Source organism: Chlorocebus sabaeus, chromosome 16, assembly GCF_047675955.1.
Source record: "Chlorocebus sabaeus isolate Y175 chromosome 16, mChlSab1.0.hap1, whole genome shotgun sequence".
Lineage (NCBI taxonomy): Eukaryota > Metazoa > Chordata > Mammalia > Primates > Cercopithecidae > Chlorocebus > Chlorocebus sabaeus.
The window spans coordinates 34,820,028-34,890,646 of NC_132919.1; the positions used below are offsets into that span (position 1 = coordinate 34,820,028).

Here is a 70,619-nt window from a genome sequence, read left to right on the forward strand (position 1 = left end):
GTGCGTGGCTTACGCCTATAATCCCAGCATATTGGGAGGCTGAGGCGGGTGGGTCACTTGAGGTCAGGAGTTCGAAACCAGCCTGGCCAACATGGTGAAACCCTGTCTCTACTGAAAATACAAAAATTAGCCAGCTGTGGTGGCGCTCACCTGAAATCCCAGCTGCTTGGGAGGCTGAGACATGAGAATTGCTTGAATCCAGGAGGCAGAGGTTGCAGTGAGCTGAGATTGTGCCTCTGCACTCCACCCTGGGTGACAGAGTGAGACTCGGTCTAAAAACAAAACAAAACAACATGTAACTTTCTGGGATTGAGTTTTTTACACTAGGTTTAATTCCTCGGAGATTCCTCCAGGTTGTTGCTTAATGTTTGTTACAGTTATACTGCATTTTGTTTAATTACTTATTTGCTGAAAGATAATCTCAGTTATTTCCACTTGTAGGTTATTGTGAATAAAACTGTTATAAGCATTACACAGGTTTTCATGTGAACATAGGTCTTCATTTAGTAATTTTGATAGGTGGGTAGTGATCTCACTGTGTGTGTTATTATTATGATTATTTTTGAGACAGGGTCTTGCTCTGTTACCTAGGCTTTGAAGGGCAGTGTTGTGATCATGGCTCATTGCCACCTTAACCCTCTGAGTAGCTGGGACTATGGGTGTGGCCACTACACCCAGCCAGTGTTTTTAAAATACGTTTCTGAGGAGATGGGGTCTTGCTATGTTGCTCAGGCCGGTTTTGAACTTCTGAGCTCAAGCCACGCTCCAGACTGGTCTCCTAAAGTGCTGGGATTATAGGCCACTACACATGCCTCATTGTGTTTTTAAAATGTATTTACTTAGTGGCTAATGATATTGACCATCTTTTCAGGTGCTTATTTGGTATCTTTTAAAAAAAAAAATACGGGACACTTTAAGAATTTGCATGTCGTCACTGTGCAGGGAGCATGCTAATCTTCTCTGTATTGATTCAATTTTGGTATATGTGCTGCTGAGACAAGCAAACTAGTACCTTTATATATCCGCTGTTCATCACTTTTGGCTATTTTCTTTTTCTTTTTTTCAGACAGAGTCTCCCCATCTCTACTAAAAAAAAATACAAACATTAGCCGGGCATGGTGGCACATGCCTGTAGTCTCAGCTACTTGGGAGGCTGAGGCGAGAGAATTGCTTGAACCCAGGAAGCAGAGGTTGCAGTGAGCTGAGATCGCACCACTGTACTCCAGCCTGAGCGACAGAGTGAGATTGTTTAAAAAAAAAAAAAAAAATTCTACTCTTGGTAGGTGCAATGTTTTGTTAATATCCATGGATCCGGTTAGTTCATGGGGTTGAATTAAATATTCTTGCTGTGAATATATGTGTAGTTTTAACAGTTGTTACAGGGAAATATTGAAGTCTCTATAGTGGATTTATGCATTTCTCCATTCTGTTCCATCAGGTTTTCTTTCACATATTTTGTAGTCCTGTTTTTTGGTGCATACACATTTAGGAATGTTATGTCCTTTTCGTGGATTGACCCTTCTCTCAATAAATAATTTCCTTCTTAGTCTCTAGTACTTTTTCTTTGCTCTGAAGTATACTGTTTCTGATATTGATATTCAGCATTTCTTTAATTAATGTTTGCATCATATACGTTTTTAATTTTTCCTTTGCTTTCAACCTGCTTAGATTGTTATATTCGAAGTAAATTTCTTGTACACAAAATAGTGTTAGGTTATGTTTTATTTCTTTTTTTTTTTTTTTTTTTTGAGATGGAATCTTGTACTGTCACCTGGGCTGGAGTGCAATGGCATCATCTTGGTTCACTGCAACCTCTGCCTCCCGGGTTGAAGTGATTCTCCTGCCTCAGCCTCCTGAGTAGCTAGGATTACAGGCGCCCGCCACCATGCCTGGTTTTTTTTATATATATATTTTTAGTAGAGATGCGGTTTCACTATGTTGACCAAGCTGGTCTCGAACACTTGACCAAGTGATCTGCCTTCCTCAGCCTCCCAAAGTGCTGGGATTACAGGTGTGAGCCACCGTGCCTGGCCTTTTTTTTTTTTTTTTTTTTTTTTTTTTTTGAGACATGGTCTTGCTCTGTCACCCAGGCTGGACTGCAGTGGCACAATCGTGGTTTACTGCAGCCTGGACCTCCTGGTCTCAAACAATTCCCCCACCTCAGCCTCCCAAGTAATTGGAACCACACATGTACACCATCACAGCTGACTAATTTTTTTATTATTTGTAGGGACGAGGTCTTGTTATGTTGCCCAGCCTGGTCTCGAACTCCTGGGCTCAAGAGACCCTCCTGTCATGGCCTCTCAAAGTGCTGGCATTACAGGCGTGAGCCACCATGCTTGGTTTTAGGTTAGTTTTTAAAATCCAGTTTGTCAATCTTTGTCTTTTTTTTTTGAGACGGAGCATTGCTCTGTCACTCAGGGTGGAGTGCAGTGGTATCATCTTGGCTCACTACAACCTCCACCTAGTGGGTTCAAATGATTCTCCTGCCTCAGCCTCCAGAGTAGCTATTACAGGTGCCTACCACCACGCCTGGCTAAATTTTATTTTTTTGTATTTTTAATAGAGACAGATTTGCACTATGTTGGCCAGGCTGGTCTCGAACACTGAACCTCAAATGATCTGCTCTCCTCGGCCTCCCCAAGTGCTGGGATTACTGTCGTGAGCCACTGCACCTGGCCAGTTTTTGTCTTTTATTTGCTGTATTTAGGTATTTGGGTCATTTACATAGTTACAGATGTTGTCAGAGTCCCTTTTTTTTTTTTTTGGAAACAAAGTCTTACTCTTGCCTAGGCTGGAGGGTAGTGGCTCAATCTTGGCCTACTGCAACCCCTGCCTCCTGGGTTCAAGCAGTTCTTCTGCCTCAGTCTCCCAAGTAGCTGGGATTACAGGCATGTGCCACCACACCCAGCTAATTTTTATATTTTTAGCAGAGATGGGGTTTCACCACGTTGGCCAGGCTGGTCTTGAATTCCCGGCCTTAGATGATTCACCCACCATGGCCTCCCAAAGTGCTAAAATTACAGGCCTCAGCCACAATGCCTTGTTTAAGTTTTTGTTTTTTGATTGTTCTTTTTCCTGCTTTCTTTTGGGTTACTTGAACATTTTTGGAATTCCATTTTTCTTGTTGTATTTTTTTTTCTACCCCAATTCACTATGCCAAAACCATTTTTCTTTATTGTGTTTTATATCTGTTTATTTTAGTTTGTTGATATTGTTTGGATATTTGTTCCACTGAAATTGTTTTTCTTCTTCTTTGAGACAAAGTTTTGCTCTTGTTGTCCAGGCTGAAGTGCAATGGCGCGATCTCGGCTCACTGCAACCTCCGCCTCCCAGGTTCAAGCGATTCTCCTGCCTCAGCCTCCTAAATAGCTGGGATTACAGGCATGCACCACCACACCAGCTAATTTTAGTAGAGACGGAGTCTATCCATGTTGGTCAGGCTGTTCTCAAACTCCTGACCTGGGGTTATTCACCCACCTCGGCCTCCCAAAGTGATGGGATTACAGGCATGAGCCACCGTGTCCGGCCGAAACGTTTTTTTGGGGAGGCCAAGATGGGTTAGTCACCTGGGGTCAGGGGTTGAAGCCAGCCTGGCCAACATGGCAAAACCACGTCTCTACTAAAAACACAAAAATTAGCCAGACATGATGGCGGCACCTGTAATCCCTGCTACTCAGGAGGCTGAGACAGGAGAATGGCTTGAACTTGGGAGATGAGCCAAGATAATGCCAGTGCACTCCAGCTTGGGCAGCAGAGTGAGACTCCATCTCAAAAAACAAAAAACAACCATGAACAAACGAAAAAAGGGTTTTTTTAGTTAATTCTGATGTATCTGTGAGATATTAGAAATAAGATATATCAATGTTTGCATTGTTTATTACCTTTTTCCATTCAGTTTGAAATCTTCCCAATTCTTGGTATCTTTTTGGTATCACAAATAACTTTTGATTGAAACCTGTGCATTTTTGTGTTCTCATGAGACTATGCGGCTTAAACAACTGTTTTAACTAGTGTTCTCTTACACTGATCTAACAGGAGCAGCGTGTTGGTGCCACCTTGTTAAGCCAGGTTGGGGATGAAGTTCAGGTTCTCTACCTTGTCTATGTTGACATTTGAGGTAAACTCCCTTTTAGTTCCCCCCCCCCCCGTTTTTTTTCTTTTTTTTTTTTTTTTGAGAGGGGGTCTCGCTCTGTCACCCAGCCTGGAGTGCAGTGGCGCGATCTCGATCTCGGCTCACTGCAGGCTCCGCCTCCTGGGTTCACGCCATTCTCCTGCCTCAGCCTCTCGCGTAGCTGGGACTACAGGCGCCCGCCGCCACGCCCAGCTAATTTTTTTGTATTTTTCGTAGAGATGGGGTTTCACTGTGTTAGCCAGGATGGTCTCGATCTCCTGACCTCGTGATCCGCCCGCCTTGGCCTCCCAAAGTGCTGGGATTACAGGCTGAGCCACCATGCCGGCCTCCCTTTTAGTTCTTTGCAGAGATGGGAGTTGTGGCTCCCACCTGATCTCCGTGGTGGGTGTGGCCTCATTTGTGACTGTGTGTAGGTGAAAGTTCTGACTCTCTCCCAGGTCTTCTCTGCTACCGCTCCAGTGGGAACAGGGAGGGATGCCCTATTACTGGCAGATGGTGGTGAAGGCCAGGCTTCCCCACGTTTCTCCGCTGACACGGTGGGGAGGGGATGCTCATTAACTAGCCATTTGGAATGAAAGTTCCAGTGCCCTGCTTAATTTGCTCTGACACCACCGGGTGGGACTCTAGGGCTGTTTTCATGACAGTCTCATGAGGGTGGGTATCTAGGTTCCCATGCGATCATTGCTGGTATGGGTGGGGCTAGGTTTTCTGTGGTGTTATGCTGGATTAGAGCAGTTCTTCTTCAAAAGTTTTCTTTCTGGTGAACATCCCACTTTACTGGTAATTTGGTCCGGAGAGAGAAGGCCTTTGTTGGGGCTTCTTTTTTTTTTTTTGGAGACAGTCCCTCTCTCTATCACCCAGGCTGGAGTGCAGCGGCGTGATCTCTGCTCACTGCAACCTCCGCCTCCCGAGTTCAAGCGGTTCTCGTGCCTCAGCCTCCGGAGCAGCTGGGATTATAGGCGCCGGCCAACACGCCCGGCTAACTTTTATTTCTAGTGGAGACGGGATTTTGCTATGTTGGCCAGGCTGGCCTCCAACTCCTGACCTCAGGTGATCCACCCGCCTCGGCCTCCCAAAGTGCTGGGATTATAGGCGTGAGCCACCGCGCCCGGCCCTGTTGGGGATTGTTTTGGTCTGTGCCCATCGGTGTTCCTGATGTACTCACTTCTTGCGTTTCAGGAGTAGGATACATTAGTCAAGAAGAATACCCAGGGAATTTACTGCTATACTGTGCCTTGTGTCTTGTGATCCTGAACTAATTTGCCTTCTCTCCACTTTTCAGAGAATATTCGTTTCATTTATAATATTCACTTTTTAAATTTGTACTTAGTGGGAGGAATAAGGAAAAGTATGTCCGTTCCATCCTCCCAGAAGTGTAAGTCTAACCTTTGATCTCATTGAGTGTGCCCTATTTTTCTGTTTCTGTTTCATTGACTTCTGCTCGATCTTTCTTTCTTTTGCTCTTCTAGTTTCTTAAGGAAAAGATGAAATCACTGATTTGTTTCTTTTCTAATATAGTCGTGTAATTGTATGAATTTTTCTTTCAATTACTGCTTTAACCGTCTTAAAAATACTTGATATTTTTGTCTTTTTTTTACCCGTTGGTTATGTTAATTAATTAATTAATTAATTAATTTTATATTTTGAGACAGATTCTTGCTCTGTCGCTCAGGCTGGAGGGCAGCCGCGCGATCTTGGCTCACTGCAACCGCCACCTCCCCGGTTCAAGCAGTTCTCTGCCTAAGCCTCCTGAGTAGCTATGGTTACAGGTGTCTGCTACCATGCCCGGCTAACTTTTGTATTTTTAGTAGAGACGAGGTTTCCCCATCTTGGCCACACTGGTCTTGAAGTCCTGACCTTGTGATCCACCTGCCTTGACCTCCTAAAGTGCTGGAATTACAGGCGTGAACCACCGCTCCCGGTCCCCATTGATTGTTTTAAAAGTATGTTTTGATTCCAAATATTGGGGTTGTCTTATTGATTTTTTTTTTCTGTCACTGATTTCTAAATTAATAACACAGTGGTAAGAAAAAAACTCGTGATAAGACCTGAAACCTTTTAAATTTACCAGGAGTTGTTTTTCTGGTTCGAATATAGTGTATCTTGGTAAGTGTTCCAAATGCACTTGAACAGAATTTGTGTTCTGGTAGTTTGTGCAGAGTATTCTATAGTTACGTCAGTTTGGTTAATGATGTTATTCAAGCTTCTGTATCCTTACTGATTCTCTGTCTACTGGTCCTATTATTATTATTATCATTCCTTTTCTTTGAACGTGATGTCACTCTGTCACCTAGACTGGAGTGCAGTGACATGCACAATCATAGCTCACTGAGCCTCCAACCCCTGGGCTCAAGTGATCCTCCCACCTCAGCCTCCCCAGTAGCTGGGCCTACAGGCATATGCTACCACACCTAGCAAAAATTTTTTTTTTGTTTTTGAGATGGAATCTCGCTTTGTCGCCCAGGCTGGAGTGCAATGGCGCGATCTCTGCTCACTGCAACCTCCGCCTCCTGGGTTCAAGCGATTCTCCTACCTCAGCCTCCCAAGTAGCTAGGATTACTGTTGTACACCACCACGCCCAGCTAATTTTTGTATTTTTAGTAGAGACGGGGTTTCACCATTTTGGCCATGCTGGACTCAAATTCCTGACCTCAGGTGATCCGCCTGCCTCAGGCTCCCAAAGTGCTGGGACTACAGGTGTGAGCCAACACACCCGGCCCACCCACTTAGTTTTTTAAAATCTTTTTGTAGAGACAGGGTCTCCCTGTGTTGCTCAGGTGGGTCTTGAACTCCTGTGCTCAAGCAGTCCTGTCTCGGGCTCCCAAAGTTCAGGGATAACAGGTGTGATTCACCACGCCTGACCTGGTTCTATCACATAGAGAAGTTTGCTGAAATTTTAAAATATAATTGTAGATTCTTTCATTTCTTCTTACAGTTCTTCCATTTTTGCTTTATTTATTTTGAAGCCCTGTTATTAATAGGTAAATAAATGTTTAGGATTTGCATGTGTTCTTGACGAATTAAACCCTTAATGTATATAAAATGATGCTCTTTTTTCCTGACAAAATTTTTATTTTTGTCTACTTTACATGATAGTATTATAATGATTTCAACTTTCTTTTGATTTTGTAGTGTGTAATAAGATCTTTTTCTTTGGCTGCATTAGAATTTTCATTTCTGATTTTTGTCGTTTTGGTCATGGTTTACCTTATTTTTTAGAGATGGGCTTTTACTCTATCGCCTGGGCTGGAGTGCAGTGTCACAATCATGGCTCACTATGGCCTCAACCTTCTCCTGCCTTAGCTGGAAGGACCACAGGTGTGTGCCACTACCCGTGGCTAATTTTTGTGTGTGTGGTTTTTTTTTTTTTTTTTTTTTGAGACGGAGTTTCCCTCTTGTTGCCCAGGCTGGAGTGCAGTGACACAATCTCGGCTCACCGCAATCTCCGTCTCCCTGGTTCAAGCAATTCTCCTGCCTCAGTTTCCCAAGTAGCTGGGATTACAGGCATGTACCACCATGCCCATCTAATTTTATATTTTTAGTAGAGACAGGGTTTGTCCATGTTGGTCAGGCTGGTCTCGAACTCCTGACCTCAGGTAATCTGCTGGCCTTGGCCTCCCAAAGTGCTGAGATTACAGCAGGTGTGAGCCACAGGGCCAGGCCATGTTTCGTGTATGTGTGTTTTTTTGTTTGTGTGTGTGTGTATGTTTTAAAGAGACGGTGTTCTGCAATGTTGCCTATACTGGTCTCAAACTCCTGGCCTAAAGAGATTTTCCCACCTCGGCCTCCCAAAGATCTGGGATTACAGGCATGAGCCACTGCACTCAGCCACTTTTCTTCATGTTTCTAGTGACTGATAGTTGATTAATAGAGTGCCGTGTTATATATGCTTATAATTTCCATCAAACATGTGAAAGTTTTGGCCATGATTTCTAAAGATTTTTTTTTCTATATTATCTCCTGTTTTGTGGCTCTGGCTACAAGTATGTTTGGCCTCTTGAAGTTATTTCAATTATCACGTATTACATTTTTTAGTGGTTTTTTTTTCTGTGTTTCATGTAGGTTAGTAAGTTTGGTTTCACGTGTTGTAAATTTCAAAGTGTATTTTTCATCTTAGACTTTGTAATTTTTCATCTTTAGAAGTTCAAATTTTAAAAATATTTCAGATTTTTACCTAATATGTTTGTTTCTTCTAGCCTTATGATCGCATGAAATACATCATAATTGTTTTAAAGGACTTGTGTACTAATTCTGTTTTCTGTTTCATTTGAAAATTGGTTTGTTTTTTGTTTCATTGTGGGGTGTAATTTCCTGCTTCTGTGTAAGTCTTATAAATTTTGATTGACTTTTTAACCAGTGGGAATTTTACCTTGTTTTCTCGTTTCTCTAGTTTTGTTTGCCTTTAAAAATATTTGTGGACTTTGTTCTGTGGTATTGAAAACCACAGTTGCTTGAAAACAGTTTCTTTCTGTTGGGTCTTTTATGTTTTCTTTGATTGGACCAGGGCTGTGTTTAGGGTTAATTTTTTCCTCCTTCTGAAGACTTTTCTTTCCTAGTACTCCGATGTCATATCTCCAATGTGATATAAATTACATCACATCATTTCCTTTTGGATTTTGAGTACGGGTACCATTCACATTCTTATGTCAGTTCTGGATGCTATTACCTCTAATTCTTTTGGTGATTTCTCACCTTGCCCTTGGATATCTCCTTTACATTGCAAGTGCTGATTTGTCATGCAACCAAAAGTTCTAGGGTGAGCCTTTGTAGATCTCTTCATTTCTCTCTCTCCAGCTCTCTACTCAGTGCTGGTCTCCCTTGTGAGCTCTAGGCACCTTGGCCTCCTTGGACTTCCAGCTCCATTTCCTCAACTTGGGGAGACCACATGCTCTGCCTAGGTTCCTCCTCCCTGACCTGGAAACTCTCTCGAGGCAGTAAGCTGGGCATGCGTGCAGCCCGTTTGCTTTTGTCTTCCAGGGATCACTGTCTTTTGTTACTTGTCCAGTATCTTCAGTGTTGTTGTTTCATTCATTTTATTAGATTTTTATTATTTCACACAAGGAGGCTAAATCTGGTCCCCTTATTCATGCTGTCTTGACCAGAAGTGATATCATTGTGGTTTCAATTTACATTTTCATGAGAACTGGTGATATTGAGCACGTTTTAGCTCGTGTGTTGACGATTTGTGTGCTCTCATTGGTGATGAGTTTGTTCATTCAGCCTTTACTGTTCTTTGTTTTGTTTTTTTCATCTATTTGAGTTGCAGAAGGTGTTTATATGTCCTAAATACTCATCCTTTGTTAGATAAATGTTTTGTAACTACTTTCCCCAAGTCTGTGTGGTTTACCTATTTATTTTAACTATACTTTTTGATGAGCAGAAATATTTATATCTGATAAATTTAATTTATCAGTGTTTTTTTTTGTAGTTACTGCTTGCTGTGAGCTAAGACACTTTTGCCTAACCTCGACATCTTGAAGGTAGTTTCCTTGATTTCCTCTAAAGGTTTTGCTTTCGCTAATTTATATTAGGTCTGTGATGCATCTGCAGTTATTTTTGTAGGTTTGAGTTTTTTGCATATGGCTGTCCAGTTGTGTTTCACCATTTGTTGAAAAGAGTCTCCTTTTCTTGTGGGTTGCTTTGAGAACATCCTGTGGCTGCATAAGTGGGATCTCTTTCAGAAATCTTCCTTCTGCTCCAGAAATCTGTTTGTCTAGCTCTGTTAGAGTATTCTGATTATTTTGTAACTTGATATTGTCTTGAAGTCAGAATTGCAAGTCCTTAAACCTTTTTCTTGTTTTTCAAAGTTCTGCATATTCTACGTCCTTCACATTTCCATATCAATTTTAATAATCTCTTTTCTCTCTTCTCCAAAATAGGCTGATGGGATCATGATTGTAATTGTCTTGAATCTGCTGATCAGTTTAAGGAGAACTGACATCTTGACAACCATTGAGTCTTAATCATTAATATAGTATATCTCTCCATTTATTAGGTCTTTTTTGTTATGCCTGAGCGGTTGTTTGTTGCTTTTAGCCTTTGGTCTGTTTTTAAAATTACTTATCTTTTTTTCCTTTTTTTGAGACGGAGTCTCACTCTGTCGCCTAAATGGAGTGCAGTGGCACAGTCTTGGCTCACTCCATCTCCTGGGTTCAAACAATTCTCCTGCCTCAGCCTCCCAAGCAGCTGGGATTACAGGCATGTACCACTAAGCCCAGCTAATTTTTATAATTTTAGTAGAGATGGGGTTTCACCATGTTGGCCAGGCTGGTCAACTCCTGACCTCAAATGATCTGCCTGCTTCAGCCTCCCAAAGTGCTGGGATTATAGGCATGAGTCACCACGCCTGGCCTAAAATTATTTTTATTTTTAAGTATTTGGTCCTTTTTTGATGCTATTTGTATTTTAAAATATTAAATACATTTTTCAGCAATTATAAAGTATTATAACATTTTCTAATTTTTGGTTGGAAATTGAATTTTTCTATATTGACCTGTTTCTTACAACCTTACTTAAGTCCTGTTAATTCTACTAGTTTTTTAGGTAGATTTCTTAGATTTTCTAATAGATGATGGTCATAAAACACAGTTTCCTCTCTCTTTTCCCGTTGTAATTCCTTTTCTTCTCTTCCCTTACAGAATGGACTTAATCTTGTTTTCATTCTTCGAGGGGAGCATTCAGTGTCACACCATTAATTATAAGTCAGCTGTAGGGATTTTATTGATGGACTTTATCAGATTGTTTTCAAATATAGGTTTTATTACTGTTTAGATATGACAAGGCCAACAGAAGCCCACATGACTCCCATTGAAAAGATAGTTACAGTCACAGACCCCAAGAGGAATAGTCATGCCATGCCATGGAGAATACACAGTTGAGTAAGGTCTAGCCCTCGCTTCCTGAGGGTTTATGTCATGAATGCATTTTGAGTTTTCTCAAAAGCTTTTTCTGTATCTATTGAGATAATGCTATATATTTAAAAATACTAATGTAAATTTCATTGTTTTATTTTCAAATGTTATACTAAATGCCATTTGGTGTCATGGTGTATTATTATTATTGTTATTATTATTATTATTTTTGAAGATGGGTACAGTGGTGCAATCTCTGCTGACTATAACCTCCGCCTCTTGGGTTCAAGTGATTCTCCTGCCTCAGCCTCCCAAGTAGCTGGGATTACAGGCACGTGCCACCCTGCTCAGTTAGTTTTTTTTTTTTTGGAGACAGGGTTTCACCATGTGGCCAGGCAGGTCTCCTGACCTCAAATGATCCTCCCTCTTTGGCCTCCGAAAGTGCTGGGATTACTTTCATAATCCATGTGGGCCACCGCAACTGGCCTATTCTTCTTATATATTGTTGGATTTAAATTGCTAATAGTAAATACGTCCAGCAAATTTTTTGTATTTTTAGTAGAGATGGGGTTTTACCATGTTGCCTAGGCTGGTCTTGAACTCCTAACTTCAAGTGATCCACCCGCCTCAGCCTCCCAAAGTGCTGGGATTACAAGTGAGAGCCACTGCAGCCGGCCAGACATTTATAAAAGTTTTACGGTTATATAAAATACCTTTGTACCTTTATTTTTGTGTCTTGAAGATAAAGTACATAAATGATATAAAGGACAAAAAGGTAATTTATAAATGCTATATCTTACATTATTTGCTTTGGCTCTCTAGAAGTGAAGTAATTATATTGAATTTTTTCTCGATTCTTATTGCTTAATTGCTGTCCAAAAGAATCAGATTATGGTGTCATCGAAATTATATAAAAATGAATATTGAGTTTTTTTTTTTTTTTTTTGACAGAGTCTCTCTTTGTCGCCCAGTCTGGAGTGCAGTGGTGTGATCGCCTCACTGCAGCCTCCGCCTCCTGGGTTCAAGTGATTCTCCTGCCTCAGCCTCCGAGTAGCTGGGACTACAGGCATGCACCACCATACCCAGCTAATTTTTGTATTTTTTTGTAGAGATGGGGTTTCACCATGTCGGCCAGGATGGTCTCGATCTCTTGACCTTGTGATCCACCTGCCTTGGCCTCCCAAAGTGCTGGGATTACAGGTATAAGCCTCTGTACCCAGCCTAAGTTTTGTATTTTTCGTAGTGATAGGGTTTCCCCATGTTCGCCAGGCTTGTTTTGAACTTCTGACCTTACGTCATCTGCCCGCCTTGGCCTCCCAGAATGCTGGAATTACAGGCATGAGCCATCGAATCTGGCCTATTTTTGAAAATTAAAATTTTTCTTTCTTTTTTTTTTTTCTTTGTTATAGCAGCGATGGGATGTTTGTGGTTTTGTTCCTTTTGTCCCTTCATCATGTAGTTTTTGAGTTACTGCGCCTGGAGACTGTGCCTGATGTTAGGGGTAGCTACAGCCATAAAATGGAGCTTATAATCTAGCAGAGGAGTTAGTTTAATTGCGTAAATAGTTCATTGTAATTGTAATATATCCCAAGAAGGAAGCATAGGTAAATCATCATATGGCACCTGACCTCATCTGGAGATTCAGAGACATTGTCTTTGATGAAGTGACTTTAAGCAAGGACCAGAGGGATACATAGAAGTTATCCAGCTGCAAAAGAGGGTACAGGGAATAATAATATCCATTTAGCGTAAAAACAACCCCTTAAAAGCCTCTGAAGTGGGAATGAGCTCTGGAGAATTTATAGAATTGAAAGAAGAAAAAGCCAGTGTTGCCCATAAAGTGAAATGTTAGAAGGAGGGAAGGTTGTGGAGGTAAGAAAGGGTTATATGATATAGGGAAACTATTGAAGTGGGTTTTTTTGTTTTATTTTGTTTTGTTTTTTTGTTGTTGAGACAGATTCTCGCTCTGTCACCAGGCTGGAGTGCAGTGGTACAATCTCGGCTCAGTGTAACCTCCTCCTCCTGGGTTCACGCCATCCTCCTGCCTCAGCCTCCTGAGTAGCTGGGACTACAGGTGCGTACCACCACACCCAGATGATTTTTGTAATTTTAGTAGAGATGGGTTTTCACCATGTTGGCCATGATGGTCTCGATCTCTTGACCTCATGATCAGCCTCCCAAAGTGCTGGGATTACAGGTTTGAGCCACGGTGCCTGGTGTATTTAAGTGTTTTTAAGTGGGCAGTGGTATATTTGGATGTGCATTTCTGAAGTTCGTTTTGTTGTGAAAAGTTCATTCTGTAGATTGGTGATAGTTGGTTAAGAGTGAATACTAAGAGACTACAGTCATTTTCCATTATCTGCGGGTTTTTCTTTCCTTGATTTTAGTTCCCCATGGTCAACCCCTCTGAAAATAGGTGAGTAGAGTACAGTGAGGTAGAATCACGTGTTGTGTAATGCAGGAGGGAGGTATGTTCTTAGAAATACCTCATCAGGTGATTCTGTCATTGCACAATCATCTTAGAATGTTCTTAAACAAAGCTATATTGTGTAGCCTACTACATACCTAGGCTACATGGTATAGCCTATTGCTCCTAGGCTGCAAACTTGTACATTTCATTAGTGAATCCTGCAAGCAACTTAACGTAACGGTAAGTATTTGTGTTTTTAAACATAGAAAAGGTACTGCTAAAATAATGGTGTGAAAGAAAAATAAATGCACTTTTTTTAGGACTTAACATGAATGAAGCTTGCAGGAGTAGAAGTTGCTCTGGGTGAGTCAGTTAGTAAGTGGTGAGTGAATGTGAAAGCCTGGGACATTATTGTACATTACTGATAGGGTTTGGCTGTGTATCCCCACCCAAATCTCATCTCAAATTGTAATCTCAATGTGTTGAAGGAGGGAGGTGACTGGATAATAGGGCAGTTTCCCCCATCCTGTTCTCGTGACAGTGAGTGAATTCTCTTGAGATCTGATGGTTTTGAAAGTGGCAGTGTTTTCCTATGTACAGATTCTCTTTCTCTTGCTTGCTGCCATGTAAGACGTGCTTGCTTCCCCTCCCGCCGTGATTGAAAGTTTTCTGAGGTCTTCTCAGCCATGTGGAACTGTGAGTCAATTAAACCTCTTATCTTTTTTTTTTTTTTTTTTTTTTTTGAGACGGAGTCTCGCTCTGTCTCCCGGGCTGGAGTGCAGTGGCAGGATCTCAGCTCACTGCAAACTCCGCCTCCCGGGTTTACGCCATTCTCCTGCCTCAGCCTCCCGAGTAGCTGGGACTACAAGCGCCCGCCACCTCGCCCGGCTAGTTTTTTGTATTTTTTTTAGTACAGACGGGGTTTCACGGTGTTAGCCAGGATGGTCTCGATCTCCTGACCTCGTGATCCACCCGTCTCGGCCTCCCAAAGTGCTGGGATTACAGGCTTGAGCCACCGCGCCCGGCCAACCTCTTATCTTTATAAATTGCCTAGTCTCGGGTAGTTCTTTATAGTAGTGAGAGAATGGACTGCTGCAACTACCATAGACTTTATAAACATTGTGCACTTAATGTACACTACATTTAGTTTAAAATTTGCTCTGTCATGTTACTATGGCTATTACATCACTCGGTCACTAGGCAATAGGAATTGTTCAGTTCCATTTAATCTCATGGGACCACCATTGTGTATCTGGTGGTTGTTATGCAGACTGTATTTTGAGAGAGACCACATTCACGTAACTTCTTCATAGTAAATTGTTACAATTTTTTTTTTAATTTTTAAAATTTTTTTGAGGTGGAATCTCTCTCTGTCACACAGACTGGAGTACAGTGGCACGATCTTAGCTCATTGCAACCTTCCGAGTTCAATTGATTTTTTGTGCCTTAGCCTCCTGCTTAGGTGGGATTGCAGGTGTGCACCACCACACTCAGCTAAATTCTTTGTCTTTTTAGTAGAAATGGGGTTTCCCCATGTCGGCCAGGCTGGTCTCGAACTCCTGACCTGAGGTGATCTGCCCCCCCCCCTTGGCCTCCCAAAGTCCTGGGATTATAGGCGTGAGCCACTACACCCGGCCTGTTCTATTTTATTATTGTTGTTAATCTGTTACTGTGCCTAATTTCTAAATTAAACTTTTTTATAAGTGTGTATGTATAGCAAAAAACAGAATCAAGTGCTCAGTACCATTTGTCATTTCAGACATCCACTGGGGTTCTTAGAATGTTTCTCCCATGGATAACTGGGCGCCTACTGCATTTAGGAGGTGACTGAAGTGGTCCTGATGAAAGGCGATGCTGGCTGTAAGTAGGGTAATAATGGAGATGGAGAGAGATAGGCAGATCTCACCAGTATTGAGGAAGAGGAAGGGCACAATATAGTTATGGATTAAAAGTGAGGTTAGGGCCGGGTGTGGTGGCTCACACCTGTAATCCCAGCACTTTGGGAGGCCGAGGCAGGCAGATCACTAGGTCAAGAGATCGAGACCATCCTGGCTAACATGGTGAAACCCTGTCTCTACTAAAAATGCAAAAAATTAGCCGGGCATGGTGGCGGGTTCCTGTAGTCCCAGCTACTCGGGAGGCTGAGGCAGGAGAATGGCATGAACCCGGGAGGTGGAGCTTGGAGTGAGCCAAGATCACGCCACTGTTCTCCAGCCTGGGTGATAGAGTGAGACTCTGTCTCAAAAAAAAAAAAAAAGTGAGGTTAGGGAGTAAGGTTTGAAGTGGTCAAAGATTAGGTATACTAGGTGTGTTGCATGAGCAGTGTGTCATTGAAAATATTATTACCAATATATGGAAAGAGCAGGGAGAGCAGGTTTTGTCATAAATTGTGGAGCGTTTCAAGTGTCTATGTAGGCTGAGGTGCAGTGGCTCACGCTTGTAATCCTAGCACTTCAGGAGGCTGAGGTCGGTGGATCACTTGAGGCCAGGAGTTTGAGACCAACCTGGGCAACATGATGAAACCCCATCTCTACTAAAAATAGAAAAAGTTAGATGGAAGTGGTGGCACACACCTGTAATCCCAGCTCCTTGGGAGGCTGAGGCAGGAGAATTGCTTGAACCCTGGAGGTGGAGGTTGCAGTGAGCCACTGCACTCCAGCCTGAGCAACAGAGCAAGACTCCGTCTCAAAATAAAATAAAATAAAGTGTTTATGTAGCATATAGAGTTTTATACCTGAACCTGAGGACAGATACAGATGATAAAATTTGGGATTCTCTGTTATATTTTTAAAATTTAGTTGGTAATGGAAATTTGGACGATGAATAAGATTGCCTAGTGTTTCACGTGAAATAAGATGACATCTTAGGCCAGAGACCTGAGGAACTTCACCATTTAAAGGTTTGATAGGGTGATCCGAAAGGTGCTGCCAAAGAGGTAATAGGAAAATCAGGAGAGTGAAATACAGAAAGGCAAGAAATATAGCGGTATTAGTCTGTTTTGTGTTGCTATAAAGGAATACCTGAAACTGGGTAGATTATTCATATAAAGAAAAGAGATTTATTTGGTTCACAGTTCTGTCGGCTGTACAAGCATAACACCAACACCTTTGGGCTGAGGAAACTTTTACTCATGGCGGAGTGGGAATGAGGACCAGGAGTGTCACCTGGTGAGAGAAGGGAGCAAGATGGCCGGCTCCTTTTACCAATCAGATCTCACGCGAACTAACACCAGCAAGAAACTCACTCATTACCACAAGGAAAACACCAAGACATTCATGACAGATCTGCCCCCATTACCCAAACACCTTTTGCTAGGCTCCACCTTCAACATTGGGAGTATATTTTTACACGAGATTTGGATGCACAAATATCCACTTTATCAATACGCTCTGTAATTTCTTTTTCTTTTTCTTTTTCTTTTCTTTTTTTTTTTTTGAGACAGAGTTTAGCTCTTGTTGCCCAGGCTGGAGTGCAGTGGTACGATCTCGGCTCACTGCAACCTCTGCCTTCCAGTTTCAAGTGATTCTCCTGCCTCAGCCTCCCAAGAAGCTGGGACTACAGGCACGTGCCACCACGCCCAGCTAAGTTTTTGTATTTTTAGTAGAGACGGGGTTTCATCATGCTGGCCAGGATGGTCTTGATCTCCTGACCTCGTGATCTGCTCGCCTCGACCTCCCAAAGTACTGGAATTACAGGCATGCGCCACCATACCTTGCCGATAGACTCTATTTTTTAAAAAAATTATTTTTTGTAGAGATGAGGTTTCACTTTCTTGCTTAGGCTGGTCTTGAACACCTAACTTTAAGTGGTCCTTCCGCTTTGGCCTCCCAAAGTGCTGTGATTATATGTGTGAGGCACTGCACCCGGCCTCAGTAGGCTTTTATGGCTTATGCCTTCTGTCTTTTTAAAACTATTTCAACTTAATTTTCTACTCTAATTGTTTGTTGTAGTTTATATATGTATGTAAGTGTATATATATTTATATGTAGGGTGTGTAAATATAGTGTGTATATATAGCATCTGTGTGTGTGTGTGTGTGTGTGTATATATATATACACATTTTTTGTTTGTTTTTTTGAGATAGGATCCACTCTGTCACCCAGGCTGGAGTGCAGTGGTGCAATCATGGCTCACTGCAGCCTTGACCTTCTGGGCTCAATTGATCTGCCCACCTCAGCCTGCTGAGCAGCTGGGACTACAGGTGTACCACCACCATATCCAACTAATTTTTTTTTTTTTTTTTTTTTTTTTGTAGAGGTGGGATTTTGCCATGTTGCCCAGGCTGGTCTCGAACCCCTGGGCTCAAGTGATCTGCCTAACTCAGCCTCCCAAAGTGCTGGGATTACAGGTGTGATCCGCTGTGCCCGGCCTATATTACCATGTCGTATGCTGCAGAACCTCTTTTGGAAACAAACTGGGATATAAATAATACTCAAGTGCAACTTTCAGGAACTTACTCTTCATAGTAAGACAATGCCATTGAAACTTACTGTGTTTCATAAGAAGGGGTAGTACTGGCTCTACGTTTATTTTTGCTTTTACATTCTGAGGATGGGAGGGAGAGGGATCCACAATAAATTTTGAGTACCATTGTGTTTGAACAATAATAGCTGATTAGCCTAATTCCTTTCAGAAGGGAAATCAGCATGCGTGAGATCATTTCTTGCCACTTAAATTAAAATTCTAAATTCGTGACTATGGTTCTTTAAGAGAAACCAGACCTACTTGACTGCAGTCATCCTAGCTGGCCATAAGACAGGAAGTAAAGGGCCAGGCACGGTGGCTCACGCCTGTAATCCCTGCACTCTGGGAGACTGAGGCGGGTGGATCACAAAGTCAGGAGAACGAGACCATCCTGGCTAACACGGTGAAACCCCGTCTGTACTAATGATACAAAAAACGTAGCCGGACGTGGTGGCGGGCACCTGTAGTCCCAGCTACTCAGGAGGCTGAGGCAGGAGAATGAACCCAGGAGGCGGAGCTTGCAGTGAGCCGAGATCGCCCCACTGTGCTCCAGTGTACACCACACCCAGCCAGATGTTGGTGATTTGTGTTCTGGACTTTTCTTTGTTTTAATTTTAATTTTTATTTTTTTGACCAGTCCAAATAGAATTGTTCAGTTTTGTTGACCTTTTTAAAGAAAGTTTTGGGCTTTGTTAATTTTTTATGCCATCTCCCTGTTTTCTATTTTGTTAAACTTCTGCTCTTTATTATTTCCTTCCTACTACTTACTATGTGTTATATTTTCCTCTTCTTTTCTAACTTAAAAAGGTGGAAACTTAGGTCTTTTCTTTTAGATATTCTTTTCTAATGAAAATGTATGTGCTGTAAGTTCCTCTCTGTTGCTTTTATTGAATCCCACAAGTTGTGTTATTTTTGTTTTTGTTTTTGCCACTGTTGTTGTTGTTTTGAGACAGGGTCTCAATTTGTCACCTAGGCCGGAGGGCAGTGGTATGATCTCGGCTCACTGAAGCCCCAACCTCCTGGGTTCAAGCGATCCTCCTGTCTTAGCCCCTCAAGTAGCTGGGACTACGGGTGCACGCCACCTTATCTGGCTAATGTTTTGTATTTGTCGTAGAGACAGAGTTTCACCATGTTGCCCAGGCTGGTCTCAAGCTCCTGAGCTCAAGCCATTAACAGGCATCAGCCACCACTGCCCCAGCCTACATCTCAAATTTTGATAAATTTCATCTTTGTTCCCATTCCGTTCAAGACATTTTCCACTTTCCCTTGTGACCTTCTCTTCACTATCTTAGTCTGTCTTGGACAGAAGTAGAAGTCTTCTGCTGTTTGTTCTTAACATTGATTTTCCCTCTTACTTCTCTTCTGTTTTTTTGTGATTATTTTTTAGTGCTGTATTTTAATCAGTTTAACAATGCAACAGTTAGTATTGCATTTAAATTTAATTAATTACATTAAATTGCCTTTAATTGCCTTTTTGGCCATATCTCTTCCTATATAGATAAGTATTTCTATTTATATAGTGGTCGCTGTACGGATTATAATTTTCTTATCAGCAAATTGAGTCTACTGAGTGTATCCCTTTTTCATGTTTTTTCTGTTTGAGACAGAGTCTTGCTGTGTTGCCCAGGCTGGACTGCAGTGGCAGTATCTTGGCTCACTGCAAGCTCCACCTCCCAGGTTCAAGCAGTCCTCCTGCCTCAGCCTCCTGTGCGGCTGGGACGACAGGCACACACAACTGCACTCAGCTAATTTTTGTATTTTTAGTGGAGACATGGTTTCGCTATATTGGCCAGGCTGCTCTGAAACTCCTGACCTCAAGTGATCTGCCTGCCTTGGCTACCCAAAGTGTTGGGATTACAGGCGTGAGCCACCTCACCCGGCCTGTGTGTACCACTTAACACGAAATGTAGAATGAAACCATAGAGACTTCTTTTACCTGTTGCTTTTCCAGTCTTTGTTATAGTTTTATCAGAAAGCTACAGACATTCACAAATCAACCAGTGTCTTAATATTTAATGTAAATAGTCATTTGCGTTGTAAATGAGTGCGAAGGCATTAATGTTTTATACATTCATTATATATTCAGTGTGCCTCCATGTTTATCGCTCTTCATGTTTTTCTTCAGTTCTGAGCTTCCTTCTGGAATCATTTTCCTATTACCCAAGGAAAATTGTTTGGTGTTCCCTTTAATGGAAATCTTTTTAAAAATGTTTTCTAGCTTTATTTAGTTATCTAGTTTTTCGTTTGATAACTTGCCTTTTGTTTTTAAAATTTTCATTTCTTTCCCTTAGTTTTCTGTAGTTTTATTAACGTCCCTTGGTGTATATGTTTATTTACTCTGATTTATAGTGGTTCTTCAGTCAGTGGCTTTGGGTCTTCTGTTCTGGAGAATTTTCAGGTATTATCAATATATAAAAGAATATTAACATTGATAGTGAATGTTGGTATACATTTAGTGAATAAAATTAATCTGTAGGAAACTCTTTATATTTTCAACACCTTTAGTTAGTTGGATTTTGGCCCCAATTATACATTTTGTGATGATGACTTTGTTTCTCATTTTCTGCTTAATTTCTATCACCCATTTATTTATTTTCATTTTTATTTACTGGGAAACAGGAAAATTGAAGTAAGGCTGTTTTGTAACTTGCTTAAAAACCTTCAGAAAAATATATTTCAATACAACTTTGGGAATTCTTTAGATTTGGTCACTATTTGCTGTCACACAGGATCCTGGTGTTGGTACCATTTGATTGGGTGTTACATATTTGTATCCATGTTCCTTTGAAGGGTCAGTATGTCTGATGTCCCGAGTGTCTGTTTCTCATTCTTTTTTATGGTAGATATTCACACACTGAAGCTTTAAGGTTTATTTTTCTTTTAGTTTCTAATTTTAAATTATGATCTTTCCCTTGTTGAATGGGGCTATTTCTTTTTAAAATAAATACTACAAGGGTCCCCTGTCTTACGAAATGAGCAGCTTAGGCCTCTAAGACTCTGGTCCTTGTATATGAATTACTTAAGAGTGTGTATCTGTATATCCTTTGATGCTGAATGCTTTGATTTATTTTAATGACTAGCAAACATTTTGAGATTATAAAATTGAACATTTTTCTTCCTAGGTGTAATAAGCATATTGAAATGTTCATTTTCTAAATGAGAGATGATATGTATAAAATTTTAAAAATGGACTTTGAAGATTGTGCAAATAGAATTTTCTTATTGCTAATTAGAGACATGATGTTATCCCATTTGGTAGTTGGGAAAAAATGTCTAACAATTTAATAAGATTGTATAATCTTTACATTTGCATGGAATTTGAACTTTTTTATAGTGATTTTTATCTAGTTTACACCAGTTAGATGTGGCACCACCAACTTTTAAACACCTCAAATAACTCTCATCTTCATACTTAATTATGCAATGGTACAAGTGTTTTAAACAGAAATGTGAGATGCTCTTTAGTAATGCTTTGAAAAGTGCATGAGTCTCATACTGACATTTCCTTTAATGTTTTTATTTTCTTCTTTATTTGCTCTATCAAATATAATGTGCGGGAATTTTTTCTTATTGAACTGTGGAGATAAATTTTTAGAAAACTGTATACCTTAATACTGATAGTATAAGATTAAAAGTCTTCTTGCTTTCCCTAGTGGCATAAAGTAACACTTCAAATATTTACCTTTCTATTCTTCAGTGGTGCAATCATGGCTTACTGCTTCCTGGAAGTCATGGGCTCCAGCAGTCCTCCTGCCTCAAGGTCCTCACTAGGTGGGACCATAGACACACGCCACCAGGCCTGGCTAATTTCTTTGACTTTTCTCTAGGGACAGGGTTCACCTGTGTTTCCCAGGCTGGTCTCAGACTTCCAGACTCAAGTGAACCTGAACCTCCCGCCTTGACCTCTCAAATTGCTGAGATTACACGTGTCAGTCACCACATCCGGCCTAAATTTCTTATGTGCCATGGTACTGCAAAACGTCATAATTAGGGGCAGCTGGATGGAAGGTGTAGGAGGACACTGTAGTGCCTTTTCAATATTTCTGTATCTCTAAAATAATTTCAACAGAAAACATTTATTTTAAAACAGGAAGGGGGTTAACCGTCTATGAGTTGAAAATACAAAGGCAGGCACACGGTGTCTTCAGAATTCAGAAAGCTGGTCACACGGCTGGGGGTGCTGGGAGGGGCTGGGCATGGTTGGCTTTGTGATCTTGGGGCTGGTGTGTTCCATCTGTGAAGGTCTTTCGAGCTGCACACTTTCTTAATAAATTTTCATAAGTTTAACAAAAAATAAAGCGAAGAGGCAAAGCTTGCTTGGGTTGTTAAGCCTCGGGAAATTATCCAGCCATGAGCCCTGGCTCAGATGCTTCTAGAACCCTGGAGGGAACTGAGAACTTTCCAAGTAGAGGTGGCAGAGGCAAAGCCCTGAGGTGGGAGCGCACTGCTGCTCGTGCACAGCTGTTAAGGAGGTGTCCTGGTTGGAATCAGTGCTGGGTGCAGTGCAGGGCTGGAAGTCCATGTCCACATTGTGGCTCAGGGCAGTGAAAGTCAATCTCACCCCCTCCGCAGGGTGTTCTGCCTGCCAGCAGGTGGCCAGCTGGTCTTCCTGGGATATGGTGCCGTTGTAGAAATTGGGTGCAAGTCTCTTGTCCGCAGATGGGGTACCCTGTTGCAGTGGGATGTCTCCTCAGTCCTGATGGCCTTGGCAGGGCTTGGTGTCAGGGTCCCCATGGGCTTCCCAGGCTAGCCCTGTCCCAGAGTCCCAGGGCTGTCCAGGACATATTCAGAAGGGACACGGACCAAGCAGCTCTGTTCGAAATCATAATGGGGGAACCAAGGGCCCCCTACATCCAGGTCCGTCGGGAGCCGGGGCATCGAGTTCCACTCCAGGAATCTCCAGGAACCCTGAGGTCTTCCCTGAGCCGGGGCCGGGCTGGGCACAACCTGAGTGCCCACAGGGTAGGTGTCTTCCCAGACAGCCCTACCAGGACAGGATGTGGAAGAACGAGGTGCCCATGGTGGGGAAACTAGCCAAATGGGCCGCTGGAACCGGGCTGGTGGGCCTGGAGGGGCCTGCCTGTCCCCATTGCAGAGGGTCATCCTGCCATGTGAAGCCGGCACAGGCGTGGGTGTTGAGGACACTTGCTCGGGTTTGGCTGAAAGGAAAACAGACGTGGTCAGAGTCTCTAATGAGCCCATGCAGGCCTTTCCTGGCTGGGCCCCACCTGCCTGGGTCTCTGGAGTCCTCAGGGTCTCTGTGTGGCCCCCGTGGTCTGACACTGAGGACACGCCTGTAGTCTGCTGATGCCAGAGGGAGGGGTGTGTGCCGCCTGGCATGGGGAAGCTGTTAGGACATGACAGGTGGCTCCTGGCACTGCCCCCAGGGTTAGGACTGGCTGGCGGCTTCCTACCGCACACGCTCGTCCCAGGGCTGTTGGGCCAGGGATACAACCCCTAGTGAGAACTCAGGTGGGAGGGGACTTGGATGTCACCCAGCCCCTTGCAACCTCTCATGGGGATCCATCTACGCAGTGGGTGATTGGGCCTTGACATGGGTCATCCTCTGCCCTCCTGGGCTGTCCAGTCCATGCCAGGACTGACCGTTCCCCCATCTGGCTGATATCTTGGCTCTGGGCCCGGGGTCCTGCCTGTGTCCTCTCCCTGAATGCTGTGGGGTCTGGGACACCCGATTCCCTTGTCTCCCTGGCTCAAGGCTGGTTGTCCTGGCAACCTTGGAGGAGCATGCAGCAGTGAGGGGCCTCTGCTGCTCTCTGAGGCTGTGAGTGCTTGCAGGGAGTGGCGGGGTTTCCCACAAATGGGTCTGGCTCATCTAGTGCCCTAGAGGGCCCTGTGAGGGGGAAACAGAGACACTGCGGATAGTGGGAGGGGGCTTGTTGGACGGTCATGCCCACATCCTCCTCCTGCGTGCACAACACATCCAGGACACACGCACTGAGCGCCTGCCCTGAGGACCGGTGGGCCTCCTGTACTTAGAGTCCAGGAGGAAGAGGAGGAAAAAAGGTGAAGAGGAAGGCCCAGGTAGTAGGGTTGCGGATCTCGGGCACTCCCCCACTATTGACTGCCCCAGAGGGTGACATGGGAGGGGACATGGCACTGGAGCCCACCTGGGGGTGGCAGGTCCCCTTGCTTCCTCATTAGTTTCTTCGTAGAGGCCCTAAGATGCTTGAGCACAGCGTCGTCATCCAACTCCCAGGTATGGAAGAACTGGTTCCGAAAACGTGCCCACAGGCCAGAGCTGGATGTCTTCATGAGGCGCTCTAGGGACAGGATGGACATCAGGCCAGGAGAGTTCCCTGGGAGGGGGCACAGCTGATACCTCGTGGCCACTTCAGTCTCCCACTGGACAGTGCTGTATCCTTTTGTGGCCACCCCAGGAGCCCAGATGTGCACAAGAGACTGTGGCTGGAGGGCCACCTGGGCAGGGAAGTGCTCAGGACACTCCTGACTTCCATCTGGGTCATGTGGGGGACGGGCTCGGTGTCTCAGTCCCCTGCCCAGCCCACCTGGCCAGACCTCCCTCCGGACCAGAACAGAGGATCATGAGGACAGTGTGAGGAAGCGGGCCTCCGGACAGTCTGGGTCTGACCCCAGGGCTTCCCAGGCCCCACTGGGCACAGTGGTACAGTTACTCCGCTGAACTTTAAAGGCAATGCTTATCATCAGCATCAACACTTGTTCTCCTTCCAGCAAATACACATCCCACAGGCGCAGGATGAGCCCAAGAGAGATCTGTGGGGACAGCAGGTATGGGAGAACCTGGCCCTTCCAGGCTGGGGCTGGTGGCTCAAGCTGGGTCCATTGGGGCTTCAGTCCCCAGAGTCAGTGACCTTCCCCATGAGGGTCACCTGAGCCCTCCAGGGCGCTGGGTCAGACAAGGTCTTGCAGCTCCTCATGGGGGGCATTCATTTGAGGGGGGATGTGGCTCCTGGAGAGAGGGGCTTGCCCAGGTCATGAGGCTTCCCTGAGCCCTCTCAAGTCGGGTCCTGGCCCTGTCTGCCCATGAGACTGGGCCTGAGCCCCAGCCTTTGCCCTGGGATGACCCCTCTTGGGCAGAGGGTTTTGTTTGGGTGTCTTGTGGGGACCCCCTTGTGGGCGGAGCCTCCTGTGGACTGTGGGTGAGCCAGACCCCCGGACTGGGGAAGCAGGGCACTGCAGGGCAACGAGTGTCCCTGAGCCAGGGTCTCCCTGTGCCTTCTTACCCCGTCATTCAACATCTGGAGAAGCCAGCCTAACGAGGAACCCTGCGCGCAAAGACCTTCCTTGTCCTGATGGGAGGAACAGAGGTGCTCAGGGCCCCCTGGGCTGCCCTAAAAACCTCCCTCTTCCAGGGCCTCTGAAGACCCTTCCCCTAGTGCAGAACACCGGGCGGTGTCCAGGGCTCCCCACAACACCGTCCCTTTCCCACACTCCCGGTGGACACACTGGCCTTTGCCCTGCTCTGCGGGAGCTGGGCCCCCATCCCTGTGCCTCTGTCTCCTCAAGGGCAGGAAAGGAATCCAACTCCCAGCCCATGGAGAACCCGACGTCCCAGGTCAGGCCCTGGCTGGACTCAGCCAGTCACCAGCCCCACGAGGGGCTCCAGGCCCCGTTCTTCCAGCGCCACGGGAGGCAGAGTCTCTGGGGAAGAGCGGAGGGGACCATAAACTCACCAGATGCCACATGGTCTTGGGTTGTGACGTGGGGACCACATGCTCCTGATGGTCTTGGAGTCCCTGGACTGTCCCGCCGTTTGAACTGTGGAACCCTGAGAAGCCCCCAGCCCGTCATGAAATCAGAGCCTTCCCCCAAGATGTGGAGCCATCAGCTGGAAGAGCTGGGCAGCTGCAGAGGCCCCAAAACCGCAAGGCCTCCCACCCTCCCATCTGATGACCTCACCATGCAGCCTTTGCCCTGGGGAGGTGGGGCAGGAACATCCCCTTGAGCCTGGCTGGAGGTTCCCCTGGATGCCTCCTGGACCAGGGTGCAAAAAGGGCAAGCCTGACTTTGAGGCCACAAAAAGGTGGCCAGAACAGGGTGGGTGCTGGACTTCCTGGTCGTCTCCTGGAAGTGGGGTCGGGCCAGGGGACACGGGATGGGGAGATGCTGCCACCTGGGCTTGGTTGGCCCATTTGTGGGCACCAAGGGCAACTGGAGACCGGGTAGCTGGAGGGCAGGAGGAATCTCAGGGAGGAGACAGCTGCACAGAGAGCCGGAGGGCGTGGCAGCAGGACACAGAAGGTGGCCACGGGGAGGATGAGATGCCCTCCGCTGATGGGGATGAAAGGCGTCTGACTTGGGCTTTGGGGATCAGCCGCGAACTCCCGTGGGACCCTCAGCAGAGACACCCTAAAGGCTCCCAACAAGCTGGCAACACAAGGAAGGTGCCTTGGCTGAAAGCTGAGATCATCTGGCCAGGGTGGCTGCCCCCGGGACTCACTGCGTGAAGTCTTCGGGGCAGCTGTCCACCTACCCTGCAGGGAGTGCCTCTCACTGGCCAGCAGCTGCACCAGTGCCCAGAATGCATCCTCCTCAGGCAGATACAGGAGGAACAAGGCTGCGATGGGGCTCAGGTCCCTGCAGTAGCCCACCTCCTGCAAGAGCCAGAGTCACCATGAAAGGACATCACCTGGGAGGACTGAGGTCACCTGGGAGGACTCATGTCATTGGAGAGGGCAGAGGTGACTGGGGAGGCTTCCTCTGAAGAAGAGGCTTCCTCAGGGTGCAAATTCATTTCATGACAAGAGCCAAGTCCATCAGGCACTTCAGCACTTTGTCCAAAATGTCTCCTGATGGCACCGTCCTGCGTGTGACTCTGTCAAGCTCCTGGGCTTTGGGGCAGCCCCAGGAGGAGGGTGTCATTTCTGGTTCTGAGAAGTGGTGGTCAGACCCAGGTGACACCAGGAGTCCAGGCCCCGACTCCTTTGTGTCTCAGCTTGACCCCTTGAGGCCACCCCCTTGCTTGGAGGTTTATGCCAGCAGTGAGCCGGAGTCCTACCTCCTATATCCTGGTGGGTCACAAATACTAACTTTAAAAGAAGCGACGGCACCCACCAGACACCCACTCCTGTGAACAGGGAAATACTCTCTGGGAATGTCACTGCCGGGAATACTCACCGGGTTATACTCTGAATATGCCAGGAGGCTGTAGAATAGTTCCCGCTGCCTAGGAAACAGAGAAAGGGGGCTTTTGTTTGTTTTGTGCAGATGCCGTTAGTTTCACTTTGTCCACAAAGCCTAACAACAAATTCCATTTCAGGTTCAGATGATTCACCAGATAAGCAGTGAGCTCTTCAGGTCCTTTGAGGAAATGTTTCAGTAAAATCCACATCTGTGACATGCAGATAGCCCAGTTGTACAGTGACTCGCCTGATCCTTTTCACTCTGAATGATTTTCTTTATTTTCTTTCAGTTTGCACACACGCCAGTTCAGTCTTTGGATGTACAGTTCCTCCACGGTTCTAAACCAATGGGCAGAGTCTCCTGGCCACCGCTTCAGCCCCTCCTGGAGTGACTCCTTCATCTTCCAAGTCTCCAGGGTGGCCCCTATGCACCCGGCCTCTCCCCGATCCCTCAGCCCCCAGCCACCCAGACTGCTTGTCAGTCCCTATGGTTTGGCCTTTTCCAGAATGACCCAGGAATGGGAATCCTACGTGGTAGCTTATTGGGTCTGGCTTTTTTCCCTCAGCAAAATGCATGTAGGATCCACCCACGTTCGTCCGGCCATCACTGGCTTGTTCCCTTTTCTCACTGGGTCTTCCGTTTGGAGGGAGGACCAGCCTTGCTCTCCCCATTCCCTTGTTGAAGGCCATCCCCGAAGGCTCCGTGTATGAGTGACGATGAATTAAGTAGTGAACATCTTACGTGGATGTCAGTTTTCAAATCAGTGGGTTCAATATCTGAGACACTTTGGGGACACGTGGTTGAAGTCCATTGAGCTTTGTGAGCCACTGCCCAACTGGCTGCCAAAGTGGTTGTGCCATGTCACGTTCCCAGCAGATAAGGATGACAGTTTCCAGGACCCCTAATTGCCCCAGCATTTGGTGATGTCAGTGTTACCTCGGGAGGCTCTAGGGCCCTCTGTCCTGCCACCCTCCCGTGAGTCCTACCGTGGGTCCCCGTGGGTCAGGGAGAGCACCTTTCACCATTGTGCATGATTTTGTTTGCTGCCTTCTGTCTCCTCAGGATCCTCCTGTGTTCTGGTCCCACGTGTTCCAGTCTGGCCCAGGGCTTGGAATCAGGGAGGTGCTTATTTCATGGTGCCAGCTGCTCCCTGGGCCAGGAGAGCTCTTGGCAGCTCTGTCATCCCTCCTAGGTGACCCTGGCTTCTGCTCCGGGGAAGCCCCCATCCCTTTCATTCACTCCATGTCTGCTGTGGCTCCCATAGGCTTACTTGGCTCCGTAGCGATCCCTGAAGAAGATGTGAGTCCTTAGTGTCGCGCTCACGTCCAGGTCGATCTGGTGGATGTGTTCAGATGACCTCTTGCCCTTCTCCTTCATGACCTGTAGGGCAGGGCCAAAAGGAGGAAGCAGCCTCAGAACAGATGGAAGACTCCCTGCCCCAAATGGCAGTCGGCCCACAGTCAGCACTCCGGGAAGGAAGGAAAGCAGGAAGGTTTCCTTCTGCACAAAGCTGCTTTTTGGCTTGTTACTGAAGCCGGGAGAGTCACCAGAGCCGAGTTTGTCTGTGGTGACTATGTCACCGTCCGTGTCCAGGATGTGCATCTGACCATCCCACCCACCCCCAGGCTGGGCTTGATGCTCCCTCCAGCTGGAGACCTGGGCCGCTGACATGGCCTGTCCTGTTTGTTGTGCTCTGGCTGAGCGTACCTTGTATGTTCTGGGGTTTATCGACTTGATTTCTTGTATATTCAGGAGGACTGACCACACTTGGCCCCGGATGTTCATGGGAATGCCCTTATATACTCGATCTATCAGCTGTGGGCAGAAAACAACCTGGTGTCACAGGCCACGGGGCGACCCCAGTGAGGACCAGAGCCCGAGGATTCTGGAAATGGTTGGTTTTGACGCCGTGATTCCTCGTTAGAGGTGACATTAAGCTGGGACACAGTCTCCCTTCCCAGGATTGAAAGAGTGGATGGACACTCAGAGTCGGGACTCTGATCTGAACATTCTCCTTCCTTTGGGTCACCAGGGCATCCCTAGCCTTGAGCTCTGGGTGGTCCCAGCCCTAGATTCAGATTCCCTCCCAGCAAGGTGACGCTTGCATAAATAGGCAGGCAAACCACCGACCAGGCCTGCAGTCCTCTGGGTGAGGACAGTGCGCCACCCGCCCTCTGAGAGGCTGATGGTGCCAGGTCACAGCCATGGGTGCCTGTCCCCAGTCTCTGCAGAAAGTGGTTCCGGGGGCCTCTCCCTCCACACATTACTTTTTTACTGTTCTTGTATGTCTCCCATTGTCCCAGCATTTCCATCCACTTGCTCTTTCGTGTTATCTCCCGCCGCATTTGCTGTCAAATGAGAAATGTCAAATGAGAAATGTTGGCGTTAGGGGAGCTGCCAGGCTTTCCAGAGCCGCCCATGAATGCTTGGTCTTGGGCTCTGGAGCCCTGGTGGACCCAGCTGGAGGGAACCAGGGAAGGGCAGACCCTAAGGGCTGAGAGCCTTTGAGCAAATGAGTGCCAGTGGGCTGGCTTTGGGACCCCGGGACGTGCCATCCTCAGACCATAGACACGCCAGTCTTAGGTCAGGTCCCAGCCTCTGGGTGGGGTCCTGGCCACCCCCAGGCCACAACTGTGGTTCTCACTTTGGAATGTTATCAAACTGCCCAAGTTACCGCAACTTGGGGTCAGATCCAGCAGGGACTGCTGCTCCTCCCAGGGACATCGTGTTGCCCTCACTGGCCACCGTCCAGGCCAGCTGCCTCCTCTGCCTCACCGACCACCCACCCAGTCCCCACGCCCCTGAACCAGCCCCTCCATGCATCAGGCTCTTACCTTCACCTCCCGAGCAGTGGCAGGAGGCAGCTCTGTCTCACTGTAAGACAACCCAGGCAGAACTGAGGACCTGCACAGGGCCTGGAGTTCCCCGAGACTGGGACCCAACCCCCAGAAACGAAAGGCTCTGTCCCTATTCAGCTCAGGGCTCAGCCCAGGAGAAGACACAGGGAAGGGAGGACAAGGGCCTTCCTGTGGGGCTGACTCCCAAGAGGGGCAGGAGCTGGGAGGAGAAGGAGTGCGGGGCCAGTCTGGCCGGGGTTACTGGGGCCCCTGGCGTGGGGGGCGGTCAGGCTGCACAATGGGGCGGCCCGTCCTGGACTGGAGGTGGTGCTTTCTGCTGGAGCTGAGAAAGGTCAGGCCTGAGATGGGATGGGGGCTGCCCAGGGTAGGCGACTAGGCCCTCACAGGAGTCCCTCAGGGAGTGACTGCATCACCCCACCGGGGTCAAGGAAGCCTGCCCTGAGACCTGCCCGGTATACTCCTGGTGCACCAGGGGCCCATCCCACTTGACAGCCCCAAGGCCCTTGCAAGTTCTGACCTCCCAGCATCCACCTGCCTCTCCCTGCACCTGACCCACACACCCTGCGTTTCAGAAGTGGCGCCGCTCATCAGCTCCCTCCCACCCTCCCTGCCTCGGGATCCTCTGTCTCTCCATTCTGTGAACCCTAAGGGATGGACTCCTGGCTGGGCTCCTCTTACCTGGCCCCAGATCCCTTCCCAGCACCAGAACCAGGGTCTTTAGCCACAAGCCCTGCTGCCTCCCTGGCCTTAACATGAGATGCCCAGAACGGGGCCCTGCCCATCTTCTCCCCCATTCCCCTAGGGCCACAGCCCCCACTGTCTCCATGCCTTTCCATCTTCCCGATGGGGGCAATGAGGGCTGTAGCTCTAGGGAAATGAGGGAGGACAGGGGCAGGTGGGCCCTCAGAGACCTGCTGGACAACAGCCCTGAGGCTAGGCCAGGCGTCCCCTCACCCTGTGGCCACAACACATGGATCTCACTGGGGTTGTCTCCAAGTAGAGAGGGCCAGACCCTCAGGCTGCCCCGCTCCTCTTATGCTAACTTGTGGACAGAACTGCTGAGAGTCCAGGGGCCTGACCTAGCCCAGTCTCCATTCCCACCCGCTCCCCAGATGGGCCCCGCAACTCTGGCCTAACAGCAACCTGGGGCTGGACCTGCAGGTGAGCCAGGGAAGAGTTCTGACCCTGGAAAGGAGGTTGGCCTGACCCGGCGAGACAGTCCTGCCTCAGAAAGGCCTTTCTGAAAGCAAACCCATCCCTGAGCTGAGACAGGTGCTTCAGGGGTGAGGGGAGCACAGAGGACTCACTGCAGAATCCCAAAGCGATCAATGTTGTTGTAGATTCCAACAGGCTCAGGCCCCATGTCCTTGGGCAGCCCAGCTCGGTGTCCCTGTAACCCAGAGGGAGGCTTGGTGAGGGGTCCAAGGTAAAGAGTGCAAGGGCCTGGAGGTAGTAGCCACCCGTGCCCACCCTGTGCTCCTAGGGAGCCCAGGACCCTTTGACCAGGGCGCACTGGAAGAGGCCTCCCTCCAAGGAGCAGACCGACCTGTACCTTCTCATAGTTCATGATGATATTCTCTCCCTCCTGTGCCCTGGGTTACTGATGAAGGACTGTGGGTCCTTGATCCTGGAGAACACCTAGATGGACAGTTCCTCCTGGGAACACTCGGGGCAAAAGGAGGGCGAGGCCTCGAGAGGACCAGACAGAGCAAGAAATACTTGGAGAGAACCCCAGTGCCTGGACCCCTTTGAACAGAAGGGAAGATGGTCTCCCCCTGGCCAGCCCTCCAGGGCTCCTTCATTTTCCACAGCTGCCCAAAGGCAGAAGGTTCCTCTGGACAAGGGACCTCGTATGTTCAGTGGGGCCCACAGCCACCATCAGGACCCAACTTAGAGCACAGAGGTGTTCTGAGGACCCTCCTATCTACCACACCTACAGTGGATCCATCCCAGTGACTCTGCCAGGACCAGGCTCTGCCCCGTCAGGATGGGAAAACTGGGAAGACTTGGGATCTAGGGCAGGGAGGTCACAGGGTTCAGTCCTGAATTCCAGCACAGTACACAGCAAGGGTGAGAGCAAAACCCAGGTTCATGTCTGGATTCCCAGGCCGGTAACCGCCTCTCTGTCCCCAGACATCTCACCTGTCGAATGGGTACACTAGGGAATGGCACTCACTCTATGAAGCCACCATGAGGACGAAAGAGCCAATCGTCTACACGGGCAGTGTAGAACGGGCACCCAGTGAGTGCTCAGGGATGACCCTCCTCGGTAGCTGCCCAGAGGCTAACACTGCCCACAGCATAGCCACTGTCCTCAAGTCAGCCTGGAGGGAAGACAGCAGGTCACACTCACCTGATTCTGATGAATCAGCTGACCTGCGTTATGCCTCTCAGGTAGAAAACCTTCGAGTCCACAAAACTGTTCCCAGATACCACTGTGCGTGTGTAGCTGATACCACTGTGCACGTGTAACTGCCGTAGAACACAGAGGCAGGCCTGAGAGCGGATTGGTGCTTAGCACCAGTGACACTCTGAGGTCATGGCACGCATCACAGTGGGGCCTTGCCCGGGTCAGCAGGGCCCAGAGACGGGGTCCTCCGCTGCCTGAGGCGGCCACATGCCTGCCTGCAATGTGTTTGTGTGCATGCGTGCACAAGTGTACATGGGTAAACACATCTGTACACGTGTGTGTGCCTTCTCTGGCCAGGCCTGGCTGCCCCACTCATGTGTGCACCCAGTTCCTTATCACTGTCATCCCCGAGGTCCAGGACCAGTATCAGAGCATCCACGGGTGTTCACTAACCTCAGCCCTCCTCGCCCAGGGTGGTCTGGGATACACATAAGGGTGGAGGGAGGTGACCACTACTGTTGAATCTCAGAATACAAATGCTAATATTATTACCTAATGGTCTTTTGCGTGTCTCTAATGGTATCTTTTTTTTAATTTCTGATATTTTAACTGAGTATTTCTCTCCATGACCCTTGAATGTTCTAGCTAGAGGATCCTGTGGGGAAAGTGCCAGGCACACAGTAGGGCCTCACTGTATTCTAGACATGTGATCTAAAATCTGGTTCATCTGTCCTTCCTGCCAGGGCCTAGGGGATGCCAAATTCCAGGCTCCAGAAAGAGCTTGGGATAAAATGAAGCTTCAAGGGGTGGACTTTGACCTGGGCTGAGTCTGCCTGTGCCATCCAAATGGAGTCTCAAGTCCGCAGATAGGGCATCCAGATGCCCCAATGCAGGGACCTCTGATCGACACCTGCTCCCCTGTACTCATTAGCAACCTCACCCACCCTACTCTCAAAGCACACTTGGCCGTCATAACCAGGAGCTCTGCATCTGTGGGTTCAGCAACAGCAGATGGAAAATATTCAGAAAATAAATTGGATGGTTATGTCTCTACTGAACATGTGCAGACTTTGTTCTTGTCATCATTCCCTAAAGAATACAGTATCACAACCGTTTATGTAGTATCTGCATTGTGTTACTTATCATAAATAATCTAGTAATGGTCTAACATCTATGGGAGGATATGCATAGCTTATATGTAAATACTAGGCCATGTTATATCAGAGATTTGAGCATCCATGGATTTTGGCATCCCCGGGACCCTAGAACTAATCCTCCATGGATACCAAGGGATGACTGTGTAAACTCACTCAGGAAGGCTTCTTATTGGAGGAAGGACCCAGGTCAGTACAGACAGGGACATCGTCCTTGGACTACTGTCCATCTGTTCATCCATTTATCCAGTGGCACTACCCGCTAGTGCTGTCCGAGTGACAGCCCTCGCAAGTGGAGAAAAAGACCGGCTCACGTTGTCCAGGTTTGAGGTCTTGGAAGAAGTTGCACCAGTGTGAGAATAGGGGGTCAGTTTCCTCCAGGATCCAAAGAGCATATCAGGGCCCCTCGGGGTGAGGAAAGGAGCGTGGCCTCTCCAGTGGCCGCACGGACTGCAGTAGGATTGGGGGGGGGCTGGCCATGTGGATCACCTGGGCCTCATGAGGGCAAAAGTAAGACCAGGGGGTAGAACAGGAGCATGGGGTAGCTGGATGCCTAAGGAGAAGGCACCTCAGGGAAGGGGTACTAGTTTGTTTTCACACTTCTGTAAATACTCGAGACTGGGTAATTTATAAAGGAAAGAGGTTTAATTGACTTGCACTTCAGGGAACTTACAATCATGGCAGAAGGTAAAGGGGAAACAGGCACCTTCTTCACAAGGCGGCAGGAGGGAGTGAGTGGAGAACGAGGAAGTGCCACGCTTTGAAACCATCAGCTCTCCTGAGAACTCCCTCACTCTCAGGGGAGCAGCACGGGGGAAACTGGCCCCAGATCCAATCTCCTCCCACCAAGTTCCTCCCTTGACACAGGAGGATTACAATTCCAGATGAGTTTTGGGTCCAGAGACCCAAAATAGGGGACACAGAGCCAAACCTATCCGGGTCTCAGCCTGTCTTGCAGCTCCCCAGGGCTGAGGTTGAGTACAGATCTGCTGGCCCTGCCCTGCAGCACCGGGGGCTTTGCCTGTGCACCCCCATCTGCTGCTTCCTGGGGGTGTTGGCTGCTTCCTCAAGAGGAGGTTGGATCTGCTCTCCTACCCACCCCTCTCCAGGACCTTGTGGAGCCCTGGCCACGTCCTCCCAGTGTAACGGCAGGAAACTGGGCTCCTTGCCCTTCTTGCTGCTTGGGTGACAATTCTGGGGTCTTTCTTAGGCCCCATCACTCTTCCTGCTTCTAAATAGAGAGTATTTTGGCAAATCTTCCTGGCAGAGGCCGGGGACTCATCCCTGTTATTTGTTCTAGTTTGGTAAAGCCAGGTGAAGACATCTGGGCAAGCAGATAGTAGAGTGGCCCCCAGGAAGGGTGGGGCGAGTGTGCTGGCCTTTGGGCTTGCCTGGACCCGGCTGGGAGGGGGCAAGGTTACTAGGAAGCAGGGTTGTGAGGGCTAAAATCAGGAGGCGGGAATAATGCTGGTGGAGGATGGGGGTGTGTCGTGGCTTGGGGTGGGGCATGAGAGCCAAGGTTTGTCAGCACACAGAGGAGTGGCTGACTCATGGACTAGAGGCTGTGGAACCCAGTGGTTGCCCTCAGTTCCTGGATCCTGGGAGACCTCTGGAGCCTGGGTCTGGGGCAGCCTAGGGGTGGAGGTGGTGGGAGACAGGGGTAGGGGTGGGACAGGCCTTGCATGGTAGAGTGAAGGATAGGAAACCCGCCAGGGGCCAGTTTGCATTGGCGGTTCCCATCCCCACCCCCAACCCCAAGCCCACCCCTACCCCCACCCTGCTGCAGAGACCGGCCTGGGCTGGTGTCCTCTGCTTTGGCCTCAGCAGATGGCACGATGGAAGCTGGCAGCCCCATGGGTGCGCCACTCAAGCCAGCTGTGACTTGCAGTTTCTGCTTCCTGGAGTGTGGGGCGCCCACCCAGGACAGCACGGGCACACCCCATACCCCTCGTTTTGAGGATGCTGGGAGGTGGGGGACCAAGAGCCTGCAGCCCTGTGCTTGCGCTGTGACGGGTAGCCTAGGAGTCCTGTGTCCGCCCATCCACGTGGGGCCCCAGGAGCCTGAACAGTGGCAGGCAGAGAGATGAGGAGGGAGAGAGAAGTGGAAAAGAAGGAGAGAGAAAGAGAGATGGGAAGAAGGGAGTGAGAGAGAGAGAGGAAGAGAGATAGGGAGAGAGACAGAGGAGGTTGAGAGGAAAAGGAACAAGAGAGATAGGGAGAGAGACACAAAAGGCAAAGAGAGAGACAGGGAGAGACGAGCATGAGTAGGGGGTCAGGTCACTGTTGATCTCAGTTCCCAGTGAAAACTGGAGCTCGCCGTCACCTCACTGCGCATGCAGTGAAGTCTTCTGCCTGCTGCTTACAGCCCGAGAACCCCTTCTCCGGGAGAATAAAATCTTTGACCCTTGCCCTTTCTCACTGGAGTTTGCTTGTGTCTTCTGACGAACTGTGATGTCTCACCTATCGCCTTCCTGGGCTCAAGGATCCAGGAAAAGCCGACACCTCTTTTAGGGAGGCTGTGCAGCGCCTTCATCTCACGAGGCTCCCCAGGAAGCTTGCGAACTTGGCTTGAGCCCTAAGCAGCCGAGTATGTGCCGGGCCTCTGCTTCTGTCTTTCAGTAAGAGGGAGAACCAAGAAAGACACTGAAGCATGGTCTGCAGAGGAGGCACTTGTGTAATCACCAGGAGAATGAGGGGCCTGAGTTGTCTTCATTTCTCCTAAAAACACGCATTCCCTCCCTGGCCACCCTAGTGAGGGCATGAAGCCAGCGTGTGTGTGTGTCTGTGTGTGTGTGTGTCTGTGTGTGTGTGTGCAGGTATGTACATGTGAATGTACTTATGTATGTACATCTGTGTGTGTGTGTGCGCACACGTGCATGCAGGTATATGCATGTGTATGTATGTATGTTCGTGTGTGTGTGTGCAGGTATGTACATGTGAATATACTTATGTATGTGCATCTGTGTCTGTGCGTGCGTGTGTGTGCCTGTGTGTGCGTGTGTGTGTGCAGGTACGTACATTTGAATGTATTTATGTATGTGCATCTGTGTGCATGTGTGTGGGGGGCACGTGTGTGTGTGTTGCAGGGCTTTACAGTGGACAGGATGTGGGAGGACAGCTGCAGCTCCAAGCAGCAAGTCTTTCTGATAGAATGGTTAAGATTCCCTGGACCACAGAAAGAGTGTTTTCATTTGCACCCATTTTTATTAGTATTTAAACCTGTATTTTTTGTAGCATGTAAAGCTTAAGTTGCTTAACTATTCTTACAAACATTTAAATCATTGGTCCCCAAACTTTTTGGCATCAGAGACCAGTTATCTTGAAGACAACTCTTCCACGGACCTGGGAGAAGGGGAAGGGATAATGCGGAGGTGATTCAAGCCCATTATATTTATTGTATGCTTTATTTCTATTATTATTTCACTGTAATATATAATGAAATAATTACATGACTCACCATAATATAGAATCAGTGGGAGCCCTGAGCTTGTTTTCCTTTAACTACATGGTCCCATCTGGGGGTGATGGGAGATAATCACAGATCACCAGGCATTAGGTTCTCATAAGGAGCACGCAGTCTAGATCCCTGGCATGAGCAGTTCACAGTAGGGTTCATGCTCCTCTGAGAATATAACGGCACTGATCATCTCACGCGAGGCAGAGCTCATGGGGTAATGGGAGGGATGGGAAGCAACTGTTTCTACAGATGAAGCTTTGCTCACTGGCTGACTGCTCACCTCCTGCTATGTAGCCTGGTTCCTAACAGGTCAGGACCCCTGATTTACCCAGCAAGACACATACATTTTTATGTCAATTGAAATTATTCATCCTGCACCACCCAAAATTATCTTGCATACCTACACCCACCTGGGAGTCCCATAGTGCACTTTGGAAGCTGTAGACAGTAAGCCTGGAGCTCTGTTGCACGTTCCATCCTTCACCATCTGTGGGCTAACAGGCTGTGTTAGTTTCCTAGGGCTGTTTTACAGGACCACAGACTGGGCACTCACAACAACAGAATCTTATTGTCTCACAGTCCTGGAGGCCATGAGTCCAAGATCAAGCAGGATGGGTCCCTCTGAGGCTGTGCAGGAAGGCTCTGTTCCAGGCCTGTCTCTTGGCGTGTGGGTGGCCGTCTTCTCCCTGTGACTCTTGGTTAAGGGTGACTCTGGCCAGGGCTTAGAAGAGGAGAGCTGGACAGAATGTCAGTAGCATATGAAGGGGTTCGTGCGTAGTGTCTCATGCCTGGAATCTTAGCACTTTGGGAGGCCAAGATGGGAGGATCGCTTGAGGATGAGGCTTCAAGACCAACCTGGCCAACATAGGGAGACTCAGTCTCTTAAAAAAATAAAAATATGAAAGGGAAAAGTCATTCAGATGAAGTCTCAGATGGCAATGAAGAACATGTTATTGGAAACTGGAGGAAAGGTGACGCTTGTCATAAAGTGACAAAGAACTTGGCTGCATTGTGCTCCTAGTGTTTTCTGGAAGGCAGAGCTTGTGAACGATGAACCTGAAATTTGGCAGAAGAAATATCTAAGCAAAGTATTGAAGGAGTACCTTCATTCTCTTGAATGTTTCTAGGAAAATGAAAGAAAAGAGGAATGATTTAGAGACAGAACTTATAATCAAAAGGGAAGCAGAACTTAAACATCTGGGAAATTTTTAGCCTTCTCAGCCTGTCCATATTGAACAGATAAGAAAGTGTGTTTGGGAGAGAACACGAGGGTGTGGGTCAGGAGGCCTGCATGGATCAGGGCTGTGCTCTTCACCAGGACAATGGAAGAGAGACCCTGAAGGCAGTTTGTAGATTGCTCAGGCTGCACTCTCATCACAGGCCACAGTGCCAGGGCACTGACGGCAGTACGATTTCCAAGGAAGGCCCTGGGGCGCCCTGAGGACCTTGTGGTTTGCTGCCCAGCACTCCCTGAAGTCACTGGCCCCCACATTCTGGTGTGGCACTCCTTGACTGCTCCAAGTGTTGCTTAATGGGCTCCTGTCCAGGGGAGACATGATGTCACCCCTCCAGGGGACACAGGCAGAAAACCCTTTGACAGCATCCATGTGATGCTAATTCTGCAGGTGTACAGATTTTGCTTTTCCCTTATAGAAATGGTCGAGTCAATGAAGAAAATAGCAGGGATGGATGTGGAGCTGACAGCCGAAGAAAGAAACCTCCTCTCTGTTACATGTAAGAATGTGATTGGAGCTAGAAGAGCCTCCTGGAGAAGAATCAGCAGCCTTGAACAGAAAGAGGGAAACAAGGGAAGAGAAGACAAGCTAAAAATGATTCGGAAATACGGGGAAATGGTGAGACTGTTGTACAATAGTACCCCCTTATCCGCAGTTTTAGTTACCAGTGGTACAGCACAATAAGATATTTTGAGAGAAAAAGAGACTACGTTCATATAACTTCTATTAGAGTATGTCATATTTGTTCTGGTATTCATCTTTCACTGTGCCTAATTTATAAATTAAACTTTACCATGAGTATGTATGTATAGAACAGAATATAGTATATATAAGGTTTGCTATTATCCATGGTTTCAGCGTATTCACTCGGGGTCTCAGAATGGATCCCTCTCAGGTAAAAGGGAACTATTGTATTTTCAAGAAAAATGATGAGTGTTTTTGGTTAAATCTGTCTCGTTCTTTTTTTTATTGAAAGACTCAAGTTTCTTTAATCCAATGTCATAGTTTTTAATCTTTGGGTTTTATGCAACAGAAATTATCTGGGGGAATGAGGTTGTTGATTCCTGAATATGTCCTAATCTTTGCCTTTTATTTTTATGGTTCTAGAAAATGTCTCTGAAAAGGGAGGCTTGTTTGAGTGTCTGGCTTAGTTCTCAGGCTTATGTCTGTTAGTAATTTGGCCATAGTCGTTGGCATTTGAGGTCAAAGTCTAGTGCTCAGATGACTGTATATATAGTACACATTTTACATCTTGGTAGATTTTTGTCTTTTGCTCACGTGGATTAGGCTATAGAACATTTCAGGGCAGAGATGAGTAACTTTTTCTCCTGGAAGCTGCAGTAGTGGGCAAAAAAGTGAGACCCTGTCTCTAAAAGTAAAGTTGTAAGCTGGGATTGATGTTACCATTACCATGAAATATGTTGGGTCAAAGAATTTCGATGACCATTAGACAAGTTTTGTGTCCCAGTGGAATGAGGAAGTGAGAAAGTTGAAAAAGCTGAAGAAAGAAGTCCATGAGTTACACTGTGGGACTTGGGCTAGCTAGGAAAGGGAAGCAGGAAGCAAAGACAGCAACTGATACATTGGGAGAAGATATGAAAAGTTCGAGTCTGGATGTGTTACATGAGATACATGCATAAAGAAGGAAGGAAGGAAGGAAGGAAGGAAGGAAGGAAGGAAGGAAGGAAGGAAGGAAGGAGAAAAGATAAAAAGGAAAGAAGGGAGAGAGAAAGAAAAAGAAAGAGAGAAAGAAAAAAGCAAAAAAGAAAGAGTGTAGATGTCTTGATCAGTTCCTAAATAGAAACAACAAGAGAAAAGGAACTAAAAGAGGAAGCCATGGCCAAGAGTGGAGCATTACAATGTAAGACTTCTAGTATGGAGCAGCACAGTTAGGGGTACGGACAAGTGCAAGTCTTGGAGTAGAAAGCAAAGAACTCTGTTGACGGGAACGTGGCCACACCATACTTTGGTGTGATCTCAGGTATAGGATAGTTTGCCTGTAGATAGTCAATAATGTGGGAGAAGGGCCTAGAGATCTATTGATGACAGAAACGGAGAAATGGAATGTAGAATATCGGCTTTTGAGGAAGAAGGGTTTGGAGAAACAGGAGAGCAGTCATTGAGTATGTGAGGAACTAGGAGAACATGGAAACCTTTCGTCTCCTACAGCAGTCTCTATTTGAAAAGCTATCAGGGAGATACTTGATTCAGAAAACAGTTTTGCTTAGCTAAGATAAGGATGCAATTAGGGAAAAAAGACTGAGAGAATGTTTTACAGTGGAAAGGAGGTTCCAGGGACATGAGAGGAACCTAGAAAGGTTCAACAGTGGTGCCATGAGTTCATAGAAAATAGAAAGCAAGTGGCCGGGGCATGGTGGCTCATGCCTGTAATCCCAGGACTTTGGGAGGCTGAGGCGGGCAGATCACAGGGACAGGAGATCGAGACAATCCTGGCTAACATGGTGAAACCCTGTCTCTGCTAAAAATACAAAAAAAAAAAAAAAAAAAGGGAAAAAAAGCCGGGCATGCTGGTGGGCGCCCGTAGTCCTGGGTCCAGAATTGGTGGGTTCTTGGTCTCGCTGACTTCAAGAACGAAGCCGCAGACCCTCACAGAGAGTGTTACAGTTCTTAAAGATGGTGTGTCCAGAGTTTGTGCCCTCCGATGTTTGGACGTGTTCGGAGTTTCTTCCTTCCGGTGGGTTCGTGGTCTCGCTGGCTTCAGGAGTGAAGCTAAGCTGCAGACCTTCCTGGTGACTGTTACAACTCTTAAGGTGGCACATCTGGAGTTGTTCATTCCTCCTGGTGGGTTTGTGGTCTCGCTAGCCTCAGGAGTGAAGCTGCAGACCTTCAAGGTGAGTGTTACAGCTCATAGTGGACCCAGAATGAGCAGCAGCAGGATTTATTATAAAGAGCAAAATACAAAGCTCCCACACTGCGAAAGAGCACCCAAGAGGATTGCCACTGCTGGCGCTGGCAGCCTTTTATTCCTGTATCTGGCCCCACCCGCATTCTGCTGATTCGTCTATTTTACAGAGAGCTGATGGACCATTTTGACAGAGTGCTGATTGGTGCCTTCACAATCCTTTAGCTAGACACACAGTGCTAGACAGAAGTGTTCTCCAGTACCTATTGGTGTATTTACAAACCTTGAGCTAGACAGAGTACTGAACAGTGTATTTCCAAACCCTGAGCTAGACACAGAGTGCTAAGCGTGCTAGACAGAAAAGTTCTCCAAGTCCCCACTAGGTTAGCTAGATACAGAGTACTGATTGGTGTATTTACAAACCTTGAGCTAGACACGGAGTACTGATTGGTGCATTTACAATCCCTCAGCTAGACATAAAGGTTCTCTATGTCCCCACTAGACTCAGGAGCCCAGCTGGCTTCACCCAGTGGATTCCTCACTGGGGCTGCAAGCAGAGCGGCCTGCCAGTCCCGCGGTGCACCTGCACTCCTCAGCCCTTGGGTGGTCCATGGGACCAAGCGCCACGGCGCAGCGGGCAGCGCTCATCTGGGAAGCTCGGGTCGCGCAGAAGCCCACGGAGGGGTGCGGGGAGGCTCGGGCATGGCAGGATGCAGGTCCCGAGCCCCTTCCCCCGTCGGGAGGCAGCTGAGGCCTGGAGAGAATTCAAGGGCAGCGCAGGCGGTCCCGCACTGCAGGGACCTGGCGCACTCTCTGTAGCTGTTGGCCCAGGTACTAAGCCCCTCACTGCCTGGGGCCGAGTGCGGGGACCGCCGAGCCCACGCCCACAGGGAACTCGCGCTGGCCCGCGAGCGCCGGGCGCAGCCCCTGTTGCCACCCGCGCCTGTCCCTCCACACATCCGGGCAAGCAGAGGGAGCCGGCTCCGGCCTCAGCCAGCCCAGAGAGTGGCTCCCACAGTGCAGTGGCAGGCTGAAGGGCTCTTCAAGCGCCACCAGAGTGGACGCCGAGGCCCAGGAGGCGCAGAGAGCAAGGGCTGCTAGCAGGTTGTCACCTCTCAGTCCCAGCTACTCCAGAGGCTGAGGCAGGAGAATGGCGTGAACCCTGGAGGCGGAGGTTGCAATGAGCTGAGATTGCGCCATTGCACTCCAGCCTGAGGGACAAAGTGAGGCTCTGTCTCAAAAAAAGAATAAAAGAAAACAGGCAGCACGCTGAGAATGTGCGTTTAGAGGTGGTGTACATTTTCAGCATTATACATGAATTGAGATAAGTAGCAATAGTTTTTTTGGTCCATAGATTTTTGGTATCTTAACTAGTTTTGGATCTCTTCCACTAAGGAGATTGCCTGTGGAACCTTGTTAGGAATGTAAGCACTGAAGGCAAACTGCCTGGGTTTGAATTTTGTTCTGTCCCTTGCACCCTGCCTGGGTTCAAATCCTAGCTCTGCTTAGTAAGTTCTTTTAAGGGGGTGATCTTCGAGCAAATGTCTTAGCTCCTGTTTTCCCAAGTAAATGGACTCAATAGTTGCTACCTTGTGAAAGATTCACGTAATTGACCAGCATTTACCAAGGAGCATCAGTGTTTAGTTTTAGTCATTGGTGATTGTGTAGTTGGACTGTGAGGGGGTGCTGGGGTGGGGGGTGGTGTGTGTGTGTGTGTGTGTGTAGCACTTAATTGCATGCGGAAAGGAAAAGATACTTTTGATGACCGAGAGGCAGCTTATCTCTGCTTTTGTATCAAAAGGGAAGAAGGGAGTTTGCAGAGGGAAAGGAATTCTGTTCAATACTAAGCTCCCTTCCTCAAAATCAGAGGTATGTAGAATGTGTAATAATTTACAGAATTTCTAGACTTCAACAATCTGATTTTTTAAAATTTATTTTTATTTTTTCAGGTCGAGACTGAGCTGAAGTTAATCTGTGGCGACATGCTAGAGGTACTAGACAAACACCTCATTCCAGCAGCTACCACTGGCAAGTCCAAGGTTTTCTATTATGAAATATAGATTCTATACTAGAAAAGAAAATGTAAGATTCAAAGTTGGCCTTTTTAGAATCATGACTTTCTTTTATGTAGGTTTCCAATTTTTATTTAAAAATAATTGTTTAATGTTAGAAGAATAGTTAATGTTGGAATAAAAAGATGGTCAGGCTATTATAAAAACGCATTAGCTTTTGTTTTACTTATTTATGTTCTTTTGCTTCCATGAGACCTATCTCATTCTCCTCCCCAAACGGCCATACATTGCACAGTCCTGGCTGAATGTTTCATGTAGAAATTTTATGTTATGATTCATACACTTGTGGCATTTCTTGGAACCACTTGCTTGTTTAATTCTAGTCTATGAAGTGATAATTTTGTTGATACTTAGAGGCTCCTCAGTTAATTTCTGTGGGATTTTTGGTTATATTTAATAAGAAAAATAATAGGAAATATCTAAGAAAAAAAGAAACAAGGCCAATTATTCTTGAGAGTGTTTAAAATTATTGAAGTACACTTGTTAATTGTTAGTATAGAACCTACATTTCATAATAGAAAACCTTGGACTTGCCAGTGGTAGCTGCTGGAATGAGGTGTTTGTCCAGTGCATCCAGAACGTCGCCACAGATTAACTGTAGCTCAGTCTAAACCTGAAAAAATAAAAATAAATTTTAAAAAATCAAATTGTTGAAGTCAAGAAATTCTGTAAATTATTACACATTCTATGTACCTCTGATTTTGAGGAAGAGAGCTTAGTATTGAACAGAATTAGTATCCCTCTCCAAAACTCCCTTCTTCCCTTTTGACACAAAAGCAGAGAAAAGCTGCCTTGCCATTCAAAAGTATCTTTTCCTTTCTACATGCAATTAAGTGCTACACACACACACATACACCACCCCCCACCCCAACCCTCTCACAGTCCAAATACAGAATCACCAATGACTAAAACTGAACACTGATGCTACTTGGTAAACACTGGTCAATTACATGAATCCTTCACAAGGTAGCAACTATTGTATCCATTTACTTGGGAAAACAGGAGCTAAGACATTTGCTCGAAGATCATCACCTTAAAAGAACTGACTAAGCAGAGCTAGGATTTGAACCCAGGCAGGGTGCAAGGGACAGAACAAAATTCAAACCCAGGCAGTTTGCTTTCAGTGCTTCCATTCCTAACAACGTTCAACAGGCAATCTCTTCAGTGGAAGAGATCCAAAACTAGTTAAGATACCAAAAATCTAGGGACCAAAGTTAACTATTGCCACTCATTTCTATTAATTTATAATGCTGGAAATGTACACACCACTTCTAAAGGCACATACCCAGTTTGCTGCTTTTTTTTTTAAAGGGAGTCTCACTCTATTGCCCAGGCTGGAGTGTAGTGGCAGGACCTCGGCTCTCTGCAAGCTCCACCTCCCGGGTTCACGCCATTCTCCTGCCTCAGCCTCCAGAATAGCTGGGACTACAGGCACCCGCCACCATGCCCTGCTCATTTTTTGTTTTTTTAGTAGAGATGGGGTTTCAACGTGTTAGCCAGGATCGTCTCGATATCCTGACCTCGTGATCTCGGCCTCCCAAAGTGATGGGATTACAGGCGTGAGCCACCGCGACCTGCCTTTGTTTTGTTTTGTTTTTGTTTTTGTTTTGTTTAGTTTCCCCGTTTTTTTCGGTTTTGTTTTGTTTTGTTTTGTTTTTTTTGTTTTTTTTTGAGACGGAGTCTTGCACTGTTGCCCAGGCTGGGGTGCAGTGGCACCATCCCCACTCACTGCAAGCTCTGCCTTCTGGGGTTGAGGCTATTATCTTGCCTCAGCCTCTGTAGTAGTTGGGACTACAGGCACCTGCCACCACGTCCGGCTAATTTTTTTTTTTAATTGTATTTTTAGTAGAGACAGGGTTTCACCGTGTTAGCCAGATGGTCTCAATCTCCTGACCTTGTGATCCGCCTCCCTCCACCTCCCAAACTGCTGAGATTACAGACGTGAGCCACCACGCCTGGCCTACTCATCGTTTTTTAAAAAGAACAGAATGTATCAGAGTGGGACACTGTCAGGGAAAGATTGATTTAATGTAGTATTTTCATATACTGTGTGTGTATATACATATACAAAATGTTTCTTATTGTAGGTTTTGCTGCAAAAACTTTGGTAGCTGTTACTCTAGTGCAGTGGTTCTCAATTAGAGGTGATTTTGTCCTTCAGAGGACATTTGACAACGTTGAGAGTTACTTTTGACTATCACAGCTTGGAGGGTGCTGCTGACATCGAGTGGGGTGGAGACTAGGATGCTGTAACCATTCTACTATGCACAGGACAGTCCCCACAACGAAGAATGATTCTGCCCGAACTGTCAATAGCGCTGCTGTTGAGAAGCTGATTCTAGTGGAAGAGACAGGCGTGTTACACATGAAAGAGAACACGGAAGTGAATTGCAGGGCAGGTGGAAAGGGAGCTTGGTAGGGAGAGGGCAAGGTGGGGGAACCACAGTTACTGACCCACCAGATCTACTGGGCACTGTCCTGAGTGGGAAACTATTTGTATTGTAAGTATTTGTGTAAAGTATTATGTGAAATCGTTAAAATGGCACTGGAAGGGGTAGGTATTATCCCAACCTATGAATGCACAAGCCGCACCATGGCTAACACAGTGAAACACTGTCTGTACTAAAAATAGGAAAAAAGGCCAGCCTCGGGGGCTCACACCTGTAATCCCAGCACTTTGAGAGGCTGAGGCGGGCAGATCACAAGGTCAGGAGATCGAGACCATCCTGGCTAATGTGGTGAAACTCCATCTCTACTAAAAATACAAAAAACTTTGCCAGGCGTGGTGGTGGGCACCTGTAGTCCCAGCTACTCGGGAGGCTGAGTCAGGAGAATGGTGTGAACCCAGGAGGCAGAGCTTGCAGTGAGCCGACATTGTGCCACTGCTCTCCAGCCTGGGCGACCGAGGGAGACTTTGTCTCAAAAAAAAAACCAGGCCGGGTGCAGTGGCTCATGCCTGTAATCCCAACACTTTGAGAGGCTGATGTGGATGGATCTCTTGAGGTCAGGAGTTTGAGACCAGCCTGGCCAACATGGTGAAACCCTGTCTCTACTGAAAATACAAAATAGCTGGGCGTGGTGGCATGCACCTGTAATTCCAGCTACTCAGGAGGCTGAGTCAGGAGAATCACTTGAACCCAGGAGGCAGAGGTTATAGTGAGCCAAGATCACACCACTGCATTCCAGCCTGGGCAACAGAGCGAGATTCTGTCAAAAAAAAAAAACAAAACCAAAAAAAAAACCAACAACTGTGATACTGGCATAAGGACAGACATACAGATCAATGGGGTGGAATAGAGGGCCCAGAAACAAACCCGCATGTCAGTTGTCAGTTGAGTTTTGAAAAGGGTGCGAAGACATGCCAGGCACACCAGTTGGGATCACACCAGTAATCCCAACACTTTGGGAGGCTGAGGCAGGAGGATCACTTGTGGTCAGGAGGTTGATCAGCCTGGCCAACATGGCAAAACCTTGTCTTTACCAAAAATACAAAAATTATCCAGGCATGGTGGTGCATGCCTATAATCCTAGCTACTCGAGAAGCTGAGGCACAGGAATCACTTGAACCCGGAAGACTGAGGTTGCAGTGAGCCGAGATCACTCCACTGTGATCCAGCCCAGGTGACAAAGTGAGACAAGAAAGAAAGAGAGAGAGAAAGCGAGAGAAGGAAGGAAGAAGGAAGGAAAGAAGGAAGGAAGGAAACAGAGACAGAGAAAAGAAAGGAAAGAGACAGGTGCCAAGACTATGTAATGGGGAAAAAACAATCTTTTCAATAAACAGGCTGAGTCAGGAGAAACAGAGACAGAGACAGAGAAAAGAAAAGAAAAGAAAGAAAGGAAAGAGATATTCCAAGACCATTTAATGGAGAAAAAAACAATCTTTTCAATAAACAGTGCTGAGAAAACTGAGTATATGTAAAAGAATGAAGTAGGATTCTTACCATATACCATATACAAATTTAACTCAAAATGGATCAAAAACATAAACTTGAGCTAAAATTATGAAACTCTTAGAAGAAAACATAGGAGAAAACCTTGAAAACATGGGATTCAGCAGTGTTTTCTTGGATATAACATCCAAAGCACAGGCAACAAAAGAAAATAGATAAATTGGCCGGGCGCGGTGGCTCACGCGTGTAATCCCAGTATTTTAGGAGGCTGAGGCAGGTGGATCATGAGGGCAGGAGATTGAGACCATCCTGGCTAACACGGTAAAACCTCGTCTCTACTAAAAATACAAAAAGTCAGCCAGGGGTGGTGGTGGGCGCCTGTAGTATCAGCTACTCAGGAGGCTGAGGCAGGAGAATGGCATGAACCCGGGAGGCAGAACTTGCAGTGAGCTGAGATCGCGCCCCTGCACTCCAGCCTGGGTGACAGAGCGAGACTCCTTCTGAAAAAAAAAAAAAAAAGATAAAAAGATAAATTGATCTTCATCAGTTTAAGAACTTTCATCAAAGAACACTATGAAGAGAGTGAAAAGAGGCCAGGTGTGGTGGCTCATGCCTGTAAATCCCAGCGTTTTGGGATGCCAAGGTGGGAAGATCACTTGTGCCCAGGAGTTTGAGACCAGCCTGGGCAACACAGGGAGACCTCCATCTCTACAGAAAATTTAAAAATTAGCTGGGCATGGTGGCATGTGCCTGTAGTCCCAGCTACTTGGGAGGCTGAGGTGGGAGGACCGCTTGATCTCAAGAGGTCGAGGCTGCAGTGAGCCATGATAACACCACCGCACTCCAACATGGGTGAGAGTGAGACCCTATCTCAAAAGAAAAGACCAAAAAAAGTGTGAAAAGACAACTCACAGAATGGGAGAAAATATTTGCAAATTATATGTCTGATAAGGGGTTAACATCCAGAACGTATTTAAAAAAAACTCCTACAACTCAACAATTACTAAAACAAGGAAGCCAATTCAAAACTGGGCAAAGGGCTTAGACATTTCCCCAGAGAAGACAGGCACACATGAGAAGAAGCTCCACATCACTGATCACAGTGGGGCGGTGGCTCATTGTGCAGGGAGGGTGGCTTGAATTCAGGAATTTGAGACCAGCTTGGGCAACATAGTGAGATCCCATCTTTACAAAAAGTAAAATAAAATTCAGCCAGGCATGGTGGTTTACACTTGTGGTCCCAGCTACTCTGGGTGGGGTGCTGAGGCAGGAGGGTTGCCTGAACCCAAGGAATTCAAGCTCGAAGTGAACTATGATTGCACTACTGCACTCCAGCCTGGGCAACAGAGCAAGATCTTGTCTCAAAGAAAAGAAAAAAAAAAAGCATGCAGTCTAAACTCAGTTTTCATCCTTCTCTGTTCCCTACACATTTGCAAGATACCACACCATTATTCGCCATTAAACATGGCTATGGCTGCATCACTTTCTAGCCTTCAGATGGCCATAGTGGAATTTATTCACCCTTTCTTGGTCATGTATATCATTTCTCTGTTTTTTTTTTAAGTGTCTTGCTATTGGCTGTTTATTCGTCTTTGCTTTCTGAATCATTTCTGCTTCGGGTCCCGTGGCCCTGTTTTGGCTCCTGCCCCTTCTTTCCGTTGGCTGCCACCTCTCCCTCCTCCTTTCCCACTGGGCCAGGGACTTCCTGGGAAAGACACGTCTGGCTTTGTGTGCCTTGCCCATAGCCATGGTTTTACCATGTGATGGCACCACATCACTGACCTTTGACTTAAGGAGATGAGTCATAACTTGTGCTGTCATTTCTCTCCTGAGAAGCTAAACTAAGAGATACAGGAAATGTTCCTGAGCAGTCCTGGAGAGCCAAACTGAAAAGTCACTCACATCCGGGGCTGAGGCAACCATTTTTTTTTTTTTTTTTTTTTTTTTTTTTTTTTTTGAGACGGAGTCTCGCTCTGTCGCCCAGGCTGGAGTGCAGTGGCGCAATCTCGGCTCACTGCAAGCTCCGCCTCCCGGGTTCACGCCATTCTCCTGCCTCAGCCTCCCGAGTAGCTGGGACTACAGGCGCCCGCCACTGCGCCCGGCTAATTTTTTCTATTTTTAGTAGAGACGGGGTTTCACCGTGTTAGCCAGGATGGTCTCAATCTCCTGACCTTGTGATCCGCCCGCCTCGGCCTCCCAAAGTGCTGGGATTACAGGCGTGAGCCACCGCGCCCGGCCCATTTTTTTTTTTTTTTTTTTTTTTTTTGAGACAGGATCTCACTTTGTCACCCAGGATGGAGTGCAGTGGTGCTATCTCGGCTCACTGCAGTCTCTGTCCCCCAGACTCAAGCGGTCCTCCTACCTCAGCCTCCTGAGTAGCTGGTACCACAGGTGGATGCCACCATGCCCAGCTAGTTTTTTGTATTTTTCGTAGAGATGGGTTTTTGCCATGTTGCCCAGGCTGGTCTTGAACTCCTGGGCTCAACTGATCCACCTGCCTCAGTCTCCCAAAGTGCTGGGATCAAAGGTGTCCGCCATGGTGTCTGGAGGTTACCATTCTGGATCACCCATGTACTGATGGATCAGCCTAGAAAGCGTGTTATGACAGCCCAAGCGTCCGTTACAGATGATGCTTACAGACTACAGGCGCCCGCCACCACGCCCGGCTAATGTTTTGTATTTTTAGTGGAGAAGGGGTTTCACCGTGTTAGCCAGGATGGTCTTGATCACCTGACCTTGTGATCCGCCTGCCTCGGCCTCCCAAAGTGCTGGGATTATAGATGTGAGCCACCGCGCCCAGCCATGGTTCCGTTTTTATGAGGTATCTACAAATGTGAAAGTCACAGAAGCAGTGCATATAATAGTGGTTACCAGGGGCTGGAGGGTGGGCAAAATGGGGAGTGGTTCCATGGGTGAAAAGTTTCAGTTATGCTAGAGGAATACGTTCTAGAGATCTGCTGTACAACACACAGCCTGTGAATAACAATACTCTACATTTCAAAATCTGTTAAGTGGGTAGATCTCATGTTGTGTTGTTACCACACATGTAAAAACCCAAAACAAAAACAAAACCAAAGGGACACAAGGAAACTTGGGGAGGTGTAGGGTATGTCTGTTCCCTCCATGTAGTGACAGTATCATGGGTGTTTGCAAATATCCAGACTTACCAAATTGTACACATTAACCATGTGCAGTTCTGTGCATATCAATTATTCCTCAATAAGATTGATTTGTTCTTTTCCTTTTTTTGAGACGGCATCTCGTTCTGTCTCCCAGGCTGGAGTGCAGTGGTGCCATCATAGCTCGCTGCAGCCTTGATTTCCCAGGCTCAAGTGATCCTCCCGCCTCAGCCTTCAGGGTACCTGGGACCACAGGCATATGCCACCTCGTCCTGCTAATTTTTATTTTTTTAATTTTTTGTAGAGATGCAACCTCGATATGTTGCCCAGGCTCTTCTTGAACTCCTGGGCTCAAATTATTCTTCTGTCTCGGCCTCTTAAAGTGCTGGAATTATAGGTGTGAGCTACCGCGCACGGCCCCTCTCCCTTTTTCTGTTCAGGATAAGCCAGTGGTCCCTGGGGTCCTTTGTCACCGGTGTCCCAGGAGTCTTCTGGAGCTGAACTGAGGCTCTTGCACACACATCTGGGCTTGGACCCGACATCATCAGAACTGACGCTCTAGACACATGGCTTTGACTCCTTTCATAAGAAACGTCCACGTCAGCAGCTTTCACCCATTTATTCAACAAATACTCATTAGCGGCCTTCTGTTCCCTCAGCCTTGGCTCAGGCCTTGGGGTTACTGGGGGTCATGGTGGGTGTGGCCCCTACTCTCATGAAGGTTAGTGGTGAGAGAAAGGAAGAAATAACGACACGAGATGGTTTTGGTGATGAACGCCCTGAAGAACAGAAAGCAGGGAGATGTGGGAGTGCCTGGGGTTGGTGGGGCAGGCCTCACAGAGCAGTGGCACCTGGTTGAGACCTGGAAGACAGATTGCATCACAGCACCAAGCGGGGCTCTTTGTCACAAACAACAGGATCCCATTCTGGTTAACATAAGCAGAAAAGGAATGCATGGGAAAGCGCGTCAGGTGGTTCAGAGAATGGGCTGGAGGCCTGGAGAGTTGGGCCAGCACACAGGGGCTTCCTAAGGGAGTTGGCAGCCAGAACCTTCAGCAGAGTCATGCCGCCACCCTGGATACTGGACGCCATTTGGGACTTGAAGGCTGGACCCTCTGGCAAGCCCCCAACAGAGGGACCTTCAACCTGGGCCTGCTGACCTGCCCCAGATTACAGGTTTGTCCTCTACTGGGCATCTTTTAGAACTGAAGATGGCTTCCCATCTCATGCACGGTGAAAGCCATAGTCTTTATAAAGTTCTACATGTAGCTGGTGCAGTGGTCCACGCCTGTAATCCCAGCACTCAGCACTTGGGGAGGCTATGATGGGATTGCATGAGCCTAGGAATTCAAGACCAGCCTGGGCAATATAGCAAAATACCATCTCTGCAAAATTAAAAATTAAAAGATTAGCCAGGCATGATGGCACATGTCTAGTCTCAGCTACTCAGGAGGCTAAGGCAAGACGTCGAGGCTGCAGTGAGCCATGATCACGCCACTGCACTCCAGCCCAGCAGATACAATGGGAACCTGTCTCAAAAAAAAAAAAAAAAACTTTCTACATGACTTGGGTCCGATCCTCTGCCTTCATCCACTGTTCTTCCCTTGCCCCATCCTGCTCTGGCCACTTTGGCCACTTTGCTGTTCCTCAGTCATGCCAAGCATAGCTCTGCCTTCAGAACCTTTTCCCCAGGTGTCCCCATTGCTCCCTTCTGCCCGTCCTCCAAGTCTTAGCTCAACACTTACCTGGAGCACTTACCCTATTAAGCACAACCTCACCTGCCCACCTGGTTCCTTCATGCTCATATTTTTTCCTGCTGGTCACCTTCTAACATACCATTATTGTGTCTGCTATTCATGGATGATCTCACTGATGACTCTCTCTCGGGGGCCCAGGCAGGGGCTGACATTAGAGTCAGTACTCCACAGCTGTTTGTTGAATGAGTCGGTAACAGCATGGCTGACTGGTCCTGGTGCAAAAAGTCTTGGAAGGCCTCAGTTTGAATCGTGCTTCTGTCATCGAATAGCTGTGTGATTCTGCACAAGTGTTTTAACCTCTCTGGGCCTCAGTTTCCCCATCTGTAACTTGGGGGCCTACCTCAAATGGGTTCCTGGTGAAGAGTAACAGGACTGTATCCTAAGTTCCAGTTGCCTTTTCCTCTGTCTTTCCACCTTCCCTTCTAGCCCCTCCAAATCTCTTTTGTTAAGACAGGGTCTCACTCTGTCGCCCAGGCTGGAATGCCATGATCTGGATTCACTGCAGCCTCTACCTCCCAGGTTCAAGTGAAACCCACCACAGCCTCCCAGAGTGCTGAGTGCTGGGATTACAGGCGTGAAACACTGTACCAGCTACATGTAGAACTTTATAAAGACTGTGGCTTTCACCGTGTATGAGATGGGGAGCCATCTCCAATTCTTCTGTAGCCGGGACTACGGGTGCGTGCCACCACGCCTGGCCAACTGGTTTTGTGTTTTTTGTTTTTTTGTGCAGATGGGGGTTTCTCATGTTGGCCAGGCTGGGCTCGAACTCCTGGTCTCCAGCTATCCTCCCACCTTGACTTCCCAAAGTGCTGGGATTACAGGCGTGAGCCACCGCCCCCGCCCCTCGAAATTTGTTAAGACGAGAGTCTCGCCAAGGCAATGCAATCGCAATATGACGTTTCCATTTACTTTGGATTATATGTCATTATGAATATTAACAAGACTTAAAAAGGACACCTTCGGGTAGGTCAGACGAAAAGTATAAAAATTGCGTTGTGGGGCTGCAGTTTGAGGACGGTGTCTGCAGCCGTCACATGGTAGCAAAACGGTGTTAAGCAGTGCGGGAGAGTCTGCATCGACCCCAGCCAAAGTTCATGCATGGGGAGGTTCATGCGGTTTGAGAAGGAACCGGCAGGGCCGGGGCTCGGCGGGCAGGCGGGCCAGGGTGCGGTTCCTCGCGCTCGCCACTAGAGGTCAGGAATTTACCGCTTCAGAGCTGGAAGATGGCCCCTCGGGGATTGGAAAGTGCTGGCCTGGGGTGGAAACCCGGGCGGGGTGGAATGCGGCGCCTCTGGCGGCCCCTGGTTACTGACACCTGACTTTGGCATGACTTTTGTTTTTTTTCCATCAAATTTCCTGTCTTTGTGGGCTGATGGACTAGAGGAAAGATGCCCATTGAGGATTAAAGGCGGAGCCTCTTTTGCAGCTTCTCAAAGCGCCTTCTTTAACAGAGAGACAATCTGCACGGGGTCTAGAACGGTTCTGAAATCCTGGTGAAGGTTTCGAAATTTCCTGTGCGTGTCTCCTGCCCCAGTGCCCACGCTGCCCCTGGGGTGGCTGGCCAGTGAGCCCTGCCTCCCAGTCTGACTGTCCCCGCGTCAGCCTGGATCATCTTTCGGGACCAGCCCCATTTGCACAGCCTGAGCTGTAGAGGGCCCTGGAGAGTTCGGGGTTTTTGTCCCAGCTGTGCCCGTGCAGGCCCGTTCCACCCCCCGGGGCTCAGTTTCCCCTTGTGCCTAATAAGCAAGTCATGCTAGCTGGGGCTTCCAGCCTCTTGCAGCTTTGCCATTCATCACTTCCGCGTCTTCAGAGAGGCTGCCAAGTCTCCTCCGAATGAGGTTCCCCAAAAAGCAAAGGTAAGAAAATACACAGAGCTTACCCAGACACCAGGCCCTTTAGAAATAGACCATTTCTTACCTTGGGCGCCCAGAAGGTCCTTATTCTAGCTTCGTGGAGAAAAGAGGAGCCTTTGCCTCAGCCCCCAGAGGCTGGGTGGAGTGGCTGAATTTTGGGGCCAGGTTTGGCACCTCGGGAAGCCCAAAGTGACACAGATGGTTTCAAAGCCACCTAGAGGATAAGGTGTCAGGACAGTGACAAGACCCCAGGTCCTTATCACACACCAAAGCTCACTAAGCCTCCGCCTGGGGTCTCTGCTGAGTCTCTGACAGACCAGGAGAGAAGGGACTGGGGGTGCTGACCCCCAGAAAGTCAGAGAATATGACAGTTGGAGGACCTGGGTTTGAGTCCTGGATCACCCCTTCCCCACCTTGGCAAACTACTCAGACTCTGGAAACCTGTTTCACTTGTAAGATGGGGACGACAATCAAACCCACCTTACATGGCTGTGAAGACGCCTTAAGGCAAGTGCATGTAAAAATCTTCACACACACGCAAAGCCTTCCTAAAGATGGGGCAACAAGGCCTCCTGAGCAGCAGGTGGCCAGGCACCATGTTGGGGCTGGGGTCCTGTTTTCCCTGCAACCTGGGAAAGGGCTGATGGGCACTTGGTGGGTTTCAAATCATGACCCCGGACCTCAAGTGGCGGTGTGCTTTGTGTCTGCAGCAGAAGGTCCCAGCCTTGTGCCTGTGAGTCCCACTACGGATGTTGAAGGGGTGGACAGCAGACGGGGGAGCCCCAGGCTGGCAGCTAGCAAGACCTCTCCCGTGTGAGCCCAGCACCCCCAATTCCCCTGAAATGTGATGTCCAGTGCTCCAGGCTGGCGCCGTGGATCCTAGTTCCAGCTGTGTGAGGGCTGGAAGGCCCTGGGCAGGTCACCTGCCCTCTCTGGGCCTGTTTCTATCACATACTGAAGGGCTGAGCACACTGGACTCTGTGGCTGTGCAACTCATTGGTTCTACATTTGTCCCTGAGGGCCCCTTAGTAGGCAGGGATAGTTTAAGGGCCCCAGGGCTGGGCCCCAAGACTCAGATGCTCTCAACCCCTTTCTGGAGTGCCTAACTCAGGGGAGCAGACAGGCCCAGCAGGCAGGGCCACTCTCTTGCTCAGCTCCTAGAGCTATATGTTTTTTTGTAGCCTACTATTTTACTTAAGAATAGATATGAGCATTGACTATTCTAAAACATGACTTTCATGACTGTATAAAAGTGCATTGTATCAATATATAATCACTTAACTAATTCTCTATTGAAATGGTGGTCTATACGTAAAAGAAAATACCATTCAGCCCTAAAAAAGAAGGGAATATTCCATTTGCAACCACATGGATGAACCTGGAGGACATTATGCTAAGTGAAATAAGTCAGGCACTTGTTTTCCAATTTCTGGTTGATTGACATGTAACTCTTTAGACGTTGAATCTTATCTGGACATATGATGTGAGGCACAGATGGAATTTATGCCTTTCCAAGCCCTTAGCCAATCGTCCCTGCACCATTTATTTAATAATCAAGACATCCTGCTGGGAGTGGTGGCTCATACCTGTAATCCCAGCACTTTGGGAGGCCGAGGCGGGCGGATCACGAGGTCAGGAGATCGAGACCACGGTGAAACCCCGTCTCTACTAAAAAATACAAAAAATGAGCTGGGCACGGTGGCGGGTGCCTGTAGTTCCAGCTACTCGGAAGACTGAGGCAGGAGAATGGTGTGAACCCGGGAGGCGGAGCTTGCAGTGAGCTGAGATCGCACCACTGCACTTCAGCCTGGGGGACAGAGTGAGACTCTGTCTCAAAATAATAATAATAATAATAAAATAATCAAGACATCCTCTCCCCACAGCTTTGAAATGCCTCGGTGCCCATGTACTTCATTCGTACATTCCTGCAGGTCTGTGTGTGGGCTCCCTTGTCTACGCATCCCACTGCTGTTCTATTCTCATGCTAGTCCCAGACCTCTGACTTTGTACCAGAAAGTTCAGTGACCGAATGACCAACCATGCAAGGCTGGTTCTCTTTTGGTTCCTCTACTAGATAGGGCTTGACACCCACTTTTGCTTGGGAATGTCAACTGCAGCCAGTTGTTATTGAACATTGAGTATTGACATTGAAAACCAGCACCTTCTATTCAAGAGGGAAACACTGTTGCAATGATTGTGGAACTAGCTCTTCTTACTAACTAGAGTCGCGATCCTTAAGAACACCCATCACCACAAATGTCCAAGACACTGGGAAATCTCAAGAACTCTGATGGCACCGACTTCCTGCAGTTCTGCAAAATGATCCCAAACTACTACTACTCTTTTGTTCTCCGAACCGCTTTTTGAGATTATTCTCTCTCCTTTCTCGGTGTCAAGTCGTCCATAGTCACTTCTTGCCTCTAGCAGCTCTCCTTCTTGTCATGCTCTGTTCTGATCACCCATGGGTTGCAAACTCCAATAATTAAGTTTGGTGACAGTATTGGTGGCTGCTGTGTACTGACTGCCTCTTTGTGCCAGGCTCCGCTAGACAGTTTATTTAACCTGGAATCCTTACCACAACTCTGTTATGTAGCTATCATGATCCTTACATTTTGAGATCAGAATTTTTTAGTAGCGAATGATGATAGACTGTTTCTGAAACAAGGTGGACAGACGTATCGGAAACTTGAGGAAGGATCCTCTGGGAAAAGCATCTCAGTAAAGCCCACGAGTCAGTGCACGGGAGGGAGAAGGGGAAATGAAAGTCAGGTTGCAAAGCGTTATCAAGGAGTGGGGACGAAGAGGGAGCGGGAGTAGAGAAAGGCAGGGGAGTCTCTGGTGGAGCAAGATTTTGGAGGGGTAGAAAGGGAGTAGATGAAGAGTTGAAGTGGAGGCATTTGTTCAGAGGAAGGAGGTATCTGTTCCTCTGAGTTATCGTAAAAGGAGGAGAAGCTATATAACGATGCAGAGAAATGTGGAGGTTGAGCAAAGCGGCTGGTCGCAGATGTTTTGTGGGAAAATAGAGAGAAGTCATTGAATAGAGCTGTTGAGCTCCTTATTGGGATGAAGCTCAGCTGCCCACAGCAGTAGCTGGCTTGAAATTACACCCAGTATTGATTGCTTTCACTTCCCTACCTGACTTCTCTCTCCGCCAGTGTTCAAGCTGCCTCCCTCCCTCCCTCCCTCCCTTCCTTCCTTTCTTTCTTTTTCTTTCTTTCTTTTTTTGACATAGTCTCGTGCTGTTGCCTGGGCTGGAGTGCAAAGGCATGATCTTAGCTCACTGCAACCTCCACCTCCCAGGTTCAAGCAATTCTCCTAAAGCAAAACCAAAATTAAAGAAAAAAAGTTAGACCAGCTCGGTGGCTCACGCCTGTAATCCCAGAACTTTGTGAAGCCAAGGCGGGCGGATCTTGGGGTCAGGAGATCGAGACCATCCTGGCTAACATGGTGAAACCTCATCTCTACTAAAAATACAAAAAACTAGCCGGGCATGGTGGCGGGCGCCTGTAGTTCCAGCTACTCAGGAAGCGGAGGCAGGAGAATGGCGTGAACCCGGGAGGCGGAGCTTGCAATGAGCCGAGATCACCCCACTGCACTCCAGCCTGGGGGACAGAGCGAGACTCCGTCTCAAAAAAAAAAAAGGGTCTGTCTTATTCACCTGTCTCCCTACCTAGCACTGGACCAGGCACATGGCAAGCTCTCTGTAAGGCTCCGTTGAATGAATTGGGAAGGCATTAAATATCCCCATTTTACAGATCAGCAAACTGAGGCCTACAGAGGGAAAAATGACTCACCCCAATGACACTGCTAGTCAGGGACAGGGTGGAATGGAATTAAGGATTTGGAGACTCTGTTGTCCAGTGCTGTTCCCTGCACTGCTCTGTTACTGTACAGTTACAGAAGCCGGATTCAGGAGAAATCAAAACACAAAGAGTCATTATTTTCAAGTTTCTTATTTTTTACTATGCTTGACTCTGGTCTTTCCAAACATGGTTTTCCTGATAATTCATGAACTGAGAGGAAAACCTTCACACAACTTTGCTCTCAAATGGGTCAGAAAGAGCAACTGGCACTTTGGGAGGCCAGGGCAGGTGGATTGCTTGAGGGCAGGAGTTCAAGACCAGCCTGGCCAACTTGGTGAAACCCCATCTCTACTAAAAATACAAAAAATTAGCTGGACATGGTGGTGGGTGCCTGTAATACCGGTTAGTCAGGAGGCTGAGGCAGGAGAATCACTTGGACCCAGGAGGCAAAGGTTGCAGTGAGCCAAGATCGGCCCATTGCATTCCAGTCTGGCAACAGAGAGAGACTTTGTCTAAAAAAAAAAAAAAAAAAACAGAAGGAGGCTGGGCGCGGTGGCTCACGCCAGTAATCCCAGCACTTTGGGAGGTCAAGGCAGGAGGATCACAAGGTCAGGAGATGGAGACTATCCTGGCTAACACGGTGAAACCCCATCTCTACTAAAAATACAAAAAATTAGCTGGGTGTGGTGGCAGGCACCTGTAGTCCCAGCTACTCGGGCGGCTGAGGCAGGAGAATGGTGTGAACCCGGGAGGTGGAGCTTGCAGTGAGCCGAGATCGCACCACTGCACTCCAGCCTGGGCAACAGAGCGAGACTCTGTGTCAAAAAACAAAACAAAACAGGAGCAACCGGGGCATTGCAGCTGAAAGCAGCCTCTGGGATCACCTAGTCCACCCACCCCACTGCCTCCTCAAGAGGGGAGGTGAGTCTTGCACAATCACATGGGGGGCAGCTGAGCTGGACTCCCTTTACAGTGCTCCATTTATTTACAGGAGGTCAGGTGGCATCGGTGCAGGCTGAGCAGCAGAACAGAGCCTGGGTATTCATAGGACAAATGCTCACGGAAGCCTCCGGCACTGGCAGTCAAGCCCTGCAACCTCCAACAGGTCCCCACAGAGGCAGCAAAGCCCATGCAGGCGGGGAGGCAAAGCTCAGGGGGCAGGACAGGTGGGCCTTGCCCCACCAGAAGGACCTTTCTTGTGCATGCTCTTTCCCGACTGCTGCTATGCCGTGCTCTTGACAGCTTTGTCAAGAGGAGTACAGTTACCATCCGAGCCTAGAGATTTATGGCTGAAGAAGGATCCAGGGATGTCCCACCTTATTCATCCCTTTGAAAGTGGATTTACAGGATTGATCTCTGGGCTGGGGCACTTTGCCTTATCTTCAGGAAGTACTGTCCCACCCAGTTCTCCTTTGCTGCTGACACCTGCTGGGCCCCATGGCTGGAGAAATGAAACACACTGAGCCTGAGACTGGGAAATGCAGGTAGATGTCCCCATGCGAGGGAGACGTGTGCGGGTCTCGCTGGTCCAGGTCGGGGGTGGAGTGGGCCCTGCTGCCTGCCCCCAGGGTTATTGCTGGGACTCGGGAGAGCACAGTTGGGCAGCTGGTAGGATTGCACCTGGTCATGGCTTCTACATAGGCCAGAGTGTGTTCATTCACTCACCCCTTCATTCATCACATCCCCTAACACACGTATGCCAAAAAAAGAAAGAACCCATCACCTACCACGAGTCAGGCAGCTACAGGCTGAGGATCCAGAGATGAGTGATATCCCAGCGCTGGCCTTGAGGCGCTCCTGGACTAGAGGCCAGTGAACACAGTTACGGTGCGGTGTGGTGAGGGTCTGGACAGAGGCTTGCTTGGGGCTCTGCACGAGGGTCCATCCCAGCCCGCTGAGGGAGAACAGTCAGGGAAGACTTCCTAGAGGAGGATGAAAGATGGGAACAGGCACTTCAGGAAGAGGGAATAGCCTGTCCCAAGGCGTGGAGGTGTGGATGGGCAGGCACACATGTAGCTCAGTGTGGCATGTGCAGCGTGGGTCAGGGAGAGGAAGGAGGCAAGACGGGTGGCGGTGGACGCAGGTCACTGAGATGCATGTGCATCCTGAGGAGCTTGGATTTTACTGTGGAGGCCACGGAGAGCCACAGAGGGGTTTCAAGGAGAATCTAGATCACACAATCAGATTTGCTGTCGTGAAGGCACTTGGGTGGCAGGTGATGAAGTGTGGATCAGAAGGAAACGGGTGCTTGGCTGTGCATTGTTATCGCCTGGGGAGCTCTGGGAAGCACTGATGCCTGGGTGCCACCTCCAGAGGCACCCCTGAATGGGCCGGGGTGTGGCCTCGGCGTCAGGAAGGGGAAACTCCCTCCCCTGTGCAGGTGAGGGTGAGCCAGTGGAGAGGGATCCCCGTTAGCAGGCACTGTAGCCTTCCAGGTATGAACTGAAGAGGTGGTTTCCGTGCAGATGCAGGTGAGCACAGATTCAGAAGGGAGAAACACAGCCCATACTTATGAATTGGATGTGGATTCATAGGGAAAAGGAAAAAAAAAAAAAAAACAGTGGCAAGTCCTCAAAAGTTTACACACAGAGTAACCACATGATCCGGCAGCCCCACTCAAGAACATGGACACACATGTTCAGAGCAGCATTTCCTTTTCTTTTCTTTTCTCTTTTCTTTTCTTTTCTTTTCTTTTCTTTTCTTTTCTTTTCTTTTCTTTTCTCTTCTCTTCTCTTCTCTTCTCTTCTCTTCTCTTCTCTTCTCTTTTCTTTTCTTTTCTTTTCTTTTTTGAGGCAGGGGGACAGAGTCTGACTCTGTCACCCAGGCTGGAGTGCAGTGGTCTGATCACGGCTCACTGCAACCTCAAGTGATTCTCCTGCCTCAGCCTCCCGAGTAGCTGGGATTACAGGCACGCACCATCACACTCAGCTAATTTTTGTGTTTCTAGTAGAGACGGGGTTTCACCATGTTGGCCAGGCTGGTCTCGAACTCCTGGCCTCAAGTGATCCGCCCACCTCAGACCCCTTCTGGGATTGCAGTTGTGGGCCAACTGCGCCCAACCCAGAGCAGCGTTTTTATAGTAGCCCCAAAATGGAAGTAACCCAAATGCCCGTCAACTGATACCTGGATAAGCAGTGCCTCTATTCAATGGAATATTATTTGGCTATAAGAATAATGAAATACTAACACAGGCAACAACATGGGTGAACCTGGAACACAGTATGCTAAATCAAAGAAACCAGTGACAAATGTCGTATGATTCTATTGACATGAAATATCCTGAACAGGAGAACCCATGTCGTCAGCACATAGATCAGTGTTTGCCAGAGATGAGGAGAAATGGCGGTGGGGGTAGGGGGAGCTAGAGGGTGATATTTAAGGAATATGGGGTTTCTTCGAGGGTAGAGAAAATATTTGGGCCTGGCGCAATGGCTCATGCCTGTAATCCCAGCACTTTGGGAGGCCGAGGCAGGCGGATCGCCTTAACTGAGGAGTTCGAGACCTGGCTAACGTGGTGTAATCCTATCTCTACCGAAAATACAAAAATTAACTGGGTATAGTTGCATGTGTCTGTAATCCCAGCTACTCAGGAGGCTGAGGCAGGAGAATCACTTGAGCCTGGGAGGCGGAGGTTGCAGTGAGCCGAGATTACGCCAGTGCACTCCAGCCTGGGTGACAGAGCGAGAAGCTGTCAAAAAGAAAGAGAGAGAGAGAGAGAAAGAAAATATTCGAAGATTGTTGCAGTGATGGTTGCGTAACTGTATGATATACCAAAACCCATTGAATTGTACTCTTTAAATGGATGAATTCTATTTTATGTGAATTATATCTCAATAAAACTGTGAAAGAGAGAGATAAGCTGGGTGCAGTGGTGCACACCTATAGTCCCAGCTACTTGGGAGGCTGAGGTGGAAAGATCGGCCGAGCCCAGGAGTTCAAGTCCAGCCTAGGCAACATAGTGAGAAGTGAGACTCCATCTCAAAAAATAAAAAAGACAGAGAAAGGGAAGACTCAAGCAAGTTTGGATTCTGACACTTGGGTGTCAGCTAAATGATGGTTACATAGATCAGTTACAAAATAGAGGTAAGATGAGCAAGTTGGGGACAGTATGATACTGATTTATTTACTCATTCAGCAAACATTTTTCGAGCACCAGGCAGTGGGAAATATCAGTGAACAAAACAAAAATATCCCTTTCCTGTAGCTCTTACACTCTAGTGGGAAGAGAAAATTATACAATAAATAAACCCATTTGTAAGGTGATCAGTGCAATGGAAAAACCTATAGCAAGCAAGAAGGATGGCATGCCGGGAAGGGCTGCGGCTTTAACAGGGGTGGGCAGGCATGGCCTTGCAGGGAAGCTGACATGTGAGCAGAGACTTGAAGGCAGCAAGGGATGAACTTGGGTGACTGAGGGAAGAGCCTTCCAGGCAAAGGGAACATCCGTGCAAGGCTCTGAGGCAGGCGTGTTGGAGGCACAGTGGGAGGCAGGGCAGACAAGCAAGGCGGGAAAGAGGAGAAGGGGTGGAGGAAAGGGAGAGAGGGCGATAAGAAGTCGGGGCTCAGCAGGTGGGGGAGCGGAACCCTGCAGGCCGTGTCCTCCACCCGGAGAGTGTGCATCTTACTCTGAGGGACATGGGAGCCATGGGGGATTGTGAGCAGAGCGGTGCCATGGCCTGACCTACCAGGTAAAGTCTCCCTCTAGATCAGGATTTCTCAACCTGACAGTAGCGACACTTGGAGCAGGATCATTCCTTGTTACGGAGGCTGTCCTATGCATTGTGGGATGTTCAGCAGCATCCCCGACCTCTGCCTACAAGACTCCACAAAGGACCCTCTGTCCCAGTTGTGACAAACAAAGATATCCCCAGACCTTGCCAAATGTAACCTGGGGGGCAAAAGCACCCACATTTGAGAACCACGGTTCTAGGATATAGGAGTGTGAACACAGGCAGCTCAGGTTTCCACAGGCTAGATTTGAGGTGCCTGTGAGACCTGCGTGCTGAGATTCTTTTGAGCAGTCAGACAGGAGGGGCTGGAGCCCAGGAGAAAAGTCTGGGCAGCTTTGCTGTCTTCAGGCTCGGTGGCTGTTAGAAGGAATGTCGCAGAAAAAAGAAAGCGATACGCAAAGAGTCTATTTCATTTCATCTAATTTTTTGAGCAAGGATTATGCCAAAGTCACCAGGCAAGAGACCAAGATGAGTCCACCTCACAAACACAGAAACTTCAGATCCAAGGCAGCTTGTAAGGTACAGAACGTTCTGGACTGTAGAAAAGAGAGGGTTAATCTAACTTGATCAGGAGAGAAATGCCATTATCCACTGAAATATTTCTTGACTATCTCCTACATGCTAGTCAGTTTCATTCACATTGTCTCATTTAATCTTTGAAAAACTAAATAAAAGTGTGAAGTAAATATTTTCCCCTCCCTTCTTTTTAAAGATTTGAAAACGGGCTCAAAAGGACCCACATACTCAGACTCACCCTGTCAATGACATAGCTGGAGTTTGAACACAGGTTGTTTAATGCCAAAGCCCAATAGTGGCTTCTGGAAGCTTCTAGAAGGTGGGGCTGGAACTTCGCATTGAAGAGGTTGACAGGCAGTGTTGCAGGGAAATGGGAGAGGGAAACACACCAGGCAAAGGGAACTGCTTGGGCATGGCTTCGGCAGAGAATGAGGTACAGAGATTTGAGGACAGGATGATTTCTTGGAACACAGAGCTTGGTTCAGTAGAAAGAGCACGGGAAAGCCAGGATGTGGCCAGTTGAAAGGGAGGGGCTTTGACCATGTGGTGAGCCATTTTGCGTTTTACTCTGTTGGCATCAAGGAGACAAATAATGAGAACTCTGATTTGGGAAAAATGTTAAGGATCAATTTATCTTAAATATTACTTGTAGCTCTTAAGTCTGGGGGCCTGCTATTCCCCATCTTACCTAAAAGGCACAAACGCACCTCTCCAAGTCAGGTATAAGACTCCCAACAATAGTTGCCTGGTCAAAAAATGCATCCTCAGAGTTGACTACTACTACAATAAATCTGGGGACAGTTTCTGAAAACTTGTTTCCCCAAAAGTTTTCATCAAACTATATTCACTGACATGTAACGATAATCATCAGCACTAAATCATATCCCAGGAGGTATCTGAGTGCAACCGTGAGGTGCTCCTTCATGTCTGAAGATGCATTTATAACAATCTGGAAAATAGTCTAGAAGATCTTCTTGGAAGTTAGACCTTCAACTTTATCTGAATTTTGATGATAAATCAAGAGCTCTTATTGTGCAGTTTCTGAGGTCCTTCAAAAGAGTGACTGTTTCTCTGTTTCCCCAGAAAAATACTACGATGTGTGGTGTGCGTGTGTGTGTGTGTGTGTAGGTGTACGTGCACATATATGGATGGGGGTGAATGTGCCTATACGTGTGTGTGGATGGAGTAGGTATACATGCTGTGAGAGTGTGTGTGGATGCAGATGTATGAGTGTGGGTGGGAGATTGTATGTGAGTTCATGTGAGTGTGTGTGTGGATGGAGTGGGTATACATGCTGTGAGTGTGTGTGGATGGAGTGGGTATACATGCATGTGAGTGTGTGTATGGATGGAGTGGGTATACATGCTGTGAGTGTGTGTGGATGGAGTGGGTATACATGCTGTGAGAGTGTGTGTGGATGGAGTGGGTATACATGCTGTGAGAGTGTGTGTGGATGGAGTGGGTATACATGCTGTGAGTGTGTGTGTGGATGGAGTGGGTATACATGCTGTGTGAGTGTGTGTGGATGGAGTGGGTATACATGCCTATGTGTGGATGCAGATGTGTGAGTGTGGGTGGGAATTTGTGTGTGAGTGCATGTGAGTGAGTGTGTGTGGTGAGTGTATGGAATGGGTTAGCCCACGCATAGAGCATTTCTTAGCCTACTTGACAGCTTAGGAGCCACCTCCTCCAGGAAGCCTTCCTTAATCTGTCCTTTGTCCTGCCCCTCGGGACCCAGGTGACACCAGGCATGCGATTGCTTTATCCCCGGAGGTCTGCCCCCAACTCATCTCATCCTCAAACACAGACACATGAAAGAATGTGACCCTCCCTTCCCAATACAACACTAGGACATTTTATTCCCTTTGTATTCCGGTATCTGGTACATGGTAGGTCATCAATAAATAATTAAATAATTGAATTAAATCTTGCAAAGGCCTCCAAATATCAGAATTGGTAAGCTCTAAAGTCTCTGTTTATTCTTGCAGATTCCTTTCCAGGTTTCAGCAGATCATAGAGAAACTCTCTCCCGCCAGTCCTAGTCTCAATGGGACAGTAAAGTGAAACAGGAATACCACCATCCCATACACCTCCCCTTCAGTCAGTCTCTCCAAAATGAGCTGCTGCTGCTGGGGGAACCAAAGCTAAGCTGCTTTTTTTTTTTTTTTTTTTGAAACAGAGTCTCACTCTGTCGCCCAGGCTGGAGTGCAGTGGCGCCATCTCGGCTCACTGCAAGCTCCACCTCCCAGGTTCACGCCATTCTCCTGCCTCAGCCTCCCGAGTAGCTGGGACTACAGGTGCCCACCACCACGCCCGGCTAATTTTTTGTATTTTTTTTTTCAGTAGAAACGGGGTTTCACAGTGTTAGCCAGGATGGTCTCCATCTCCTGACCTCGTGATCTACCCGCCTTGGCCTCCCAAAGTGCTGGGATTATAGGCGTGAGCCACCGCGCCCGGCCAACCAGAGCTAAGCTTCTGCAGAGGCCTCTGCCCATGTCACCCCAGCTCCGCAGTCCTACCTGGCATGAGTCTTCCCATAACTATACCTAGGCTTGCTGACTGCTCTGTGAGGACGCCCAGCATCACTGCACTATGGGATGGGGCAGTCAGAGCAGGGCTTCTTAGACTCTAACATGCACATGATCACCTGGTTAGCATGCGGATCCTGATCCAGTAGGTCTGGGATGGGGCCTAAGATTCTGCACATCTAATACGCTCCCAGGTCATGCCCATGTTGCTGGCCTGTGGACCTTCCTTCCACCGGCAAGTGCTTCCTCGCAGCTATTCAAGAGAGTGGTGTGGTGCAAATCGGGTGCTGAGTCATTTGGTCACTTTCCCTTCTTGTTAAGTCAACTTCTACCATTTCACATGCATAGAAGTTTTGACAAGCCCTTGAGTCTTTTGTTTCTTTCTGCACCCCAGTAAAAAAAAAAAAGAACAGGCCAGGCGTGGTGGCTCACACCTGCAATCCCAGAACATTGTGAGGCTAAGGCGGGCAGATCGCAAGGTCAGGAAATGGAGATCGAGACCATCCTGGCTAACACGGTGAAACCCTGTCTCTACTAAAAAGACAAAAAATTAGCTGGGCGTGGTGGCAGGCACCTGTAGTCCCAGCTACTCAGGAGGCTGAGGCAGGAGAATCACTTGAACCTGGGAGGTGGAGCTTGCAGTGAGCCAAGATCACACCACTGCACTCCAGCCTGGGTGACAGAGCGAGACTCCATCTCAAAACAAACAAACAAAACAACAACAACAAGAGAAAACAAAACAGATTCTATACTCATTGCTTCCAGTCTACTAAAGGAGAAAGAAAACTGGACTGGGCATTAGGTGACATTAACTCCAGTCTCAGCTCAAAAAACCTCAAGGTTTTTTGGCCTCTGTTTCCTTTCCTATAAAGTGGGCTAACATAGTGGCTGACCTGGTTATTTCAAGAAGAGAGTGTGAGATTGCAGAGAGAGTGTGGGCTTTCTGGTGTCAGAACCAGTTTCTTTCTTTTTTTTTTTTTTCTTTTGAGACAGAGTCTTGCTCTGTTGCCCAGGCTGGACTGCAGTGGCCCGATCTCAGCTCACTGCAAGCTCCCCCTCCCAGGTTCAAGCCATTCTCCTGCCTCAGCCTCCCGAGTAGCTGGGACTACAGGCACCCGCCATCACACCTGGCTAATTTTTTTTGTATTTTTAGTAGAGACGGGGTTTCACCATGTTAGCCAGGATGGTCTCAATCTCCTGACCTTGTGATCCACTCGCCTCAGCCTCCCAAAGTGCTGGGATTACAGGCGTGAGCCACCGCGCCCAGCCTGAACCAGTTTCTAATGAAGAAAAATGACTTGCCTTCTCGGAGCCTCACTTTCTTCATCTGTTAAGTTAGAGAGGAAAAGAAAATGTGGGATATATAAGTGTGCAAGGCCTGTCAGCTGCCAGAAGTGCAACAAATGTTGAATCCCTTCTCTGCTCAAAGGGCTGTGATGGAGATTAAAAAGCCCCTTCTCAGTAAGGCCTCCCTGGGCACCCAATCTAAAATGTCAGGCCCCTCCCCCTTTTCTCCTTATTGCGGATCACTGTCTAACATTTGACTTCCTTATCTGGCTTATCATCTCTCCCTCGGCGAAGGGCCATGACGTAAGGCTGGGAATGTGTGTCCCGGTGGCTCGCTAATGTATCCGTGGTGCCTAGACCAGCCCCTGGGACATGAATCTTTGTCGAGTACATGGACCGGCAGTGCTTTAGATATACTATTGCGTTATCAGAAGCCATTTCTTCCACACCCCTGAAGCCAGAATCATGCACATGGAGAGGGTATAAAGCTGTTGAAAAGCGGAGCCCTAGCAGCAAACAGCCCAGGCTGAGGCTTTGAGGACAACAGGAGACAAAGGAATACTTGATGAGTTCGTAGTGGGGGGCATTGGAGAATTAACATAGTCAAGAGCTGCGAGGCAGTTAAGAGGAGAGTCTTGGGCAGCCCTCAAATAGAATATTGTTCCTCCTCCTCTCTCTACCTCACCCCAGCTACAAGAGATGAATCCTGTTCCCTCATAAGCCAGCTGATTCCATGACACAGTAGTTCCTGCAGTCCCCAAAATTTATCCCAACCGCCTTCCTCATGCTCAGCTTCCAGGCTGCTCATTTCCTTGGCTTATTCACCCTGTGTCAGTTTCCAGCGTGGCCCAGTCTCCAGGATCAACACACTCAGTTTGGGATTCTCTATTCAAGCTCTGATCTTGATTTCATATTCGCCCTGTAGCATCAGGCACTCAACAGTTGGGTCAGGGACACCCTGCAGTCTGAGCCCATTTCCGGGGGAGAGTGGAAGAGAACATGGGTTTAAGGTCAGGTGACTCTGGGTTCCGACCCTGAGTCCTTGAGTCACTAGGTTTTGCCATCTTGGTCAATTTACCCGACCTCAGCTTTCCTGTTTGTGGGATACAAAGAGAAATATTATACTGCAGTCTTGTTGTGAGCAGTGATTCTCAAAGTCTGGTCTTTGGCACATCAATCCTATGAGATGGAAAGGGGTTTTATTGTCAAGTGAGTTTGGCAAATGCTCAATATCATATCCTCGTCTTGGGAATTCTCAAATAACAAAAGAATGGGTTCCACTTTCATTAACTCAGTTTTTCCAAGCACCAGAATCGTTTTTGCAAGGAATACCTGTTAGCATCCTGCAGAACCAATGTTCTGTGTAACCCACCATGGGGAAAGCTGCTTGGGAAGATTAGAAATGCTCAACACCAGGTCCTCTGCTTGGCTCCTGGCACATGCATCGTGGACACCAGGAAGCGTGAGCCCCTGTTGCATTTCTTCCTAATATCAGGGATGTTTAGTCAAACCTATCCTACCTCTACTACAAAAAAGCATTTTAGGCTGTTGAGACAAGTAGTTTTCCCAAATATTTTTGTTGAGCCCTTTTCATGAAAGAGAAATAACACAAACTGAAGTTAATGACATCTGTACTTTGGAGCCTCGCTCTGTTGCCCAGGCTGGAGTGCAGTGGCATGATCTCGGCTCACTGAAAGCACTGCCTCCCGGGTTCAAGTGATTCTCCTGCCTCAGCCTCCCAAGTAGCTGAGACTGCAGGCACTCACCACCATGCCCAGCTAACATTTACATTTTCTTAGCAGATATGGGTTTTTACCATTGTTGGCCAGGCTGGTCTTGAACCCCTTACCTCAAGTGATCCACCTGCCTCATCCTCCCAAAGTGCTGGGATTACAGTCATGAGCCACCATGCCCAGCCCACATCTGTACTTTTTTTTTTTTTTTTTTTTTTGAGACGGAGTCTTGCTCTGTAGCCCGGGCTGGAGTGCAGTGGCCGGATCTCAGCTCACTGCAAGCTCCGCCTCCCGGGTTCCCGCCATTCTCCTGCCTCAGCCTCCGGAGTAGCTGGGACTACAGGCGCCCGCCACCTCGCCCGGCTAGTTTTTTGTATTTTTAGTAGAGACGGCGTTTCACCGTGTTAGCCAGGATGGTCTCGATCTCCTGACCTCGTGATCCACCCGTCTCGGCCTCCCTAAGTGCTGGGATTACAGGCTTGAGCCACCGCGCCTGGCCTCACATCTGTACTTTTAAAGCTAAAATATGAGCACTCATAAGCCTTGCTCTGTAGAACAGTCACTCTTGGATTTCTGGGAAGTGATTACTCAGATCTACACCAACAGGAAATGGTGAAGTTGGGTAACTTGTCCAAAGTAGCAGAGTCTGAGCTCTTTCTAGTGACACCACCACCCTACACACACAAATTAGGGTATGTCCTATCATATAGGTTCAGGGGATCTGAATACATTCATGTCTTATCCTTCTAAAAAAAAGTCTAGGCCGGGTGCGGTGGCTCATGCCTGTAATCCCAGCACTTTGGGAGGCCAAGGGGGGCGGATCACGAGGTCAGGAGATCGAGACAATCCAGGCTAACACGGTGAAACCCCGTCTCTACTAAAAATACAAAAAATTAGCCGGGTACAGTGGCGGGCACCTGTAGTCCCATATACATAGGCAGGAGAATGGTGTGAACCCGGGAGGCAGAGTTTGCAGTGAGCCGAGATTGCACCACTGCAGTCCATCCTGGGCAACAGAGCAAGACTCCGTCTCAAAAAAAAAAAAAAGTATAGCAATATGTATCCCAAAAGCCTTAAAAATCTTCCCATTTGGGAATGCCACTTCTGAAATGACTGCAAGGAAACCGTCTAAAATAAAGACAAAGAGATGTGCATAAAGATATTCAGGCCAGGTGCCGTGGCTCACACCTGTAATTCTGGTGCTTTGGGAGGATGAGGCAAGAAGATTGCTTGAGCCCGGGAGTTCGAGGCCGCAGTGAGCTAGGATCACATCACTGCACTCCAGCCCGGGCAACAGAGTGAGACCCTGTCTGTTAAACAAACAAAAAAATATATATTCATCACAGCATGATAATAGGCAGAACCAGAAACAACCCAACATTTGGAGAATAGTTAAATGTCCAACAGCTAGGGAATGATTACATCCATTATGAGGCTTCTCTACATTAAATATCTTACAGCCATTTAGACTGATGTTTATTAAGAATTTTGAATGATACGGAACATGCTTACACTATAAGGTTAAGGAAATAAAACAGGCTACAAAAATAAAATGCATACACTCTAATAACAGCTATGTTGGTGCACTCCTAGTAAATTTACCAATATATTAGGAGTGGTTATTTCTGAGTGGAGAGATGATGAGTGATTTTTCTTCTATTCTATATAATTTTATATATTTTTCTCTCTTTATTCTACATGTTTTTCTGTATTTCCAAGTTTTATACAACAGTGATCAAGAAAAGGTAATTATTTATTTAAAAAGAAAAAAAGACCCGTGAGTTATCGAAACCAGTAGATCTAAATGGCATTACAAACACTACTGTGTTCAGAGGTATCTCCCCTATCTAAGCAGTGCCAGGTTAGGGAACGCCGCCCATCAGCGTTTCCCAAACTCCAGGAACCATCTGTCCCATGGTGTCATATCTGTGTAGCACCTACACCATTTTTCTTGGAAAGCAACTCAGTTTTTTTAAATGTGAATACCTGTATTTTAAGAAAAATTTTAAATCACTCTAAATGGAAAAAAAAAGTCACTTGCCATTAATGGAAAGTAATCACAAAAAGAAATGCAATAAAACAAAACAATATCATTAAACTCTATACTGGTAAACCTTCTGAGCTTGAGACCTGTTTTTGCTCTGTTTAATACAAGCAGGGGCCAAAGGACAGTGTTTTCAGGGAGGAAGGACATATTTACAAGGGTTTGGGAGCAAGAGACCCCTCAAAGGATTCGGGAAGATCGAAAGACAATGAAAAAGGTTTTCTCACTAGAGATTTTGATTGATTTTTGACAATTTGCCCACCTACCACCCAAACTGCCTAGGATACGACACCTGGGGAAAGTGCCGTTCAGTGTTCCCAGCACCAGTGAGTCTCCCAGAGTCTGCCAGTCACTTACCCAGCTGGTTTCAAACTGAAGGACAGG

The 70,619-nt window shown here is 47.5% G+C and overlaps 1 protein-coding gene, 1 long non-coding RNA gene and 1 other non-coding gene across 3 annotated transcripts in view; all 3 read right to left on the reverse strand.

Annotated features, from left to right (window-relative positions):
- Positions 1-897: 897 nt before the first annotated feature.
- Positions 898-1,004, reverse strand: LOC140708803 (U6 spliceosomal RNA). Its single transcript, XR_012088999.1, has one exon. It is a non-coding gene; the product is annotated as a U6 spliceosomal RNA (small nuclear RNA).
- Positions 1,005-21,887: 20,883 nt separating this feature from the next.
- On the reverse strand, positions 21,888-35,878 carry LOC103242765 (TBC1 domain family member 3B-like). Its single transcript, XM_073005409.1, has 18 exons — positions 35,806-35,878; positions 35,116-35,307; positions 32,195-32,313; positions 31,984-32,018; positions 31,394-31,433; positions 31,149-31,231; positions 29,818-29,857; positions 29,251-29,331; positions 28,691-28,798; positions 28,254-28,363; positions 26,978-27,026; positions 26,334-26,454; positions 25,534-25,628; positions 25,084-25,149; positions 24,514-24,613; positions 23,989-24,141; positions 22,657-23,019; positions 21,888-22,480 (listed from the first exon to the last, which is right to left on the reverse strand). The coding sequence occupies exons 1-18, from the start codon at positions 35,876-35,878 to the stop codon at positions 22,233-22,235; spliced, it is 2,076 nt and encodes a 691-aa protein (XP_072861510.1). The 3' UTR covers positions 21,888-22,232.
- A 22,968-nt stretch (positions 35,879-58,846) lies between these two features.
- LOC103242777 (uncharacterized) overlaps positions 58,847-70,619 on the reverse strand; it is a 16,073-nt gene continuing 4,300 nt past the window's right edge. Inside the window, exons 4-5 of the long non-coding RNA XR_500858.3 lie at positions 70,593-70,619; positions 58,847-59,319 (exon numbers count right to left, since the gene is read on the reverse strand). The exon at positions 70,593-70,619 is cut by the window's right edge and continues 209 nt beyond it. This is a non-coding gene — a long non-coding RNA (uncharacterized lncRNA). The remainder of the gene's footprint in view (positions 59,320-70,592) is intronic.

Excerpts from the sequence above, each read along its gene's own strand:
- LOC103242765 (XM_073005409.1), bottom strand. The coding sequence starts at position 35,878 with ATGAAGGCGCTGCACAGCCTCCCTAAAAGAGGTGTCGGCTTTTCCTGG. Across the intron at positions 26,455-26,977 it reads CATATTCAGAGTATAACCCG|GAGGTGGGCTACTGCAGGGA; the intron begins GTGAGTATTCCC and ends TGGCTCTTGCAG. Across the intron at positions 25,629-26,333 it reads TGAGAGGCACTCCCTGCAGG|GGTTCCACAGTTCAAACGGC; the intron begins GTAGGTGGACAG and ends GGGGCTTCTCAG.